This window comes from Trachemys scripta, chromosome 12 (assembly GCF_013100865.1).
Source record: "Trachemys scripta elegans isolate TJP31775 chromosome 12, CAS_Tse_1.0, whole genome shotgun sequence".
Lineage (NCBI taxonomy): Eukaryota > Metazoa > Chordata > Testudines > Emydidae > Trachemys > Trachemys scripta.
This window is the reverse complement of record NC_048309.1, coordinates 42,717,168-42,786,764: the sequence shown is the minus strand read 5'-3', so window position 1 is coordinate 42,786,764 and position 69,597 is coordinate 42,717,168. Positions and strand designations below refer to the sequence as shown.

The 69,597-nt window shown below is 56.2% G+C and overlaps 2 protein-coding genes across 5 annotated transcripts; both read left to right on the top strand.

The window, feature by feature from the left end:
• The first annotated feature begins 15,081 nt into the window (after positions 1-15,081).
• On the top strand, positions 15,082-47,556 carry LOC117885702. Of its 3 annotated transcripts, none has more exons than XM_034787110.1 (4): positions 15,082-15,582; positions 25,668-25,769; positions 26,021-26,090; positions 43,890-47,556. In XM_034787110.1, the coding sequence occupies exons 3-4, from the start codon at positions 26,088-26,090 to the stop codon at positions 44,934-44,936; spliced, it is 1,050 nt and encodes a 349-aa protein (XP_034643001.1). In that variant the 5' UTR covers positions 15,082-15,582; positions 25,668-25,769; positions 26,021-26,087; the 3' UTR covers positions 44,937-47,556. The 3 variants fall into 3 exon arrangements, 1 of the variants encoding a protein (XP_034643001.1); XR_004647818.1 differs by lacking the exon at positions 15,082-15,582 and having other exon boundaries at positions 25,439-25,769; positions 43,890-44,991; positions 47,469-47,556; XR_004647817.1 differs by lacking the exon at positions 15,082-15,582 and having other exon boundaries at positions 25,439-25,769; positions 43,890-46,588; positions 47,469-47,556.
• A 9,913-nt stretch (positions 47,557-57,469) lies between these two features.
• LOC117885703 lies at positions 57,470-61,467 on the top strand. Of its 2 annotated transcripts, XM_034787112.1 has the most exons (4): positions 57,470-57,646; positions 57,749-58,080; positions 58,539-58,642; positions 60,102-61,467. In XM_034787112.1, exons 1-4 carry the CDS (start codon positions 57,602-57,604, stop codon positions 60,131-60,133), a joined length of 513 nt encoding a protein of 170 aa, XP_034643003.1. In that variant the 5' UTR covers positions 57,470-57,601; the 3' UTR covers positions 60,134-61,467. The 2 variants fall into 2 exon arrangements, with proteins under 2 accessions (XP_034643003.1, XP_034643002.1); XM_034787111.1 differs by having other exon boundaries at positions 57,470-58,080.
• The last annotated feature ends 8,130 nt before the right edge of the window (positions 61,468-69,597 follow it).

Sequence of the window (69,597 nt, the reverse complement as noted above, 5' to 3'; positions counted from 1 at the left end):
GCAAGCCGAATTCTGTTGCCTGGCACTGCTTGAGTGATCTCTCACACCAAACCGGCAGGCCCTCAATATAAGAGGAAAAATGTGATCTTGTAACGAAAGCACATGTGCTGTGTAATGTGAACAGCAAAATTTAACGTGAAAGAGTGTACCCATTGTTCTCTAAAATGTGTCTTTTTTAACCACCTCTCCCTTCTCCTCCACCAGTTGCAAATGTTTCTCCTTCACAGAGGCTAGTGAAGATTAGAAGGAGAAAACGGTGGACTCGGGATATGTTCTCGGAGCTCCAGATGTCCTCCCACGCTGACAGAACACAGCAGAATGCGAGGAGGGAGTCAACGTCAGAGTGCAAAAAAGCACAGTATGAACGAGAGGAGAGGTGGCGGGCTGAATCGCGGGCTGAAGAGAGCAAGTGGCGGGCTGAAGAGGATAGGTGGTGTCAGCTTGCTGACAGAAGGCAAGAGTCGATGCTCCGGCTGCTGGAGCATCAAACTGAAATGCTCCAGCGTATGGTTGAGCTGCAGGAAAGGCAGCAGGAACAGAGACTGCCACTACAGCCCCTGTGTAACCAACAGCCCTCCTCCGCAAGTTCCATAGCCTCCTCACCCAGACGCCCAAGAACACAGTGGGGGGGCCTCCGGCCACCCAGCCACTCCACCCCAGATGATTGCCCAAGCATCAGAAGGCTGGCCTTCAATAAGAGTTAAAGTTTTAAAGTTTAAAACTGCAGTGTGTCCTTTTCCTTCCCTCCTCCCTCCCCCCACCCGGCACTTCCCTCCTCCCCCACCCCACCCTGGCTACCTTGGCAGTTATCCCCCTAGTTGTGTGATGAATTAATAAAGAATGCATGAATGTGAAGTAACAATGACTTTATTGCCTCTGCAAGCGGTGCTTGAAGGGGGGAAGCGAGGGTGGTTAGCTTACAGGGAAGTAGAGTGAACCGGGGGGCCAGGGGTGGAGGGTTCATCAAGGAGAAACAAACAGAAGTTTCACACCGTAGCCTGGCCAGTCACAAAACTCGTTTTCAAAGCTTCTCTGATGCGCACCGTGCCCTGCTGTACTCTTCTAACCGCCCTGGTGTCTGGCTGCGCGTAATCAGCAGCCAGGCGATTTGCCTCAACTTCCCACCCCGCCATAAATGTCTCCCCCTTACTCTCACAGATATTGTGGAGCGCACAGCAAGCAGCAATAACAATTGGAATATTGGCTTCACTGAGGTCTATCTGAGTCAGTAAACTGCGCCAGCACGCTTTTAAACGTCCAAATGCACATTCCACCACCGTTTGGCACTTGCTCAGCCTATAGTTGAACAGGTCCTGACAACTGTCCAGGCTGCCTGTGTACGGCTTCATGAGCTATGGCATTAAGGGGTAGGCTGGGTCCCCAAGGATAACGATAGGCATTTCAACATCCCCAACGGTTATTTTCTGGTCCAGGGAGAAAGTCCCTTCCTCCAGCTTTTGAAACAGACCAGAGTTCCTGAAGATGCGAGCATCATGTACCTTTCCCGGCCATCCCACGTTGATGTTAGTGAAATGTCCCTTGTGATCCACCAGAGCTTGCAGCAGCATTGAAAAATACCCCTTGCAGTTTAGGTACTCGGTGGCTTGGTGCTCTGGTGACAGGATAGGGATATGGGTTCCGTCTATGGCCCCACCACAGTTTGGGAATCCCATTGCAGCAAAGCCATCCACTATGACCTGCACGTTTCCCAGAGTCACTACCCTTGATATCAGTAGGTCTTTGATTGCGTTGGCAACTTGGATCACAGTAGCCCCCACAGTAGATTTGCCCACTCCAAATTGATTCCCGACTGACTGGTAGCTGTCTGGCGTTGCAAGCTTCCACAGGGCTATCGCCACTCGCTTCTCAACTGTGAGGGCTGCTCTCATCCTGGTATTCTGGCGCTTCAGGGCAGGGGAAAGCAAGTCACAAAGTTCCATGAAAGTGCCCTTACGCATGCGAAAGTTTCGCAGCCACTGGGAATCATCCCACACCTGCAACACGATGAGGTCCCACCAGTCTGTGCTTGTTTCCCAGGCCCAGAATTGGTGTTCCACGCCATGAACCTCCCCCAGTAACAACATGATTTGCACATTGCTGGGGCCTGTACTTTGTGAGAGGTCTAGGTCCATGTCAATTTCCTCATCACTGTCGTCGCCGCGCTGCAATCACCTCCTCGCCTGGTTTTGCTTTGGCATGTTCTGGCTCTGCATATACTCCAGGACAATGCACGTGGTGTTCATAGTGCTCATAATTGCCGCAGTGATCTGAGCGGGCTCCATGATCCCAGTGCTATGGCATCTGGGCTGAAAAAGGCGTGAAACTATTGTCTGACGGAGGGAGGGAGGGGCGAGTGACGACATGGCTTACAGGTACAGGGAATTAAAATCAACAAAGGTGGCTGTGCATCAGGGAGAAACACAAACAACAGTCACACAGAATGGCCCCCTCAAAGATTGAACTCAAAACCCTGGGTTTAGCAGGCTGTTGATTTCACGGAGGGAGGGGGAAGCAAATGGATACAGAACAAATCTGGTCCATCTATTTTTTACATCTTAAGCTGGCAGCAGACATGCAGCATGACTGATAGCCATCGGCATCTTCTGGGTGCTTGGCAGAAAATGATGTACTATGACTGATAGCCATCATCGTCAAGACGGTTCAATAGGCCAGGAGACAAAACATGTCTGTCGAGGTGCCTCTGATTGAACTCACTGAGGAGAACGACGATGACGGATACCAATCGTAATACACCATCCACTGCCAAAAGGCAAGGAGCTGCTGCTGTGTAGCAATGCAGCCCCACGTCTGCCAGCACCCAGATAGCCGATGACGGCTACTAGTCATACTGCACCATCTACTGCCAAAAGGCAAGGAGCTGCTGCTGTGTAGCAATGCAGTACCACGTCTGCCGGCACCCAGATGACATATGGTGAAGGTGAGCTGAGCTGAGCTGAGCTGAGCGGGCTCCATGCTTGGCGTGGTATGTTGTCTGCACAGGTAACCCAAGTAAAAAGGCGCGAATCGATTGTCTGCCATTGCTCTAACGGAGGGAGAGGGGCCTGACGACATGTACCCAGAACCCCCCGCGACACTGTTTTTGCCTCATCAGGCATTGGGATCTCAACCCAGAATTCCAATGGGCAGCGGAGACTGCGGGAACTGTGGGATAGCTACCCACAGTGCAACGCTCCGGAAGTCGACGCTAGCCTCGGTACTGTGGACACGGTCTGCCGACTTCATGCACTTAGAGCATTTTATGTGGGGACACACACAGTCAACTGTATAAAACTGATTTCTATAAAACCGGCCTCTATAAATTCAACCTAATTTCCTATTGTAGACGTACCCTTAGTTTGATAGCATCCTGTCTGGCATGAACTCACTTATCAATAGCTGGAATGTGAAATCCTCATTTCTGTATTGTTCTATCACTGTAGTCTCCACTTCCCCATTGTTTGTCTGTATAATCTCTGTCTGGTTCTGTGATTGTTTCTGTCTACTATATAATTGATTTTGTTGGGTGTAAACCAATTAAGGTGGTGGGATATAATAGGTTAAATAACCATGTTACAATGTATTAGGATTGGTTAGTTAAATTTCAGTAAAATGATTGGTTAAGGTATAGCTAAGCAGAACTCAAGTTTTACTATATAGTGTGCAGTCAATCAGGAAGTAGGTGGGGAATGGGAACAGGGAATGGGGGTGGGGGAATTGGAATCAGGTTTTGCTAAGGGAGGAATGGGAACAGGAAATGGGAGCAGGTACGGCTCTGTGGTGTCAGAGCTGGGAAGGGGGACACTGAGGAAGGAAACTGGACTCATTGCTTTCTGGAAGTTCACCCCAATAAACATTGAATTGTTTGCACCTTTGGACTTCGGGTATTGTTGCTCTCTGTTCATGCAAGAAGGACCAGGGAAGTGAGAGGGTGAAGGAATAAGCCCCCTAACAATGCCTAGAATATGTGACTAATAATAATTAGTTCTTCTCGGTCCTCAAAGGGCAGAAAAGCTATTCCCCTCTGATCCCCCCAAAATAGGCTAGTTCTGAACCCCAGCTGGAAATTAGCAACCATAAGAAAACAACCATTAACCTTGTGACACCTCAACTCAGCTAAAGTTGGAAGACTGTCCTGGAAGAGCAGGATGGCTGAATCTAGGAAAAATATCCCATGGATAATCTGTTTTGCTCCTCTGTTATCTTTCACCCCCAATTAGGAGCTGTGTGTTGGTCTGCAGCAGATCATCCACCTCCATGTGAATGTTGCCTGTTTAAGGGTACGAAAGCAAAGATATTAGAACTCACTATGTTACAGGGAACTATAATGGATTGTGTTTGCTTTCAGAAGGACTGTTACACCCTAGAAGTTAGAGGGTTTGTTGGGCGCAAGAAGGAAAAAGAATTGAAATCAACGAAGCATCAACAGACAGTGCTTAAAAGCGGAGGGAGGATCCCAACTCATAGCTGGGATGAATAAAGAGAAATATGGTCACTGAAAAGAATACAACTTAAAAACCCTCCAAGGAAAGAATCGAAGATATTTGTTCGACACCATCACCATCTACTGGACGTAGATGGAAGCAGCAGAGGAAACCAGCTAAAGGCTGAGAGGGAGAGACAAGGTGGGTGAGTTGATACCTTTTTTTGGACTAGCTTCTGTCCATGAGAGAGACAAGCTTTCGAGCTCCACGGAGCTGGGGCAGAAGTTGGTCTCTTTCATCAAAAGAAGTTGGTCCAATAAAAGGCGTTACCTGACCAGCGTTGTCTTTCTCGTGTCCTGGGATCAAACATTACCTGTTCTGTTCATACCCTCTGAAGCACCTGGCATTGGCCACTGTTGTAAGACAGGATGCTGGGCTAGATGGACTATTGGTCTGATCCAGTGTGGCTGTTCTTATGTTCTTATCTACACTGCAAACAACCAAAGTCCGATAGTCATGAAGCAAGTGTCCACTAGAAATCAGAAGCTGGCTGGTTTCCAATGGCCCTTAAATCAGGATGTATAAAACTGAGGATGCTCTATGGGATCCCAAAAATAGCTCACCCCCAATTGGTCCTACTTGCCCTTCCTCCAAGGTTATAGGGCTTCAGCAGAAGAATCCACAAAGGGAGCTGCAGAAGTGCTACCAACACTTAAACCAGCCATGTGGAAAGACGCCCTCTACTGTAGAGTTCCCAGGGCTGAGAAGGCGCACTGAGATTTCATTTCAGAGATTGGGTTCCTCTTGTTGTCACTTCTAAAAACTGGCATCTGATTTTTACCAGTGATATGTGGATAAACCTTTATAAAGCCAAGCCAATTGGCCAGAGGGAAACTTAATAATATCAAGCAATTGCTTTTGATTACTTAAATTAGTCCCTTTCCAACCAAGCCTTTCCAAGAGCAGGGATTCCAAGCCGGACAGGACCAATGTGATCACATAGCCTGAACACAGGCCAAAAACTGACCCACAAAACACCCCTTTTGAACTAGAGCAGAGCTTTGAAAAATTCCTCAAAGTCCCTTAAGACAAGAGTCGCTGTACTCCTGGGAGGGTGATAAACGTAGCAGAAATACTACAGAATTGACGACTGATGATTAGAAGTAAATGTCGGAAGAAATCTTATGGATCAGTCTATAACAGCTGGGCCCAACGCTAGTCTGTTTCATTTGATTGCACGTGTATTTTGGGTTCAGTCCATACCAGGTATCTGACCGTGATTTCTAAATCTAGTGATTTACCATGACCTGTGTGGACCTGGGTGAATTAATAAATGTGTTGATTGGTTAAGGATAAGCGAGTGCCCTGATTTGGGAAATAGCAGAACCTAGCATTCGAATAAGTTAGCTGCCTGGACTCAACAAACTGGGCTTTATCCTCATTCAATTCCAGTTCACTATGGAATATATTTATCCAACCAGCAAATCTGCTTTGCTAGATTTGAACTCTAACAAGCACCTCGGCAAATGCATAAAATGGACACCCAATCGTGCCTACAATTCTCACTAAGCCCTGTGCAGGACAGAAATGCTACTGTCCCCATTGTCCAGATGGGCAAAGTGAGGGTTAAATTTTTCAAAGTGATTCAGAGGCCAAACCCCATTTTGCAGTGAATTGGTCACATGGAAGCTTTTAGTGGGACTGAGGTGCCTAAATCACTTTCACCCTTCAATCGCTCCATGCCTCAGTTTCCCTAATTTGACCCACCCAAAGACTCATGGAAGACAGTTGCTCCCAGCCAGGGATTGAATCCAGGACTCCTCAGCCCCACTCCAGTGGCCTAACTAACACAACAGCCTTCCTATTACTAGCAAATGCCATTAGACTCCCCAGCCACATCCCTGACTTCCAGACATTAACACAAGAGCAAGTCAAAGAAGCTCAAGCCGTGTAACCACCATGCCCCTCGGAGAGTTATCAGCATCAGGGACTGAACCTTGGGATCTTAGTGCATGAGCTAAAAGACCCACCTTGGGTAGCTGAGCCTAGCTGTGACCCAATAACCACTAGAGGAGAAGGATGTACCACGTGGATGCACAATAATGTCCTGGCCAACGCTGGTTAGTCCACCTCAAGATAGTCTTAAAATTGGGGCAGCGGAATGGTGGCAGGCGGGGTGGGGTCTTTGGTGAACTTGATGTCCCGGCAGAACAAGATGGGCTCCTGGCCCAGGCCAAGGCGGTACTGCCACACGTAGAGGCTCTGTTTGGGCTCCAGGGTAGCCTGGAAGGTCTCCTCTTCCTCCCGGGCTTCAGTCCAGTCCTCCTTCTCCGTCTTGACACTGCTCCCACCATATTGGGCCGAGAGGGAGAACTGGGCCTTGATGACAGCCGCCATCAGCTCCCCGGCCCCGAGTGAGGCGGAAGCCCCTATGTTCCAGTTGCGCCCGACGCTGGCCACCTTCTCCTTGGCAAAGCCCACCTTCCGGGCCACGGCATGAGTCCAGGTGATGGGAGTCTCCGAGTCATTGGAGAGGGTCTTGATGCACTCCCAGCCGCTGAAGGAAGGGCCCCTGGTCAGGGCCAGCCCCCCAGGAAGGAAACTCACCAGGTCAGGGTGGATGGAGTAAACTGCAGCCAAGTTGGCATTGATAAAGCTCTTGTAGAGATGGAACTGAGCTCCCCATCTTTGGTCTACAGTGACCAATGCCCAGTAGCTCCCAATGCCAAAGTAGTAGAGCCCCAGGCAGCACTGGGGATGGAGGGGGATGTCTTCACCCCTGGAGTCTGTGCTTAAATCGCACACACCACGCACAACCTCCTGGCCCAAGAAGAGGATGAAGAAGAAGTCGGCGCGTTTTATGTAGTGGTCTCCACCGCGGCAATTGGGATGCAGCTCGTAGACCTGAGCTCCTTCATCTGTGCTCAGGTCCTGTACCACCCGGTAGGAGTCGCCTTTGATGATGTAGATGTCGGGGTCCCTCTCAGAGCCCAGGTAGTGATCCCCACCCTGGCACGAGGGGTGCAGGCTCCGGATCTCAATGCCGTGTCCGGTCTCCAGACGCTCTGTCCGCAAGTAACAGCCCAGGTCAGAGCGGACCACGAAGTCTCCGTGTTTCTTTCGGAAGATGCCGGTTCCGGGAGCGTCTTTCCGTGGGACGATCCTGGCCATCGAGCCTCAGACCCTGAGGGAGACAGCAAGGAGAGGATGGGGATGGGGGGGAGGATTATAGGACAATGGCCAGGCACTACCCCGACCGGCTGGACCCTGCGTGAGATGGCTCAGCACTGGTGAGATGCTCCTTTCCTGCTCTCCTGCCGTACGTCAGGGAGAATTTACAACCAGAAACTCGTGGATCTGCCAGGAAACACCAGAGGCCGTGCAGAGATAAAGACTCAGAAGCCCACCGGGGTTCAGAGACACGGTCGCTGCTCCACCAGGCGTCTCTAGCGTCACCTTCCCCGGGCCAGGAAGTGGTGGAGGCGGCTCAACAGATGTTGCAAGACCGGCAGGGCGGAAGAAAGGAATTGCGTAAACAGTGTCCTGGGGTGGGGCTTGGAGACTGGGGAGGGTGGGGTGTGAGAAAGGCAGCATTTGTAGGATACGGACCCCACGTAGGACTAACGAGAGGAGGACAAAGGGGAAGCAATTGTACCAGGGCCCCAAGCTCTGGGGGTCCCCAAATGATCTGTAAATGGGGCAAAATGGGGGAGGGTGGGACCCCAGCGAACATAGTGCACTATGGCCCCCAATTTCTCTCCAGGGGCCTGCAGTGTTGTCTAGTGGGTAGAGCTCTGGGCTGGCAATCAGGACACCTGGGTTCTAGCCCTGGCTCTGCTGCCAGGCAAGACCTTGGGTAAGTCACTTCCCCTGTGTGTGACTCAGTTCGTTCCCTGGCTGGTCTATGTAGACTGTAAGATCTTCGGGACAGGGCCTTTCTCTCACAATGTGTATGTATGGCACCTAGCACAGTGGGGCTGTGATCTTGTCTGGGGACTCCTGCAGTAGAAATAATTAACCGCTACCACTTTATTCTTCTCTCCAGGCCATGGAGATGAGGCCAAAATAGCTCCATCGCCGTAGACCCTGACCCTTCTCTTTCTCCCGCAACCCAGCTCATGATACCTCCCAACTCTTGGGCCAGAAAGCCCATGGAGATGTCCTCGGCCCTGTGCCCCGTCTCTTCCCTCCTGGTCCCCACTGGGGCTAGTCCCTCCAAAACAGACATTTTCCCCTGAAAACATTATGAAACAAGTGGTCTACAGGACCATCAACGGCCTTGAGGCCTGTGAAGAACCTGAGGGTCCGTGCGGCCTACAAGGGGCCCAAGAGACCCAAGACGTCCCTCAGGACAGTAGTAGGCCTGTTTGGATGATGAGGCCTGTACGCAGCCCTTCATGGCAGTGACTCCTAGGAGGCCTGTCTGCTCCCCACCAAGGCTTGACTAACCCATGATGACCATGATGCAGAAAGGCCTATGAAGGTGCCAAATGCCCAGAAGGATGGTGAGGACTCTACGGCTTGTGGGGAGGAGGGGTGGCTCTGAAGCACCCACAGTAGCTCTTCGGGAATCAGATTTCAGGGGTCTCTGAGGCCCACGACCACTCTCGGGCTCACGCAACCCGTTGCCCTGGTTCATTTCTCAGGGTTACTTGGTCTTGTTTTGTGCCTTACCAGGGTGGTCTGGTCACCTTAGTCCCATGGCGGGAGCTTCACTATTTGACCAGTTCTGCCCCACTACCCCTATCTCCCCTCTAGGGAGAACCCTGATGCATCGTGGGTCCCTTCTGCTTTCCTTTTGGCAGCTGCTGGGGTTGGGGAACTCAGAGCAACTTTCGATCTAGCCTTTATTCTCAGCCCAGGGGGAGTGACTCCGGCTTCCCCTCTGGGGCCACTGAGGCGTCCCTCCAGCCCTAGGCCAGGGGGCCCACCCCCATCTCCATGGGGCCATGGGGTTCCTCCTCCTCAGAGCGGCTCCATCCCCTTGCTGGCTCTGCCTCCCCCCATCTCGTGTCTGCCCCAGGCCCAGCACCCCAAGGCAAGGCTGGTCCCTAAGAAGGACCACCTCAGCTGCTATCTCACCACCAACTGCCTCAACGAAGAGCAGTAGATCCAGCTTCATAGCCTGGACCCCTTGCACTGGCTCAGCGAGCGCTACCTGGGCTATCAGATGGACTCCAAGGTCTACATCATCTGGGGCAACTCCTTCCGGGTGGTGGAGGATCTAAGCACGGACCAGGGCACCTCTGTCGGGCCGCTGCTCTGCTAGGCAGACCACTTCATACGCTACCACACCACACCTTCTATGTCTACTGTCTGGAGCAGGGTGTCATCCTGTCCACGAAGGACCTGAGCCAGCCCCACCAGTTCTCCCCCTACCCCATTCACCCCAAGCACCGCCAGGGCCTCTGCTGCCTCTGCGTGGACTCCCACAAGACGCTGGTCATGGTGGACGAGAAGTGGGGAGCCAATGTGAGGACCAACCCAAGCCTTACAAGGGGAATCTTCTCCACCCACCCCAACCTGCTCTGCTTCCTGCCCAGGGCTCCTGACCCTCATCAGGGGCATCTCCATCCACAGCTGCAACTGCATCAAGGCAATACATCTGACGTATCCATCACCCGGACTGAGAAGATGGCCTGCAAGGTGGGTTCCACCAAGCAGATGTCCAGCATTGGGCGCAGCTGGGATGTGGCCACCACCAGCTCTTTCGAGACAGTCACCATCACTGGGCTCATCACCCAGGCCCAGTTCTCCCTGTCGGCCCAGCCCAGACAAAGCAGGACTGGACTGAAGCCCTGGAGAATGATGAGACGCTGCAGGTGACTGTGAGACCCAAGCAGAGCTTCTTTGTATGGCAGTACCTCCTCAGCCTGGGCCAGGAGCCTGTCCTCTTGTGCCATGACCTCACCCAACCCTCCTCCCTCCCTCTGCCTTCATCCTCCTCAGCCTCTTGGAAACAAAGCCCGCAGACGATGCCGTGAACATCCCATGGGTGTCTGCCTAGCCAGAGCCTCTTGGGTTGAGTGTTGCATTGGCCTCCTAGAAATTTGTGGGATCAAATCAATCCCTCGAAATCCATGCTCACAGTTTCCCCGTGCCTTCCTCCCCGCCTGCCCACCCGGCTCATCCGGCTCTCCTGAGCGGCTCTCCCAAGATCAATGCAGATGATTTAATTAATTCTCGTCTTGGTCTTTTATGGTTACGGCTATGTGTGGCAGAATTCGATTTTTACACTTTTTTCAAATTTCGACAGATACGATCGATGTTTGTTTTTAAGCATTTTCTTCCATTTTGATCAATTTTAATTTTCACAGTTATGCAAAATTATGGCCTTTAACCTTTTTTTTTTTTTTAATCTATTCACATTTTCACAGTTGTGGGAAATTGAGTGGGATCAGACAATGGAGGAGGACAGACAATAATTATTTAATGACAGTGGACACTGAGATTCAAAAAGTTAAAGCTTTATAGCTAGTAAAACACAAATTGTCAACAGCACTTGGCCAAATATACGGTGTAAATGACCTTAAATCAAATTCTAATAATTACTCAAACAGCATTTTACTTACCTTACCTAGCTGTCAATTTTGATTATTATCGTGAAATCAACGTTTATCAACATTTAACAATAAAAATCAAATCCTCCTGCAGCCTGAATTCTGCTTTGGGATCGTTTTGGGGTGGAATCTGTGGCAGAAACGCAATGCATTTGTCAATCCTGAATAAAACATCGATTTTTTTCGGCGTTCACCAAGTTGTTGGCATTGAATTTCCTTGCTTTTCTCCTTTGTTTCACTTTGGGGGCTATAGAAGGGGGGAAATGGAGGAGAAAGAAGAACTGCAGCAGGGACCTACAAAGGGCCCTTGAGTTGGTATCTCTGTGAGCCAGGCGGGGAGCAGAGCGGGTTGAAACCAAATATATGGGAAATTTAGTGTGCCAGGCCCCAGGACCCACACAGACCCATAGAGGCCTCCAAGACTCTTCGGCACTGACAATCCCCATCTCTCTCCATGGCTCCTGGCAGTGGAGCAACTGAGCCAGGTACCGGCAGGAGGTATTTCTGGTGACCGCAGCCTTTCCCTGGCCCACAGCATCGGCAAGCGCTTGGGCTAGCAAAGAGAGAGAGAGGTTGAGACATGGTCCATCCCTGGTTGAGTCTGTTCAATGAGCCAAACCAGTGGCCATGGACTCCTCCCCTAGGTCTGGCTCTTTGTCTCTTCGTCCTGAGACCCAGCTCAGACCCTCCCATCCCAGCCGCCTGGCACCTTTTCCCCTTTGGTCCCCAGTTCAGTCCCCACATCCCGCCTGCTGGGCTTTCCCACTCCCAGACGTCGATCGTTCAGGCCTTGGGGAAATCTTGCTCCCTCTCTGGAAGCTGGGTCGGTTCCAAGCTGTTCTTTGCTGACCCCCAGACAGTGAGGGGACACCCCCCACTTCCTGTGCCAGGAGCCGCGTTAACCGGTGTGCACCCACCGGGCAGCAAGGCAATGTGCAGAGAGAAACTGAGGCACACACCTGCTTCACACAAATGGTACAGAAAATGGCCACTTCGTCCCACCCACCCCCACTGCCCTGAGTCTATAGATACCTGCTCCCTACACCACCCTCCACCCCAAGCCCTACTTACCTCCCCACTCTGGGCTCTCCTGATCCCTCCCCAGCTGCAGCAGCCCTTTGCTCTCCCCCCCCCCACAAGCTCCTGCCCCCCCTCCAATCCCATCAGCTCCCCACTGCTCCTGCAAGTCTTCTCGGGGTGGGCAGGACAGATGGTTACACAGCCCCCTCCCCTCTGCAGCCTTCTGGGGGTGATTGGCTGGCCTGTGCTCCATCTTTTCCCTGGGTGGGACCACTGCTCCCCTCCAATCCAATGAGGTGCTGCTAGCATCGGGGAAGAGACCTTCCTCACATATCGAGCTGGCACAGCCAGGTCCCACCCTTGCCAGGCAGAGGGGATCCCCAGAAGGATTTCCTGGGGGTTCGGCTCTAGGAGAGCAGCAGGCTCTGGGGTGAGGTTCTGCAGGGGTGGCCGACACCTCCAGGCCGCAGGCATCCTCCCCTGGAAGATCACCACCACAGGAAGTACCGTCTCAGAAGGCTGGACTGAGTGACAGCTTCCTCCTAGTCCCTGATTGGCCCAGATGCTCTATTTGAACCCAGGAGGCGTTCCAGAAAGTGGCTGTGCAAGGAGGCCAGCCAGAGACGGACCCATCTCTCGGTTCAGTCTGCTGACCCCAGCCCGGGCCCGGAAGGGTGACTCCAGTCCCGACCCCTAGCATCGATACTTGGGCTTTGCCACCAGCTTTTGCCCCTTATCCTGGTCCCCAGCTTAGGATATCGCTCTTAGACCCCAACCTAAGGTCTGGGCTCTCTCTGGCACCAGCCCTGACCGCCCAAACCCTGGGCATGACACAGAGGCAGTAGCAGGCCCACACAAAGTGAGGGTCTTTTGACGGGTGGCAGGGGCAATCTGGCGGGGGGCAGTGAAACTTGCTACTGCTCCTTGTGACCTTCCTCATCACTAAGGGCCGGGGAAGCTAGTAGATCTGGGGGGTCAATCACAATCCACTCTGGGAACAGAATTGGCCCAAAGTCGGGTCTCACTTCGGGCTTGTCTACCCAGAGCGGGAGTTTAATCCCCCACTTCTCCAATTAGTGCCCAATGCTCACGCCCATCCCATGGAATCCAGCTAATCTTGGCAAGTGACCCGCACCCACATGGTGCAGAGGGAGGCAGACCTCCCCCAGGTTCCTGCCAAGCTCCGCTGAGGGAAAATTGCTTCCCCGCCCCGCATACGGCGACCAGCGAGAGTCCAGGCCTATGAGCAAGAACCAGCCAGACGAGCACCTGAAAGAGAGGATTCTGGGAGCCACCTCAGACCCCTACCCTCCCTGTCCAATGGCCCCTCTCCAGAAGTGGCCATCCCTGGGGCTTCCAAGGAAGGTGATTCAAAAATAATTTCGCAGCATACACTGGGTGGGAAATCCCTTCCTGACCCCTACCACTGGCCGGCTGGAACCCTGAAGCATGACCATTAGGAACAGAGGACGGCTGCCTCCCCGCCATACAATCGCGCTCATGCATTTGCCCAGCTCAGCCTTAAATCTACTTGATTATTTGCCCCCACACCTCCTATTGGAGGCCATTCCAGCACCTCACCCCTCTGGTGGTGAGAACCCTCCTCCTACTTTCCAGCTGGAGTTGGTTAATGGCCCATTTCCAGCCATTTGTTCTCATGCCAACATTGTCCTTTAGCTTCAATAGCTCTTCACCCTCCCTGGTATTTAGCCCGCCCCCGGCCTGATGTATTTATAGACAGCAGACAGATCCCCTCTCGGCCGGCTCTTTGCTAGACTAAACAAGCCCAGCTCTTTCACTCCCATCTCATCAGCCCGACTTTCCGTTCCCCTGGTAGTCCCTTCTCGGCGCCTGCTCCCTCCTTCTGCAACGGCTGGGGCTCAGAATTGCACCCCGGATTCCAACCAAGCTCTGGCCTTGTCCAGGGATGTCCACACAGCCCCCCCATCTCTCCTGGAAGCCCCCCAGGATGTCTCCAGCGGCCGCTTGGTGAGGCAAGCCTCTACAGCAAAGTGGCACTGGAGCCTAGCTGCTGAGATAAAGACCGGGTAGGTCCGGTTCTCCTCGGCGCCGTGATACTATAGGTCACCAGTTTACTCAGGCAGGTTTGCAAAGGATGAGTCTTAAATCTGGTTTGGTTGAGGCCCACGGCAGTGGAATTTTTCAGTCCAGTCCGCTTTTAATGTCAGTGTCACAATGGGGCCATCAGCACCTACTGGCTATGGGGGGCCGGGGGAATGGGCGGGGGGAAGCAGCAGAAGAAGTGGGGCCCAGGGACAGCCCCTAAGGCCCATGAGTTCAGGCCATCTCATGATGCACCCCAGCAAGGTGTAGAAAAGCTCAGAGCTCATGTGCTTGCTCTCGACCACCTGCATGTAGGTGGGTGAATAGGCCACAGGTCCTTTCTCGTCTCATGGCGCCAGCTCCCATCTGGCCCCAGGATGTGGGACTGGCTGGCTCAGGGGGTGGGGAATGGGACATGGGGCCTTTCCCTTCTAGGGGCCGCCAGCTCCCATCTGGCCCCAGGATGGAGGACCGGCTGGCTCAAAGGGCGGGGAATGGGACACAGGACCTTTCCCCTCCAGGGGACACCAGCTCTGATCCAGCCCTTTTAAGGGGCATAAGGATACCAAGGTTGAGCTATAGGTCCAAGTCGTTTCCAGCCGCTTCTTAAAGGCACAGGTGCATTCATGGTGCAAATAAAGTCCCCTCATTGGGCAATAGTTCCGTTGCCCTCTCCCCAATCGCCGTATCCCTGCACCCCAGGGGAGAGACTATTTGTAAAGCCCAAGGGTGGGGCTGTGGTAGAGGCACATGTAGGCATCGCAGAGCAGGCGTCGGGCACAGGGGGGCAGGGACTTGGGGTCCAGCACCTGGAGCTCCTCTGGGCTCATCTCCAGGTAGTCGGCCACCTCCGGGCAAGGTGTGACCCGCGGGATGTTGAAGCCATTCTGGCCACCTGGGAAGGAAGGAGGGGGAAGGAAGGGGTTAAAAAGGAGAGACGGAAAGAGAGAAGGCGGAAAAGGAGAGAGAAAGAATTAATAAAATAGTGAAGGGGGGGAGGGAAGGTATNGGGGGGGGGCCTTGTTGATCCCCTGCCAAGTTCAGGGTCTCAAAGTGGGGGGACAATGTCCCTCTGGCCCCCATCTCTGGCACCTATGCTATCTACCCATGCATCTATCCACTCCCATACACACTGTTCAATCCATCTCCCATTCCTCCATCCTACACACCCATCTGTCCATCCTTCTACACATCCTTTCATCCATCTATCCATCCATCCCCATATACCCCTCTCCATTCCTGTACATATCCTTCCATCCATCTCCATACACACGCCTCCATCCATTCATGTATGCATCAATCCATCTACCCATCCATCCCCCCACACACCCATCCATCTCCATACGCACTCCTTCATCCATCCCCCCCATCCCTATACACACCTCTCCATTCATCTCTCTCCATAGAGAAACCAGGGGCCTGCCGGAATCGCCCTGCCAATAAGGAGAATAACATCAGTGATTGATATTACCCAGTCCGGCCTGTCCTGCTGAGAACTCACATTGCATCTGGGACAGGTATTCTCTGCTGCTGAAAGCCCAGCTCTTTCTGCCAATCAGAACCAGCCTGGAAATGGATGGGCAGAAAGAAAAATCTAGAGCTGGGCAAAATGAGGTACCTGTGAAAAAGGCACTTTATACAAAATTGAAATTTTCCACAGAAAAAAATTGATTTTGCCATGAATTTTTAATTTTCCATCAGGAAAATTAAAATGAAATATTTAATCTTGCGTCCATTCCACCCAAATCAGAATATTTCATTTTTTTAAAATGATCTGAAACATTTAGTTTGGGATCAGTTCAACAATATGTTAAACTGATTTTTTCTACCTGTGCATTGGTTTATGGGAGTTGTAGTTCAGGTCTCAATTCTCTCTTAAGGACTTGGCTCCCTGGAGGGCTATATTTCCCATAATGCAACTCAGATTTGCTTCTGATTGAGCTGTTTGGAGCATCATGGGAATCATGAGACTCAGTGCATTGTGGGAAATGTAGTCCAGCTCCCAGAAGGCAGGGATGTGCACAAGGGGGTTAAGCAGGGGCACCCCCCCACACACATAATTGTCGGAGGCACAGAGCTCTTCCAGGCCACAGTGGCAGGGAGAGTAAGATCCTCCCAGCCCCAGGGCTGCGGGGAGGGCAGCGAGCTCCTGCCGGAGCCAGGGCGCAATACAGATCGTGCCCCCGCAAAAGGGGTCAAAGTTAAATTTCTGTACATGCCCCTGTCAGAAGGCAATGCACTGATAAGGAACTGCAGCTTAATGTTGAACTTGCTCGAAATGAAGCATTTTGGGTAAACTCAGCAAACCAAAATCTTAGAATCATAGAAAAGTCGAGCTGGAAGGGATCTTGAGAGGTCATCTAGTCTAACCCTCTGCACTGAGGCTGGACCAAATAAACCTAGACAGTCCCTGACAGGTATATGTCCAACCTGGACTTGAACACCTCCAGTGACTGGGATTCCACAACCTCCCTAGTTAACCTGTTCCAGAGCTTAACTACCCTTAGAGTTGGAAAGTTTTTCATAAGGTACAACCTTAATCTTCCTTGCTGCAGATTAAGCCCATTACTTCTTGTTCCGTCTTCAGTAGACACGGAGAACATTTGATCATTGTCCCCTTTATAACAGCCCTTAACATATCTGAAGACAGTTATCACATCCCACCTTCAGCTTCATCTTTTCTAGCCCAACATGTCCAGTTCTTTCAGCCTTTCCTCCCCAGGTCAGCTGTTCTAAACCTCGGATCATTTGTTTGCTGTTTCTCTCCTCTGGACTCTCTCCAGTTTGTTCACATGGAAGGAAACGTCTCAATCTGTTCACATCTCAGCATGTTTCATTTTGACTGAAAATGTTGCAATGAAACATTTTGACATTTCTGAGTCAAACCTGCTTTTGGAATTTCCATTCTGGCAGAAATGTTGACGTCTCAACTTTTCTTCGAAAACAAAGATTGAAATGTTGCCATTTCCTGCGGGACGGGAACACTGACTCTCCCTCCTTTCCAGTGAGATCCTGCCCCTATGGACGTCAACAGCGAAGCTCCCATTCACGTCTATGGGGCCTGGATTTCACCCAGGGCCCTGTCTGTTGGGTAGCCTTGGAGTTGAGGTCACCTGAAGACCCTCCAGGGAAGGCGAACAATAGAGATGCTCATAAAATGTGGGCGTGGGGCATTTCTCCATTTTCAACATTTTCCCTGAAACATGTTGTTAAAAATCAAAGCCTAAACATTTCTGGTCATGGTGCATCATGGGAGGTGTATTTCAGGTGCCTCATGCCCCTATTCCTTCTTGTGGGAACACAGGACTGGAAGGCTCCTACTGGGTCATGGAATCCAGTTCCTCCTGTCTCTGGCAGCCCTGTCATATCATCCTATCCATAAACTTATCAAGCTCTGTCTGTATCCTTGTTAGGTTGTTCCCCTCCCCCGCAACTGCTCCCATTGGAGGTTGTTCCAGAACCTTCCCCCTCTTATGGTTAGATACCTTCTCCTAATCTCCAGCCTCCATTGATCCCTGCCACATTTATCCCCATTTGATTTGTCCTTTAGTTTCAACAGCTCGTCTCCCTCCCTGGTGTTCCCCCCGCTCCTGATGTATCTGTAGAACAATCAGACCCCGCCCAGCCTGTGTTTTAGGCTAACCTAGCCCAGGTGTTTTACTCCACTCTCATCAGACTGACTCTCCATTTCCCTGATTGTCCCACCAGCCATTCTCGGCACCTGGTCCAGCCAGGATCCCTCTTTCTGGGACAGGGCTGCCCAGAACTCTGCACCGGATTCCAGCTGAGCTCTGCCCGGTGCCTTCTACGTTGGCATTAAAATGTCCCTCTCTCTACTGGAGACACCTGGGCTGCTCCATCCCAGAACCGTATTGGCCTTTCTCCCGGACGCATCCCGTTTGTGGCCCATGGTCATCCTGTAATCCACTGACACACCCAAGTCTCCCTCCTCCTCTGTCGCTTCCAGCTGATGAGTCCCCAGCTCAGAGCAGGAATTTTCTTCTTACTTGTCCCTATGTGCATGGGCCCATGTTAAATTTCATCCCGTTTCCACCAGCGCCTTGCAGGAGGGCACTAACGCTGGCGATACCTCTCCAGAGATGTCCTAGATGTTGGGCTCCCTGGCTGGGCTGCATCTCCCATGATGCACCAGGAGCTCCCCTCTTGGGGCAGTGCAGCATGGGAGGGGCACGGCCGTGGTGGTTTCCATCAGCTCCTTGCCCTGAAGCAGCTTGCTGCTGGCTGGCGGCTCTGGGTGGGGGGATATTTACCTGGAACACCGATTTCTTGGCATGGGGTTTGCTGGCCCACAGCGTGGTGGTGGGGTCATTATTAGGGTTGCCAGCCCTTCTGGAGCCTCCTGGAGTCTCCAGGAATTAAAGATTAATCCTGAATTAAAGATTATGTCAGAAGATGAAACCTCCGGAAATATGTCCAACCAAAATTGGCAACCCTAGTGGTAATGCCAGCACTGTTCTCTGCGTGTGCCGTCCCTCACCACCTCCTGCAGCCTGTCGGTGGTGGTGTTCGCTCCGGTCCAACCCCACCCAGCCTCGCTGCACTTGGAGCCTGGGCTGACGTGATGGTCGGCCTCCGGCAGGGGGGTGGGCTCCACCCACTCGGTCAGCTCTGCGCCATGCCACAGCTGCCATGGGTGCGAGAGAGAGAATGGACCTGGATCAATGCAGGGGTCGGAGCTGGTGTGAGGCAGCACCACCCGGCCGGAGCATGGATGTGAGTCCATTAAGGATAACTAGGTAGATGGAGGCCCTGCATGCCTGCACAGGTCACATCCAATATGTCTAAGCCCCCCAGTTCTTGCCCTCTTGTTCAGGAAACCCACTAACACATTGCATGTTCTCTCTATCCCCTCTCCCATGTTGGACACATCCCCATGCATCTTCCAAGACCTCCCTCTGCCCCCATTTTAAAGCACAGATCAGCTCCTTTGGAAGAAGTCCCTACAAGGCCTGGTGAGAGGCTTTGGTTTCTGTTGGATAGAGCTGGAGGAATGAGGTTGCCACAAGGGGACTGGGGAAGGCTGGCACTAGGGGAAGGGGGAAGGAATCCGAGGATCCAGGGTCAGGGAAAGAAGTGGATGGCAGCAGGTAACCTGTTACTATTGTTAAAGCCGAGTGGATTGTCTGAGCCGGTTTCCTTTGGGATTTTCTACTGTTCAGGCTTTCAGCTTCCGCAGCAGAAATCTTCTGCAGTAAAAACCATTCTTGTCTGAGCTCCAACTCCTTCTGCACACTGCGTCCAACATGCAGAAATACTCGGCAGCGTCTTCAGGTCTAAGGTTAGTCATGTGCAAATACAACAGGTTGTTGGGACTGTGCCCGGAGATGGTGAATTGGCCTTTCACTGAAGCAGCATAATTTTTTGTACCTCCAGCCCAATGACTAATGGTTGAGAGCCACTCCGGTCCCTTTCCAGGTGTGTTTCTGTACCAGGTCGTCCCATAATCACCAAAACTGAATCCAGAGGTTTTGCAGGAGATCCAGAGAGAGTCCTTGAGCATTTTAACTTCTCCACCAGATGCCACAAATTCTAATTGTGGCTGGATCCCTGGATAGTAAAAGAGAGACATGGAGACTTCTCTAATAATACGTGGGCGTCTCTCATGTCTGCAGGAATGAAATTATATGTGAGAACCACTAGAAAGGATGCAATATCAAGCCATAATAGCATCCCTCTGATTCTGAGGAGGGCTCTCATGGGAATTTGCTGTTAATTGCACAGACACAGGGGGATGCAGATTGTCTGGATCTTCTCTCCAAGAGCTGTAGCGGCAGGAGAATCTCAGCTTTAAACAGGAAATTCAGTGATGCATTTTGCACACATCCTGTTTTAGAAGAGTCAGGTGAACTCCAGCCCAGAATAAGCTGCATTTTAAATCCCATGGTGTTGCTTGACTGAGGGCAAATAATAACAACATTCATTGAGTTAACAACAGGTGGGCTCATCTTCACATGGGGTGACTACTTTGCCTTATGTTGAATCCTGTGACCATTCCCTTTTTTTTGGTCTGTTCAACATGTAACCTGCTTGGGACAAGGACTATCTCTTACTATGAATCACACTGTGATCCTTTTACATTTGGTAGTGCTTTAGCCCAAAAGTTTATCAACAAAATGATGAGGGGTCTGGAACGGCTGCCATATGAGGTGAGATTAATAAGACTGGAACATTTCAGCTTGGAAAAGAGACGACTGAGGGGGAATATGATAGCGGTCTATAAAATCATGACTGGTGTGGAGAAAGTAAAGAAGGAAGTGTTATTTACTCCTTCTTCTAACACAAGGACTAGGTGTAACCGGGCCTTAGTGGGTCACAACTGAGGATGCCAAATACAGGCCGAACTGCTGAGAAATAGGGCAAACACAACCCAAAACTGGTGGTTATTCTTTTATTAGATTTACCAAACCAACCATAAAAGTAAACTCCTGTTTCACCGCACTGTCTAACAAGAAAACATAAAGGCAGTTTCCTCAGGCACCCCGGTTCTTATATCACCACCAAAACCACTGGATTCAGAGATGAGTGGTTCTTTACAACCAGTCTCATCAAATAATAGCTTCTTCTGATCCAAAACGACCAGCCACACACCCAGGTCAATATATAACTTAGAGCTTACCCCAAAATCATGCTGATGCCAATACTTTAGTATCTAAAATCTAAAGGTTTACTTATAAAAAGAAAGAAAGAAAGAAAAGTGAGAGTTACAGTTGGTTAAATGGAATCAATCACATATAATATTGGCAAACTTTTTGGTTCAGGCTTGTAGCAGTGATGGAATAAACTGCTGGCTCAAATCAAGTCTCTGGAGTACACTCACAGCTTGGATGGGTCATTAAGTCCTTTGTTCAGAGCTTCAGTTTGTAGCAAAGTTCCTCCAGAGGTAAGAAGCAGGATTGAAGACAAAATGGAGGTGTTTCCAGGGCCTTTTATAGCTTTTGCAATGTGGAGGGCATCCCATTGTTCTTACTGTGGAAAATTACAGCAACAAGATGGAGTTTGGCATCACATGGGCAAGTCACATGTTCATGCCCAATTTCCCTCAGTCATTGCAGGAAGCCATTATCTACACTCCAGACAGCACGTTTACATGACAGTCCACTCAGTGTAGGTGGGCGTCTCCCATAGAACATTGTTAACCAAGTGTTTCTTGATGAACCACTTAACTTGAATAGTCCCTCCAAGATGAGCTGGGCACTACCTTGTGGGCATTACCCCAGGAGCCAACATTTGAAATCCAGGTATAGAGCCAATACTTATAACTTCAAATACAAAAATGATCCATGCATACAGATAGCATAATCATAACCCGCAAATCATGACCTTTTCATAGACATCTCACTTGACAACCTTTGTAAAAGATTTGGTGCAAATGTAGAACGGTGGTTGCAACAATGATCTATATGGTCATATTTTAATCAGATAGCGTCACACTAGGGGTCACCAAATAAAATTAAGATGAGGTCCTGAGACATAAGTCCTTGTATCGTGAGAAAGGAGGGAGACCTAATTCTGGCAAAACCAGAAAATAAATGGGTTCTGGAAATCCATCAGCAGATACAGTACCTCCTTTGAGGATGGATACATGGTTCAGTTGTGGGAGGTGATCCAAAACAGGAAGAGGCATTAGAAAAACTAAAAAACTGGGATGGTGGCCTGGAGTGAAAGAGGATTTAAACCTGCATATTCATAGCTGTTTAACATGTGCTAAGCAAGACCCTGCTAGAAGAAAAAGACATGGAGACAGGAGTAGCGCCAGGGTTTTTGCTGCCCTGGGTGGCAACGCCCCTCCTCTGAGCATTCGGCGGGGGGGGTGTCCTTCCACTCCGGGTCTTCGGGGCACTTCGGCGGCGGGTCCCGGAGCGAGTGAAGGACCTGCCGCTGAATTTCCGCCGAAGACCCGGAGCGGAAGGACCCCCCCCATTGAATTTCCGCCGAGGGTGGCAAAATGCCACCCCCCAAATCCTGCCCCCCTATGAGACCGCCTAGGGTCGCCTAGTGGAAGCGCCAGCCCCATGTGGAGAGTTATTGCATCAAGCGTTAGAAGGCCCCTTCCAACGTTTACAGGTTGCTTTTGTAGGACCCTTGCGTACTACTCCTTGGGGAAGCAGATCGTTGTTGGTAATTGTGGATAGTTTTAGCAAATGGGTAGAAAATAAAAATAGAGAAAGAAAACAGTGCTGCAGCTGCAAAAATGTTAATAGCTGAAATTTTTCCAAGATGGGGGCTGCCACACAGCACTGATTCTGACAATGGGCCGGGACAATGCCTTTATCGGACAGGGATACCGAAGTATGGGGACCTGGGCCGGGATTCCCCTACTGTCACACGTCCCCTACCACCCTCAAGCTGGGGGAGAGGTGGAAAGGACGAATAAAGCTCTTAAAATTGAACTGTCTAAAGTGTGTAATGAGCTGGGAACAGATTGGGACGTGGCCCTTCCCTGGGTTCTAATGAGGATCCGAGGCCGCCCAAACCGCATGACAGGATTTAGTGCCTATGAAATACTCTTTGGGAGACCTAAGCCTGGCTGGGAAAACTTGCTGTAGCCCCCAGACTGGGAAACAATTACAGCACTGGCAACCGCCACCTGGGTGAACAGCTGTAAATATTGGCTGGGCACCGTTCAAGGAGCAGCTGCAGCACAGCAAAACGTGACTCAGGCATTTGATGAAAGCAGCGATATCAAACAATGGCAATTTGGAAGCCACGTTATGATTACGATTGAACCAGCTCCAAATTAAAAATTTCCCAAAGGAGAGTGGTCAGGTCCTGGGCCAATCTGAGATTAATTCGGGCCCTCTCTGTACTTGGTTGAAACAGAGGAACAGCCTCGGTGGAAAGATGCCATGCAATTAAAGGGCTACGAGGGTTACACTGCATATTACTGGTTCGGTGCTTTTTTACAGAAAACCACACTGGATAAGTGGTTAAGGGAAGCACAATAGAAACCTTCCAAATCAATAATGGAACTTTAATCTCCAAACTCCATCCGCACCCCGCTTGTTACTGTGTATTGCTGGGAGTCAATTAAAAAGATTTGAGGTGTCCAGACCTTACCCCATCAGACAACTGAGTGCAAAAGGACAAATTACTTGGGGTATTGGTAATCTGATCACCGTCTGGTGGAATGATAAAGACACTTCCGTGTGGAAGCTGGACCAAGTAGGGAAACAGCCTTTGTGAATGGTGGGACCAGGAATTTCATGGATTAATACCACACCTATCGTCCCCTTGGGAACAAGATTCCTGTTCCTGAACCCCCTAAACAGGGGCGGCTCCAGGCACCAGCGCAGTAAGCACGTGCCTGGGGCAGCAAGCCATAGGGGGCTCTGCATTTTAATTTAATTTTAAATGAAGCTCCTTAAACATTTTAAAAATCTTATTTACCTTACATACAATAGTTTAGTTATATAGTATAGACTTATAGAAAGAGACCTTCTAAAAACGTTCACATGTATTAATGTAAATCTTAAATCAGAGGGACTAAATGAAGTCTCAGCTCAGCACTTCCGAAAGGTTGCCGACCCCTGGGCTAAGGCCTTTGGCTAAGCAGCAGGGGCAGTTATAAGCCGGGAAGCGAATGGTCACATCCTCCCATCCCAAACCAGCCCCACTGAAATAAGGTGGGATGGGCTGTTAGGAAGACAATCCTGTCCTGATAGTGCCCATCCCCACCAGATAAACAGATCTTACGATGGTTACAGAGAACTTAGTTTGATAGCATCCGGTCTGGCAAGAATTCACTTATCAGTGGTTGTGGTTGTGAAACCCTCGTTTCTATATGTTTTATCTTTATGGCCCCCGCTTTTCTATTGTTAATCTGTCTGGTTCTGTAATTGTTTCTGTCTGCTGTATAATTAATTTTGCTATGTGTAAGTTAATTAGGGTAGTGGGATATAACTGGTTAGAGAATTATGTTACAATATGTTAGGATTGGTTAGTTAAATTTCAGTAAAATAATTGGTTAAGGTATAGCTGAGAATATTACTATACACACTGGGCTCAAAGAGGAAGAGGGGGAAGGGAAATTGGAATCATGTTGGCTAAGGGGTGAGGAACGGGAACAGGGAATAGGGAACGGGGAACAGGGACACAGGCAAAGCTCTATGGCATCACTGGGAAGGGGGACGTGGGGTAAACGCTCTGCGGTGTCAGAGCTAGGAACAGAACACTGGGGAACAGTCTCGGATAAGCCCGACTGATGTGAAGGGCTTTGGAATATGTTTGCTTGGAAACTAACCCCAGTAAACATTGCAGTGTCTGCGCTTTGGACTTCTGGTCTTTTGCTGCTTGCTGTGTGCGTGACAAGAACCAGGGAAGTGGGAGGGTGAAGGGAAAACCCTCTAACACTTAGCAATTCAGTATTGCCCTTTAGGGTGCACTGGGGTCACATTCTGAAGCTTTCTCCACAGCCACAAGGGCTAGAAACTTACTTTTCCTTTAAGAATGAAGGCTGAAATTATCACAGATCCACTTGACTCCAGGAGCTGGGACTTTAAGGAAAACACTAATTATCATGAGACTCATGACAACATCATGAGAGTTGGCAATGCTGCTTGTATGAGCCAGGCTGAGTTGGGCCTCTTGTTCCCCGGGTCAATGTAGACCAGTGGTTCTCAACCTGTGGTCTGCAGAGGCCTGGGGCTCCACAAACTATGTCGACAGGAGTCCATGGAAGACTTAGACTGAAAACTGACTGAACAGAATTCCACTGTATATACAGACAAAGGGTCCACAAATGAAAAAAGGTTGAGAACCACTGATATAGCCCAGTGGTTCTCGACCAGGGGTAAGTGTACCCCTAGGGGTATGCAGAGGTCTTCCAGGGGGTACATCATCTAGAGATTTGCCTCATTGTACAACAGGCTACATAAAAAGCACTAGCAAAGTCACTAGAAACTAAAATTTCATACAGACCGTGACTTGTTTGTACTGCTCTACGTACGGACTGCACAACAGGCTGCATGAAAAGCAAAAGGAAGCCACTTTTCAGTAGTCGTGGGCTGGGACATTTTTGTATTTTGATGTCTGATTTTGTAAGCAAGTAGCTTTAAAGTGAGGTGTAACTTGGGGGGACGAAAGACAAATCAAACTCCCGAAAGGGGGACAGTCGTCGGGGACGGTTGAGAAGGTTGGGAAGGCACAAGCCTCAGGACAATCCGGGTGCAGGTGTGTCCCAGCCCCAGAGAGGCCATCTGGTCAGGGCCGGCTCCAGGCACCAGTGCAAGAAGCCGGTGCTTGGGGCGGCCAATGCAGAGGGGCGGCATGTCTGTTTCTTCGGCGGCAGGTCCCTCAGCCCCTCTCGGAGGGAAGGACCTGCTGCCGAATTGCCGCCGAAGAATCAAGCGGCAGCGGTAGAGCTGCCACCGATCACGGCTTTTTTTTCCTGCTGCTTGGGGTGGCAAAAACGCTGGAGCCGGCCCTGCATCCGGTTACGGGCTCCCTGCAGACTGCGGGGAAGGGGAATTGCATTCCGGGAAGCCAGGGAAGAACAGGGCATGTGGGTGACGCCCAGAGAGGAAGGTCAGGGGAAGGGGACGGGAATGCCCAGCTCTGCCTGATAATCTCGTTCCTTTATGAGCTTGTCATGTTGCGGAGGATCCTCCACAGAAATCCCCAGCTTCATCCACCCCAGCGGGAGACGCCCAGGCAGGGACAATGACTGCAAACACAACTCCTAGCAGTGAGTATCTTCCTCATGACCAGCCAGCCTAGGGCTGGGCTAGCAGGGGCTGTGGGTGAGGATTGAGGGGCACCGGCAGAGGAGGGTGGGAGGGGTGAGCCCAGGGCTGGTATTGAGGGGGCTGCGGGTCAGATTGAGGGAATTTAGGGGCATTGTTTTCTTTTCAGTTTTATTCGTGGACCCCTTACTGGGCTCGGAGTTATTCATCAGGATAACTATTGATATTTCCTCCCCTCTTTATCTCCACGCAGGGCGGCCCTTCCCTTCGTCCTTACGGGGTGAGACGGTGGAGACGTGCTGAAGTCAGATATACCAACGATGGTAATTAGGATCCTGTGTGAGGCAGGATCCTCCCAGGGCAGGACGCTGGGCTTTCCCCTCCTCGCTCCCTCAGGACAAGGCCACCCGCTGGAGATAGCGCTGCAGGGCACACCTAGGAGATATCTCTGCAGACACCTCCCAGGGCTGCCCAATTCCTGTCCCAGGCAGTAGCGTAGCTAGGGGGGGAGCGGGTCCGGAGCTGGGTTTTGCATGCGGCCGCCGGCTGGCTCTCGGCTCCACAACGCCGCCCCCATCCCCAGCCTGACTCGCTCCCGGGCGGCAGGCGGCGGCGGCTGGTTTCCCGGCTCCCCGGCGAGGAGGAAGAGGCTCCCTCCCGCCTGCAGCTGCCGGCTCGCTAAGCCGAGCCCCGGCAGAGGGGAAGGGGCAGCAGGGGAGGGGGAGGCTGAGGAGCAGCAGACTCGTGGAGGCAGCTCGCCGCCGCTGCAGGTTGTTCAGAGTCTCACCCTGCAGCGTCTGCACGGTCACCCCCCACTTGCCCTGCTCCTCCTCGCCCTGCAGCCCTGCAGCCCTGCGCCACCTGCTCCCTGGCTCACACCTGCAGCGTCTGCACAGTCACCCCCCGCCTGCCTGCCTGCCCTGCTCCTCCTCGCCCTGCAGCCCCTGCACCGCCTGCTCCCCCGCTCACCCTGCAGCCTCTGCACGGTCACCCCCTCCCTGCCCTGCTCCTCCTCGCCCTGCAGCCCCTGCGCCACCTGCTCCCCCGCTCACCCTGCAGCCTCTGCACGGTCACCCCCCGCCTGCCTGCCCTGCTCCTCCTCGCCCTGCAGCCCCTGCGCCGCCTGCTCCCCCGCTCACCCTGCAGCCTCTGCACGGTCACCCCCCGCCTGCCTGCCCTGCTCCTCCTCGCCCTGCAGCCCCTGCGCCGCCTGCTCCCCCGCTCACCCTGCAGCCTCTGCACGGTCACCCCCCGCCTGCCTGCCCTGCTCCTCCTCGCCCTGCAGCCCCTGCGCCGCCTGCTCCCCCGCTCACCCTGCAGCCTCTGCACGGTCACCCCCCGCCTGCCTGCCCTGCTCCTCCTCGCCCTGCAGCCCCTGCGCCGCCTGCTCCCCCGCTCACCCTGCAGCCTCTGCACGGTCACCCCCCGCCTGCCTGCCCTGCTCCTCCTCGCCCTGCAGCCCCTGCGCCGCCTGCTCCCCCGCTCACCCTGCAGCCTCTGCACGGTCACCCCCCGCCTGCCTGCCCTGCTCCTCCTCGCCCTGCAGCCCCTGCGCCGCCTGCTCCCCCGCTCACCCTGCAGCCTCTGCACGGTCACCCCCCGCCTGCCTGCCCTGCTCCTCCTCGCCCTGCAGCCCCTGCGCCGCCTGCTCCCCCGCTCACCCTGCAGCCTCTGCACGGTCACCCCCCGCCTGCCTGCCCTGCTCCTCCTCGCCCTGCAGCCCCTGCGCCGCCTGCTCCCCCGCTCACCCTGCAGCCTCTGCACGGTCACCCCCCGCCTGCCTGCCCTGCTCCTCCTCGCCCTGCAGCCCCTGCGCCGCCTGCTCCCCCGCTCACCCTGCAGCCTCTGCACGGTCACCCCCCGCCTGCCTGCCCTGCTCCTCCTCGCCCTGCAGCCCCTGCGCCGCCTGCTCCCCCGCTCACCCTGCAGCCTCTGCACGGTCACCCCCCGCCTGCCTGCCCTGCTCCTCCTCGCCCTGCAGCCCCTGCGCCGCCTGCTCCCCCGCTCACCCTGCAGCCTCTGCACGGTCACCCCCCGCCTGCCTGCCCTGCTCCTCCTCGCCCTGCAGCCCCTGCGCCGCCTGCTCCCCCGCTCACCCTGCAGCCTCTGCACGGTCACCCCCCGCCTGCCTGCCCTGCTCCTCCTCGCCCTGCAGCCCCTGCGCCGCCTGCTCCCCCGCTCACCCTGCAGCCTCTGCACGGTCACCCCCCGCCTGCCTGCCCTGCTCCTCCTCGCCCTGCAGCCCCTGCGCCGCCTGCTCCCCCGCTCACCCTGCAGCCTCTGCACGGTCACCCCCCGCCTGCCTGCCCTGCTCCTCCTCGCCCTGCAGCCCCTGCGCCGCCTGCTCCCCCGCTCACCCTGCAGCCTCTGCACGGTCACCCCCCGCCTGCCTGCCCTGCTCCTCCTCGCCCTGCAGCCCCTGCGCCGCCTGCTCCCCCGCTCACCCTGCAGCCTCTGCACGGTCACCCCCCGCCTGCCTGCCCTGCTCCTCCTCGCCCTGCAGCCCCTGCGCCGCCTGCTCCCCCGCTCACCCTGCAGCCTCTGCACGGTCACCCCCCGCCTGCCTGCCCTGCTCCTCCTCGCCCTGCAGCCCCTGCGCCGCCTGCTCCCCCGCTCACCCTGCAGCCTCTGCACGGTCACCCCCCGCCTGCCTGCCCTGCTCCTCCTCGCCCTGCAGCCCCTGCGCCGCCTGCTCCCCCGCTCACCCTGCAGCCTCTGCACGGTCACCCCCCGCCTGCCTGCCCTGCTCCTCCTCGCCCTGCAGCCCCTGCGCCGCCTGCTCCCCCGCTCACCCTGCAGCCTCTGCACGGTCACCCCCCGCCTGCCTGCCCTGCTCCTCCTCGCCCTGCAGCCCCTGCGCCGCCTGCTCCCCCGCTCACCCTGCAGCCTCTGCACGGTCACCCCCCGCCTGCCTGCCCTGCTCCTCCTCGCCCTGCAGCCCCTGCGCCGCCTGCTCCCCCGCTCACCCTGCAGCCTCTGCACGGTCACCCCCCGCCTGCCTGCCCTGCTCCTCCTCGCCCTGCAGCCCCTGCGCCGCCTGCTCCCCCGCTCACCCTGCAGCCTCTGCACGGTCACCCCCCGCCTGCCTGCCCTGCTCCTCCTCGCCCTGCAGCCCCTGCGCCGCCTGCTCCCCCGCTCACCCTGCAGCCTCTGCACGGTCACCCCCCGCCTGCCTGCCCTGCTCCTCCTCGCCCTGCAGCCCCTGCGCCGCCTGCTCCCCCGCTCACCCTGCAGCCTCTGCACGGTCACCCCCCGCCTGCCTGCCCTGCTCCTCCTCGCCCTGCAGCCCCTGCGCCGCCTGCTCCCCCGCTCACCCTGCAGCCTCTGCACGGTCACCCCCCGCCTGCCTGCCCTGCTCCTCCTCGCCCTGCAGCCCCTGCGCCGCCTGCTCCCCCGCTCACCCTGCAGCCTCTGCACGGTCACCCCCCGCCTGCCTGCCCTGCTCCTCCTCGCCCTGCAGCCCCTGCGCCGCCTGCTCCCCCGCTCACCCTGCAGCCTCTGCACGGTCACCCCCCGCCTGCCTGCCCTGCTCCTCCTCGCCCTGCAGCCCCTGCGCCGCCTGCTCCCCCGCTCACCCTGCAGCCTCTGCACGGTCACCCCCCGCCTGCCTGCCCTGCTCCTCCTCGCCCTGCAGCCCCTGCGCCGCCTGCTCCCCCGCTCACCCTGCAGCCTCTGCACGGTCACCCCCCGCCTGCCTGCCCTGCTCCTCCTCGCCCTGCAGCCCCTGCGCCGCCTGCTCCCCCGCTCACCCTGCAGCCTCTGCACGGTCACCCCCCGCCTGCCTGCCCTGCTCCTCCTCGCCCTGCAGCCCCTGCGCCGCCTGCTCCCCCGCTCACCCTGCAGCCTCTGCACGGTCACCCCCCGCCTGCCTGCCCTGCTCCTCCTCGCCCTGCAGCCCCTGCGCCGCCTGCTCCCCCGCTCACCCTGCAGCCTCTGCACGGTCACCCCCCGCCTGCCTGCCCTGCTCCTCCTCGCCCTGCAGCCCCTGCGCCGCCTGCTCCCCCGCTCACCCTGCAGCCTCTGCACGGTCACCCCCCGCCTGCCTGCCCTGCTCCTCCTCGCCCTGCAGCCCCTGCGCCGCCTGCTCCCCCGCTCACCCTGCAGCCTCTGCACGGTCACCCCCCGCCTGCCTGCCCTGCTCCTCCTCGCCCTGCAGCCCCTGCGCCGCCTGCTCCCCCGCTCACCCTGCAGCCTCTGCACGGTCACCCCCCGCCTGCCTGCCCTGCTCCTCCTCGCCCTGCAGCCCCTGCGCCGCCTGCTCCCCCGCTCACCCTGCAGCCTCTGCACGGTCACCCCCCGCCTGCCTGCCCTGCTCCTCCTCGCCCTGCAGCCCCTGCGCCGCCTGCTCCCCCGCTCACCCTGCAGCCTCTGCACGGTCACCCCCCGCCTGCCTGCCCTGCTCCTCCTCGCCCTGCAGCCCCTGCGCCGCCTGCTCCCCCGCTCACCCTGCAGCCTCTGCACGGTCACCCCCCGCCTGCCTGCCCTGCTCCTCCTCGCCCTGCAGCCCCTGCGCCGCCTGCTCCCCCGCTCACCCTGCAGCCTCTGCACGGTCACCCCCCGCCTGCCTGCCCTGCTCCTCCTCGCCCTGCAGCCCCTGCGCCGCCTGCTCCCCCGCTCACCCTGCAGCCTCTGCACGGTCACCCCCCGCCTGCCTGCCCTGCTCCTCCTCGCCCTGCAGCCCCTGCGCCGCCTGCTCCCCCGCTCACCCTGCAGCCTCTGCACGGTCACCCCCCGCCTGCCTGCCCTGCTCCTCCTCGCCCTGCAGCCCCTGCGCCGCCTGCTCCCCCGCTCACCCTGCAGCCTCTGCACGGTCACCCCCCGCCTGCCTGCCCTGCTCCTCCTCGCCCTGCAGCCCCTGCGCCGCCTGCTCCCCCGCTCACCCTGCAGCCTCTGCACGGTCACCCCCCGCCTGCCTGCCCTGCTCCTCCTCGCCCTGCAGCCCCTGCGCCGCCTGCTCCCCCGCTCACCCTGCAGCCTCTGCACGGTCACCCCCCGCCTGCCTGCCCTGCTCCTCCTCGCCCTGCAGCCCCTGCGCCGCCTGCTCCCCCGCTCACCCTGCAGCCTCTGCACGGTCACCCCCCGCCTGCCTGCCCTGCTCCTCCTCGCCCTGCAGCCCCTGCGCCGCCTGCTCCCCCGCTCACCCTGCAGCCTCTGCACGGTCACCCCCCGCCTGCCTGCCCTGCTCCTCCTCGCCCTGCAGCCCCTGCGCCGCCTGCTCCCCCGCTCACCCTGCAGCCTCTGCACGGTCACCCCCCGCCTGCCTGCCCTGCTCCTCCTCGCCCTGCAGCCCCTGCGCCGCCTGCTCCCCCGCTCACCCTGCAGCCTCTGCACGGTCACCCCCCGCCTGCCTGCCCTGCTCCTCCTCGCCCTGCAGCCCCTGCGCCGCCTGCTCCCCCGCTCACCCTGCAGCCTCTGCACGGTCACCCCCCGCCTGCCTGCCCTGCTCCTCCTCGCCCTGCAGCCCCTGCGCCGCCTGCTCCCCCGCTCACCCTGCAGCCTCTGCACGGTCACCCCCCGCCTGCCTGCCCTGCTCCTCCTCGCCCTGCAGCCCCTGCGCCGCCTGCTCCCCCGCTCACCCTGCAGCCTCTGCACGGTCACCCCCCGCCTGCCTGCCCTGCTCCTCCTCGCCCTGCAGCCCCTGCGCCGCCTGCTCCCCCGCTCACCCTGCAGCCTCTGCACGGTCACCCCCCGCCTGCCTGCCCTGCTCCTCCTCGCCCTGCAGCCCCTGCGCCGCCTGCTCCCCCGCTCACCCTGCAGCCTCTGCACGGTCACCCCCCGCCTGCCTGCCCTGCTCCTCCTCGCCCTGCAGCCCCTGCGCCGCCTGCTCCCCCGCTCACCCTGCAGCCTCTGCACGGTCACCCCCCGCCTGCCTGCCCTGCTCCTCCTCGCCCTGCAGCCCCTGCGCCGCCTGCTCCCCCGCTCACCCTGCAGCCTCTGCACGGTCACCCCCCGCCTGCCTGCCCTGCTCCTCCTCGCCCTGCAGCCCCTGCGCCGCCTGCTCCCCCGCTCACCCTGCAGCCTCTGCACGGTCACCCCCCGCCTGCCTGCCCTGCTCCTCCTCGCCCTGCAGCCCCTGCGCCGCCTGCTCCCCCGCTCACCCTGCAGCCTCTGCACGGTCACCCCCCGCCTGCCTGCCCTGCTCCTCCTCGCCCTGCAGCCCCTGCGCCGCCTGCTCCCCCGCTCACCCTGCAGCCTCTGCACGGTCACCCCCCGCCTGCCTGCCCTGCTCCTCCTCGCCCTGCAGCCCCTGCGCCGCCTGCTCCCCCGCTCACCCTGCAGCCTCTGCACGGTCACCCCCCGCCTGCCTGCCCTGCTCCTCCTCGCCCTGCAGCCCCTGCGCCGCCTGCTCCCCCGCTCACCCTGCAGCCTCTGCACGGTCACCCCCCGCCTGCCTGCCCTGCTCCTCCTCGCCCTGCAGCCCCTGCGCCGCCTGCTCCCCCGCTCACCCTGCAGCCTCTGCACGGTCACCCCCCGCCTGCCTGCCCTGCTCCTCCTCGCCCTGCAGCCCCTGCGCCGCCTGCTCCCCCGCTCACCCTGCAGCCTCTGCACGGTCACCCCCCGCCTGCCTGCCCTGCTCCTCCTCGCCCTGCAGCCCCTGCGCCGCCTGCTCCCCCGCTCACCCTGCAGCCTCTGCACGGTCACCCCCCGCCTGCCTGCCCTGCTCCTCCTCGCCCTGCAGCCCCTGCGCCGCCTGCTCCCCCGCTCACCCTGCAGCCTCTGCACGGTCACCCCCCGCCTGCCTGCCCTGCTCCTCCTCGCCCTGCAGCCCCTGCGCCGCCTGCTCCCCCGCTCACCCTGCAGCCTCTGCACGGTCACCCCCCGCCTGCCTGCCCTGCTCCTCCTCGCCCTGCAGCCCCTGCGCCGCCTGCTCCCCCGCTCACCCTGCAGCCTCTGCACGGTCACCCCCCGCCTGCCTGCCCTGCTCCTCCTCGCCCTGCAGCCCCTGCGCCGCCTGCTCCCCCGCTCACCCTGCAGCCTCTGCACGGTCACCCCCCGCCTGCCTGCCCTGCTCCTCCTCGCCCTGCAGCCCCTGCGCCGCCTGCTCCCCCGCTCACCCTGCAGCCTCTGCACGGTCACCCCCCGCCTGCCTGCCCTGCTCCTCCTCGCCCTGCAGCCCCTGCGCCGCCTGCTCCCCCGCTCACCCTGCAGCCTCTGCACGGTCACCCCCCGCCTGCCTGCCCTGCTCCTCCTCGCCCTGCAGCCCCTGCGCCGCCTGCTCCCCCGCTCACCCTGCAGCCTCTGCACGGTCACCCCCCGCCTGCCTGCCCTGCTCCTCCTCGCCCTGCAGCCCCTGCGCCGCCTGCTCCCCCGCTCACCCTGCAGCCTCTGCACGGTCACCCCCCGCCTGCCTGCCCTGCTCCTCCTCGCCCTGCAGCCCCTGCGCCGCCTGCTCCCCCGCTCACCCTGCAGCCTCTGCACGGTCACCCCCCGCCTGCCTGCCCTGCTCCTCCTCGCCCTGCAGCCCCTGCGCCGCCTGCTCCCCCGCTCACCCTGCAGCCTCTGCACGGTCACCCCCCGCCTGCCTGCCCTGCTCCTCCTCGCCCTGCAGCCCCTGCGCCGCCTGCTCCCCCGCTCACCCTGCAGCCTCTGCACGGTCACCCCCCGCCTGCCTGCCCTGCTCCTCCTCGCCCTGCAGCCCCTGCGCCGCCTGCTCCCCCGCTCACCCTGCAGCCTCTGCACGGTCACCCCCCGCCTGCCTGCCCTGCTCCTCCTCGCCCTGCAGCCCCTGCGCCGCCTGCTCCCCCGCTCACCCTGCAGCCTCTGCACGGTCACCCCCCGCCTGCCTGCCCTGCTCCTCCTCGCCCTGCAGCCCCTGCGCCGCCTGCTCCCCCGCTCACCCTGCAGCCTCTGCACGGTCACCCCCCGCCTGCCTGCCCTGCTCCTCCTCGCCCTGCAGCCCCTGCGCCGCCTGCTCCCCCGCTCACCCTGCAGCCTCTGCACGGTCACCCCCCGCCTGCCTGCCCTGCTCCTCCTCGCCCTGCAGCCCCTGCGCCGCCTGCTCCCCCGCTCACCCTGCAGCCTCTGCACGGTCACCCCCCGCCTGCCTGCCCTGCTCCTCCTCGCCCTGCAGCCCCTGCGCCGCCTGCTCCCCCGCTCACCCTGCAGCCTCTGCACGGTCACCCCCCGCCTGCCTGCCCTGCTCCTCCTCGCCCTGCAGCCCCTGCGCCGCCTGCTCCCCCGCTCACCCTGCAGCCTCTGCACGGTCACCCCCCGCCTGCCTGCCCTGCTCCTCCTCGCCCTGCAGCCCCTGCGCCGCCTGCTCCCCCGCTCACCCTGCAGCCTCTGCACGGTCACCCCCCGCCTGCCTGCCCTGCTCCTCCTCGCCCTGCAGCCCCTGCGCCGCCTGCTCCCCCGCTCACCCTGCAGCCTCTGCACGGTCACCCCCCGCCTGCCTGCCCTGCTCCTCCTCGCCCTGCAGCCCCTGCGCCGCCTGCTCCCCCGCTCACCCTGCAGCCTCTGCACGGTCACCCCCCGCCTGCCTGCCCTGCTCCTCCTCGCCCTGCAGCCCCTGCGCCGCCTGCTCCCCCGCTCACCCTGCAGCCTCTGCACGGTCACCCCCCGCCTGCCTGCCCTGCTCCTCCTCGCCCTGCAGCCCCTGCGCCGCCTGCTCCCCCGCTCACCCTGCAGCCTCTGCACGGTCACCCCCCGCCTGCCTGCCCTGCTCCTCCTCGCCCTGCAGCCCCTGCGCCGCCTGCTCCCCCGCTCACCCTGCAGCCTCTGCACGGTCACCCCCCGCCTGCCTGCCCTGCTCCTCCTCGCCCTGCAGCCCCTGCGCCGCCTGCTCCCCCGCTCACCCTGCAGCCTCTGCACGGTCACCCCCCGCCTGCCTGCCCTGCTCCTCCTCGCCCTGCAGCCCCTGCGCCGCCTGCTCCCCCGCTCACCCTGCAGCCTCTGCACGGTCACCCCCCGCCTGCCTGCCCTGCTCCTCCTCGCCCTGCAGCCCCTGCGCCGCCTGCTCCCCCGCTCACCCTGCAGCCTCTGCACGGTCACCCCCCGCCTGCCTGCCCTGCTCCTCCTCGCCCTGCAGCCCCTGCGCCGCCTGCTCCCCCGCTCACCCTGCAGCCTCTGCACGGTCACCCCCCGCCTGCCTGCCCTGCTCCTCCTCGCCCTGCAGCCCCTGCGCCGCCTGCTCCCCCGCTCACCCTGCAGCCTCTGCACGGTCACCCCCCGCCTGCCTGCCCTGCTCCTCCTCGCCCTGCAGCCCCTGCGCCGCCTGCTCCCCCGCTCACCCTGCAGCCTCTGCACGGTCACCCCCCGCCTGCCTGCCCTGCTCCTCCTCGCCCTGCAGCCCCTGCGCCGCCTGCTCCCCCGCTCACCCTGCAGCCTCTGCACGGTCACCCCCCGCCTGCCTGCCCTGCTCCTCCTCGCCCTGCAGCCCCTGCGCCGCCTGCTCCCCCGCTCACCCTGCAGCCTCTGCACGGTCACCCCCCGCCTGCCTGCCCTGCTCCTCCTCGCCCTGCAGCCCCTGCGCCGCCTGCTCCCCCGCTCACCCTGCAGCCTCTGCACGGTCACCCCCCGCCTGCCTGCCCTGCTCCTCCTCGCCCTGCAGCCCCTGCGCCGCCTGCTCCCCCGCTCACCCTGCAGCCTCTGCACGGTCACCCCCCGCCTGCCTGCCCTGCTCCTCCTCGCCCTGCAGCCCCTGCGCCGCCTGCTCCCCCGCTCACCCTGCAGCCTCTGCACGGTCACCCCCCGCCTGCCTGCCCTGCTCCTCCTCGCCCTGCAGCCCCTGCGCCGCCTGCTCCCCCGCTCACCCTGCAGCCTCTGCACGGTCACCCCCCGCCTGCCTGCCCTGCTCCTCCTCGCCCTGCAGCCCCTGCGCCGCCTGCTCCCCCGCTCACCCTGCAGCCTCTGCACGGTCACCCCCCGCCTGCCTGCCCTGCTCCTCCTCGCCCTGCAGCCCCTGCGCCGCCTGCTCCCCCGCTCACCCTGCAGCCTCTGCACGGTCACCCCCCGCCTGCCTGCCCTGCTCCTCCTCGCCCTGCAGCCCCTGCGCCGCCTGCTCCCCCGCTCACCCTGCAGCCTCTGCACGGTCACCCCCCGCCTGCCTGCCCTGCTCCTCCTCGCCCTGCAGCCCCTGCGCCGCCTGCTCCCCCGCTCACCCTGCAGCCTCTGCACGGTCACCCCCCGCCTGCCTGCCCTGCTCCTCCTCGCCCTGCAGCCCCTGCGCCGCCTGCTCCCCCGCTCACCCTGCAGCCTCTGCACGGTCACCCCCCGCCTGCCTGCCCTGCTCCTCCTCGCCCTGCAGCCCCTGCGCCGCCTGCTCCCCCGCTCACCCTGCAGCCTCTGCACGGTCACCCCCCGCCTGCCTGCCCTGCTCCTCCTCGCCCTGCAGCCCCTGCGCCGCCTGCTCCCCCGCTCACCCTGCAGCCTCTGCACGGTCACCCCCCGCCTGCCTGCCCTGCTCCTCCTCGCCCTGCAGCCCCTGCGCCGCCTGCTCCCCCGCTCACCCTGCAGCCTCTGCACGGTCACCCCCCGCCTGCCTGCCCTGCTCCTCCTCGCCCTGCAGCCCCTGCGCCGCCTGCTCCCCCGCTCACCCTGCAGCCTCTGCACGGTCACCCCCCGCCTGCCTGCCCTGCTCCTCCTCGCCCTGCAGCCCCTGCGCCGCCTGCTCCCCCGCTCACCCTGCAGCCTCTGCACGGTCACCCCCCGCCTGCCTGCCCTGCTCCTCCTCGCCCTGCAGCCCCTGCGCCGCCTGCTCCCCCGCTCACCCTGCAGCCTCTGCACGGTCACCCCCCGCCTGCCTGCCCTGCTCCTCCTCGCCCTGCAGCCCCTGCGCCGCCTGCTCCCCCGCTCACCCTGCAGCCTCTGCACGGTCACCCCCCGCCTGCCTGCCCTGCTCCTCCTCGCCCTGCAGCCCCTGCGCCGCCTGCTCCCCCGCTCACCCTGCAGCCTCTGCACGGTCACCCCCCGCCTGCCTGCCCTGCTCCTCCTCGCCCTGCAGCCCCTGCGCCGCCTGCTCCCCCGCTCACCCTGCAGCCTCTGCACGGTCACCCCCCGCCTGCCTGCCCTGCTCCTCCTCGCCCTGCAGCCCCTGCGCCGCCTGCTCCCCCGCTCACCCTGCAGCCTCTGCACGGTCACCCCCCGCCTGCCTGCCCTGCTCCTCCTCGCCCTGCAGCCCCTGCGCCGCCTGCTCCCCCGCTCACCCTGCAGCCTCTGCACGGTCACCCCCCGCCTGCCTGCCCTGCTCCTCCTCGCCCTGCAGCCCCTGCGCCGCCTGCTCCCCCGCTCACCCTGCAGCCTCTGCACGGTCACCCCCCGCCTGCCTGCCCTGCTCCTCCTCGCCCTGCAGCCCCTGCGCCGCCTGCTCCCCCGCTCACCCTGCAGCCTCTGCACGGTCACCCCCCGCCTGCCTGCCCTGCTCCTCCTCGCCCTGCAGCCCCTGCGCCGCCTGCTCCCCCGCTCACCCTGCAGCCTCTGCACGGTCACCCCCCGCCTGCCTGCCCTGCTCCTCCTCGCCCTGCAGCCCCTGCGCCGCCTGCTCCCCCGCTCACCCTGCAGCCTCTGCACGGTCACCCCCCGCCTGCCTGCCCTGCTCCTCCTCGCCCTGCAGCCCCTGCGCCGCCTGCTCCCCCGCTCACCCTGCAGCCTCTGCACGGTCACCCCCCGCCTGCCTGCCCTGCTCCTCCTCGCCCTGCAGCCCCTGCGCCGCCTGCTCCCCCGCTCACCCTGCAGCCTCTGCACGGTCACCCCCCGCCTGCCTGCCCTGCTCCTCCTCGCCCTGCAGCCCCTGCGCCGCCTGCTCCCCCGCTCACCCTGCAGCCTCTGCACGGTCACCCCCCGCCTGCCTGCCCTGCTCCTCCTCGCCCTGCAGCCCCTGCGCCGCCTGCTCCCCCGCTCACCCTGCAGCCTCTGCACGGTCACCCCCCGCCTGCCTGCCCTGCTCCTCCTCGCCCTGCAGCCCCTGCGCCGCCTGCTCCCCCGCTCACCCTGCAGCCTCTGCACGGTCACCCCCCGCCTGCCTGCCCTGCTCCTCCTCGCCCTGCAGCCCCTGCGCCGCCTGCTCCCCCGCTCACCCTGCAGCCTCTGCACGGTCACCCCCCGCCTGCCTGCCCTGCTCCTCCTCGCCCTGCAGCCCCTGCGCCGCCTGCTCCCCCGCTCACCCTGCAGCCTCTGCACGGTCACCCCCCGCCTGCCTGCCCTGCTCCTCCTCGCCCTGCAGCCCCTGCGCCGCCTGCTCCCCCGCTCACCCTGCAGCCTCTGCACGGTCACCCCCCGCCTGCCTGCCCTGCTCCTCCTCGCCCTGCAGCCCCTGCGCCGCCTGCTCCCCCGCTCACCCTGCAGCCTCTGCACGGTCACCCCCCGCCTGCCTGCCCTGCTCCTCCTCGCCCTGCAGCCCCTGCGCCGCCTGCTCCCCCGCTCACCCTGCAGCCTCTGCACGGTCACCCCCCGCCTGCCTGCCCTGCTCCTCCTCGCCCTGCAGCCCCTGCGCCGCCTGCTCCCCCGCTCACCCTGCAGCCTCTGCACGGTCACCCCCCGCCTGCCTGCCCTGCTCCTCCTCGCCCTGCAGCCCCTGCGCCGCCTGCTCCCCCGCTCACCCTGCAGCCTCTGCACGGTCACCCCCCGCCTGCCTGCCCTGCTCCTCCTCGCCCTGCAGCCCCTGCGCCGCCTGCTCCCCCGCTCACCCTGCAGCCTCTGCACGGTCACCCCCCGCCTGCCTGCCCTGCTCCTCCTCGCCCTGCAGCCCCTGCGCCGCCTGCTCCCCCGCTCACCCTGCAGCCTCTGCACGGTCACCCCCCGCCTGCCTGCCCTGCTCCTCCTCGCCCTGCAGCCCCTGCGCCGCCTGCTCCCCCGCTCACCCTGCAGCCTCTGCACGGTCACCCCCCGCCTGCCTGCCCTGCTCCTCCTCGCCCTGCAGCCCCTGCGCCGCCTGCTCCCCCGCTCACCCTGCAGCCTCTGCACGGTCACCCCCCGCCTGCCTGCCCTGCTCCTCCTCGCCCTGCAGCCCCTGCGCCGCCTGCTCCCCCGCTCACCCTGCAGCCTCTGCACGGTCACCCCCCGCCTGCCTGCCCTGCTCCTCCTCGCCCTGCAGCCCCTGCGCCGCCTGCTCCCCCGCTCACCCTGCAGCCTCTGCACGGTCACCCCCCGCCTGCCTGCCCTGCTCCTCCTCGCCCTGCAGCCCCTGCGCCGCCTGCTCCCCCGCTCACCCTGCAGCCTCTGCACGGTCACCCCCCGCCTGCCTGCCCTGCTCCTCCTCGCCCTGCAGCCCCTGCGCCGCCTGCTCCCCCGCTCACCCTGCAGCCTCTGCACGGTCACCCCCCGCCTGCCTGCCCTGCTCCTCCTCGCCCTGCAGCCCCTGCGCCGCCTGCTCCCCCGCTCACCCTGCAGCCTCTGCACGGTCACCCCCCGCCTGCCTGCCCTGCTCCTCCTCGCCCTGCAGCCCCTGCGCCGCCTGCTCCCCCGCTCACCCTGCAGCCTCTGCACGGTCACCCCCCGCCTGCCTGCCCTGCTCCTCCTCGCCCTGCAGCCCCTGCGCCGCCTGCTCCCCCGCTCACCCTGCAGCCTCTGCACGGTCACCCCCCGCCTGCCTGCCCTGCTCCTCCTCGCCCTGCAGCCCCTGCGCCACCTGCTCCTCGGCTCACCCTGCAACCTCTGCATGGTCACCCCCTGCCTGCCTGCCCTGCTCCTCCTCGCCCTGCAGCCCCTGCGCCACCTGCTCCTCGGCTCACCCTGCAACCTCTGCATGGTCACCCCCTGCCTGCCTGCCCTGCTCCTCCTCGCCCTGCAGCCCCTGCGCCACCTGCTCCTCGGCTCACCCTGCAACCTCTGCATGGTCACCCCCTGCCTGCCTGCCCTGCTCCTCCTCGCCCTGCACCCTCTGCCTGGCGGGGCTTCAGATGCTCAGCCGGGACCGGGGCAGCTCGGGTCCCTGCAGCCCCCACCCTGTGCCGCAGCCTCCTTCCTGCCGCTGCCGAGCACGTTCCCTGGCCTGTCTGTCCTGCTGGAAACAGCTCCCGCGGCGCTTGGTTCCGATCCGCACGGGGCTGGCCGGGCCGCAGGAAGGGTCAGCGGGGAGGGGAGCTGGGCTGACTCCGTCCCCAGGCCAGTATAAAGGGGCGTCCTTTGGGGCCCTATGTCCTGCACCAAGGTGGTGCGTTAGGACGCTGCTGCCAATCAAGCGTTTGACCAGCTCCAGCGCTTATGGGGAGCCTGTCTCTGTTTGTGCTGATCAATGTGGGGTTTTCCCTTGACTGCAATAGGGGAAGGGGCAGGATTACACCTTTCCTGGTTTCCGAGCAGTGCCTGTGACTTACCACACAACAGCTTATGGTGCCAAGTCTCCAAACAATAACCTTTGTCCTTGATTTTTCAAAGGGATATATCCTGGATGGCCTTGAAAAGCAGGTGATTCCCTTACTAGTGCTAATGCCAAGCACTCAAAAAATCATCGGCAAGCCCCCAAATATCCCAAGATTGGCTTAAAAATCACGAGATTTTAAAATATAAGACAATTGGGGTTCTTTGTATTTGCCTTCTGGTTTTTTAGCTTTGCCCCTCTCCCATGAGTGCTAGTATCTTGTGTTTGTTGTTGTTAATGATAGCTGAGATTCTCACATACTCACAGGCCTCTACGAGGTGAGGCTCTAAAAAGAAGAATAAATGTCGCTAGATCAGTGCTTAATTCGTACTGAAAGGTGGCAGGGCTCAAATAATTTTTTTTCTTTCATAACTGACGCAGCAAACCTACGGGTACCAGGGCTATGAATTGCCAAGCCTACAGGGGCTGGGACTCAGCCTTGGCAAACCCTTGCACAAATTAAGCAGTGTGTGTACAGCTTAAATTGGTTAAAAACCCTAACGTTCAGTACTCAGTGTTTCAAAAATGTTAGACTGCCCTCCTGTGTCTTAGAGATGTCTTTTGTTTAAAAAACCCCCATGAATAAAGCTACTTTAAGGGAAATTACTGCTTTGTCCAACTCTGAAGAGCTATGAGATCTTTGCTCACCAATTCTCAGAAAACTTGTATTTGTCATGTGGTTTTGGTGACGTTAGTATTACGGTCTATTATAAATAAAGTGCATTTCATTGATTGATTTTAAAATGAAATGAGTAACTGGAAAAAATGGCCAGTATTTTTTAAAAACCTGTGACAATTATAAACTACTGTAATCTGTCATTTACTTTCTAGAATCTAAAATGGGGGTCGGCAACCTATGGCACACGTGACAAAGACGGCACGCGAGCTGATTTTTAATGGCATGCTGCTGCCTGCCAGACCAGCGTGCCATTAAAAATCCTGCCCTGCCCAGCCCGGTCCAGCCCGCTCTTCTCCGCCCCCCACTCCCCCAGGGGGGAAGGGGGCAGGAGCATAGGCGTGCGCACGGGGTGTGCCCGGACACACCCTAATGCAGGGGTGGGCAAATGGCTCCACTCTTCCAGCGCGGCAAGCCGCGGGGTCTGCGCTTTCGGGCTGGAGCGCCCGGCCGAGCACAGCAAGCCGCTGGCCCCTTCCCCCCCTCTCTTGACTCTTGCACCCCACACATTCTCACCCCCACCCTGAGCACCAAATGGGAGCTCCTGCACACACACCCCCACATTCCTACCTGCACTCCTCACACCAAATGGGAGCTACCCAGGTAAGTGCCCCACACCCAAACCTCCTGCCCCAACCCTAAGCTCCCTCCCTCATTCTAGCTCCTGGCCAGACCCTTCACCCCCAGCCCTGTGCTCAGTGCACTCCCACCCTCAGCTCAGTGCAAAGAGAGGAAGAGAATGGGCCAGAACAGGGAGAAGGTAGGTACCCACTGTATGTGGGCAGGGCCAGGACCCCAGACTGGCAGCGGGCTGAGCGGGTCCGGCAGCCGGGATCCTGGCTGGCAGGAGCTGGCAGATGGAACCCCTGAGCACTGCCGCCGGAACAGCCATTAAAAATCCTGCCCGGCCCGCTCTTCTCCGCTCCCCCTCCCCCGCGGGGGCAGGGGGCAGAAGCATAGGCATGCACACGGGGTACCGGGTGTGCCCAGGCACACCTTAATGCAGGGGTGGCCAAATGGCCCCACTCTTCCAGCGCGGCAAGCCGCGGGGTCCACGCTTCTGGGCCGGAGCGCCTGGCTGAGTACAGCAAGCCGCCGGTCCCTCCCCCACATTCTCCCCTCCCCTGGAGCCATGCCGCCGCACGCACAGCGCTCTGAGGGGTGGGGCTGCGCGCTCCCACGGGGCAGTGTGTCTGGCTCTGCGCGGAGCAGAACATGCTGCTAGCAGCCTCATGGTAAGGGGTCCGGGGCCAGGGTGTTGGATAAGGGGTGGGGGCAGTTAGGGGACAGGGAGCAGGGTGGGTTGGATAGGGGGTGGGATCCTGGGCGGGGTGGTTAGGGGTGGGGGGTCTCTGGAGGGGGCAGTCAGGGAGCAGGGAGGGTTGGATGGGGCATGGGAGTCCCAGGGTCTGCAGAGAAGAAGTGGGGGCAGGGCCTTGGGGAAGGAGGGAGTGGAATAGGGGCACACACACCCCAGCCCCCTGTCCTGACCCCCCCTCACACACACCCAGCCCTCTGCCCAGCGCCCTGACCCCACCCCCACATACACCCTGCCCTCTGCCCTGCCCCCCCTACATACACACCCAGCCCTCTGCCCTGAACCCTGCACACCCCCTAGGCCCGTGCCCTGAGCCCTGAACCCTGCACACCCCCTAGGCCCGTGCCCTGAGCCCTGTGCCCAGCACACACCCCAGGCCCCTGCCCTGAGCCCTGTACCCCCCTCATACACACCCAGCCCTCTGCTTGACTGTTTCACCACCACCACCCACGACCCCAGCCCTGACTCTGGCACCCTCAGACATACCCAGACCCCCCCCCCCCCCCACACCCCATGCATCCCCCCACATCTCCCTGAGCACCAAATGGGAGCTCCTGCACCCCCTCCCCCCACATTCCCACCTGCACCCCTCGCACCAAATGGAAGCTGCCCAGGTAAGTGCCCCACACCCAAACCTCCTGCCCCAACCCTGAGCCCCCTCCCTCATTCTAGCTCCTGGCCAGACCCTTCACCCTCAGCCCTGTGCTCAGTGCATTCCCACCCTCAGCTCAGTCCAGAGAGAGGAAGAGAATGGGCCAGAACCAGGGAGAAGGTAGGTACCCACTGTATGTGGGCAGGGCTGGGACCCCAGACCGGCAGCAGGCTGAGCAGGTCCGGCAGCCAGGATCCCAGCTGGCAGGAGCCGGCGGATGGAACCCCTGAGCGGAAGTGGCCTGAGCCGCTCAGCCCACTGCTGGTCTGGGGTCCCAGCCGCCGGCCTCGCACAGCTCGTTGCCAGTCTGGGGTCCTGGCTGCCGGACCCTTGCCAGCTGGGGTCCGGTGCAGGCCCCACTCAGCCCGCTGCTGGCCTAGGTGAACAGAACCCCAGACCAGCAGTGGGCTGGCGGTGTAAGATCAACATTTTAATTTAATTTTAAATGAAGCTTCTTAAACATTTTGAAAACCTTGTTTATTTTACAATACAACACTGTAGACTTATAGAAAGAGACCTTCTAAAAAACATTAAAATGTATTACCGGCACGCAAAACCTTAAATTAAAGTGAATAAATGAAGACTTGGCACACCACTTCTGAAAGGTTGCCAACCCCTGATCTAAAGTATATCTAAGTATAATCTAAAGTTCTCCTGCGAAATGCCAGCTGTGCAAATCCTTCCATGGCTGGATCATTCTTGTGTTTTTATTTTAAGTACAAAATAAATATGTATAACAAATTAAAAGTATGTAATTAGTAATTTGATATGTCGGGTGGCACCTTTTTTTATGTGTTCGCTCCCCCTGATGTTAGAACCTGGCTACGCCACTGGTCCCAGGTGCCTCGTCCCTGTTGGAACCGGGGGTCTTCAAGCATGAAAGATTCATGAAAGATCAGATGAGCTAATATCAAATGTCCCTAGCTCCATTGGTGTAATTGCACCAGTCTCCTCCAGCTGGTGTATATCGGCCATAGCTCCACTAGGGTGAGTGAAGAGGGGTCGTTGTTGCCCTGAGGGATTCGCTCCTGGTGTCGCTGAAATTTTTTTCCATTGATAGAAACAGAGAAGTTCCCTGATGTCTCCTAATCCAACCCCACGTGCACATGATCTTCTCAAACTGCCTTGATCCTTTTGCCAACTGCTCCCCTCCCTTCCCTCCACTTTGTCCCCACCCCAGGGCTCCAGGTCAGTCACTGGATCACTGGTCCCTCGGAAGGACTCCCCGGGCACAGACATCTTCCGCAACGACAATGGAGACTGCATCGTCCGTTCCGACCTGGGCTGCTACCTGCAGACAGAGCTCCTCGAGAACGGGCGCAACATCAAGATCCAGAGACTGCACCCTGCATGCCGGGGTGGGGATCACTACATGGGCTGCGTGGGGGACCCCGATATCTACATCCTCAAAGGCGGCTCCTACCGGGTGGTGAAGGACCTGAGCATGGATGAGAAACCCCTGGTCTTTGACTTGCATCCCAGGTGCCGCAGCGGGGACCACTATGGGAAGACTGGTTCTCAATTCTTCATCATTTTCCAAAACCAGGGTGAAATGCGGTGGGTGACTGATTTGAGAACAGCTGAAGGTGAAAGAAATTTCGTCCTGCACTCCGAATGCACAAAGGGGCTTTACTACTTTGGGATCGGTTACTTCCTAACCCTGATCCAGGTGGACGAGAAGTGGGGGGCTCAGTTCTACTTGTACAATGAGATGAGTTCTGCCAGCCTCAATTCCGTCTACTCCATCCACCCTGACGTGCTGAACTTCTTCCCCGGGGGGGTGACCCTCACCGAAGGCATCTTCTCTGCCGGCTGGGAGTGCATAAAGATCCTGTACAATGACTCCGACTCCCCCATCACCTGGTCCGACAAGGTCACCCACAAGGTGGGCTTTGCTAAGGAGAAGATGTCCAGCATTGAGCACAACTGGAGCATCTCTGCTGAGATGTCCATTAAGGCCGGAAAACTCATCGAGCTCATCACCAAGTTCCAGTTCTCCCTCAAGGCCGAGTACAGCGGGAGAAGCATCCGCACGGAACAGGAGGACTGGAATGAAGCCCGAGAAGAAGAGGAGTCAATCCAGGTGACCCTGGAGCCCCAAAAGAACCTGTACATCTGGCAGTACCAGCTCGGCATAGGCCAGGAGCCCGTCTTGTTCTGCAGAGACATCCAGTTCACCAAAGAAAATAACCCACCCGACCGCATCCCTCTGTCTCTGGTTGCCTGAGCCTCTGCGAGAATGGAGGATGCCAGCACCATGATGATATTCTAGATGTGTGCATGTCAGCTTCTTTGCCCTAGTACTGCCCCTTCAGATCTTTCCCCGAGCTGCCCAAAATTTCTCCCAGAATCCCCAACATTCAACTCCTGTTTTTCATCTGTTCCCAGCTTTACCCAAAGCTTGTTTGCAATGTAGATGGTTCCATTAAATGTCCTTTTCTTCCTATTATTATTATTACAGCTGGTCTGAAAATGGGGTTTGAGTTTCTTGTGCGAAATTTGGATTCTCTATTGAAAAACCAAAACAACAACAACAAAATGGACTAAAAGCTGCTGAAACCTCAGAAAATTGGACAGAAAAGAGCTGAAACCTGAAAAATTTGGCAAAAACATGCCCCAAACTGAAAAGTTCTTGGCAAAACACTGCCAAAGGAAACAAAAATATATTTGCTGAAAACTGGATAATGTTTTATTTGTAGCCAAGCATTTTCAGGTCTTCTGACCAAAAAAATGACCCTGTTTTCGAGGGAAGCTGACACTTGCTGGGAATATTTTCCTTTTGCAAAACAATCCAATTTTCCTTGAAAACCAATATCTCAACCAGCTTTAATGATAAGGACACACGGCCGGCCCAAACTTCTCCCCCTGCCACCTGTCCATTCTCCTTCCTCCACCTCCTTCACAGCCTTTCCCAAACCTCCTTCCAAATCTCATCTGTATTGTCAGTGATTGAATGACATGTTCTCTCTCCAATTGTTACTGTTAGTCACAGCCCAGAATTTGCTTTGGACTCCTTCAGTATCGAGTGTCCGGTGGAAACCAGAGGAATCCCTGCAGTGTTGTAAGTGAGAACGAGGGTCAATACCATGGATTTGCCAAGGGGCCAGAGTAGATTTGAAATCTGAAATATAGCAAACTGCATTTGCTGTCCATGTTTGAGTGAAATTTAATTAGGATTACCCTGTATTATTGAGTCCAGGGAGCATTAGTGTTCTCATTTAATGCTTAACTCTTCTCAGGTCTATTTTCACCCTGGAAAGTACTTCTAAAGTCAACAAGGTTTATAATCATCAGCTTTACAGATCAAAGATTAGCTACACCAACTATCCTAGGAATGTACTGAACCCAAAATACACATGCAGTCTGACACTCAATGGTCATAGATAGACCAGTGTTGGGGCCCAGGACTCATACCATAGACCAATCACTTAGTTGGCTTAATGACATAGTTATACTAAAGTAAATAAGTAGTGTCGACCAAGCCTATTTTATGATAATCAGATCTTCAGTCTCTCCAATGCATTTGTCACACTTTAAGTAATTCTCTGAAGCACTTTGTCTGAAGGCATCCTACTAATCTGGTCCCTGTGCTTTCTAGTGTGTGTGTGTGTTTGGGGGGGTGGGGGTGGGAAAGGCACTAGTATAAACTAGCAAAAGCAGTTGCTTTCTTTATTTTTGATGGTTCTCTGAGGCCATTGACTTGGGCTGAAGAAGGAGAAACATGCTAATGGCATTGCTTAGTTAAAATGCAAGATACAGTTCCTCCACAATGTGCTACGAAGAGAGCAGACACAGCACGGGAACTTTCAGATACTGAGATTAAAGAAACACCAAGCGATACAACCTCCAAAAGGAAGTCCGCCACTTCTTCTCAGCCTGGTAAGCCTGGCACAGGAGAACGTGGGACACATGGTCTGTCCAAGTGTCTGGCAGCACTTCTGGGTTCACCAGCTCCTCCTCGCCCTGCAGCCCCTGTGCCACCTGCTCCCCCGCTCACCCTGCAGCCTCTGCACGGTCAGCAAAACTCTGAGGTCCACCATGATGACCCCTGTTTATATACCCTGTGTTGGGGTTCATTGGAGGATGATAATCTTCTTATTTTCTATTAGACACTTGCTGCAGTGCTCAGATTTCTGGTCTGTTACTTTCTCTGCTGCTTCCGTCATTATTCAGTAGATGCTCATCCACATTTTCTGTCATTCTTTGCTCATCTTAGGCTCTTGATTTTATTCATTTTTAACACTGCATTCCTGTATTAAAACAGCCTATTAATTGGGTTCCCCCTTTTTAAAGCAATTTCTTTTAATCTTTCAAAGTCACACATACATTGAGTGCTTCTGCCTTTCAATATTCATTTTCCTTCCTGTGCTAGACAATCCCTATCAATTGCATGAGGCAACAATCAGTCTGAAAGAAAACAGACAAAATCTTGTATAGTTCTTCCAAACATAGTAGACAAGGGGCCAGCTTTTAAAAGGTATTTAGGTGCCAGAAGGAGTCGGGTGGTGCCTAGTGGGGATTTTATGGGTGTCTGCAGGACGAGAGATTCTTGGGTTGAGTCTTGCATTGGCCTCCTGAAAATCAATGGGATCAATTCAGTCCCTTCAAATCCACGCTTACCACTTCTCAGTGCCCTCCTCCCAGCTTGCAAACCCAGCTCATCCGCTTCCCGTTCCCCTGCTTCTCTCCAAATCTAGTTAGCAACGCAGCTGATTTCATGTCATCTTCTTCATCTGTCTTCTCTCATTATAATCTGCAGCCTGAATTCTGCTTTGGGATCACTGAGGGGTGGAATCTGCTGCTGAAACGCAACGCATTTATCAAGCTTAAATAAAGAACTGGTTTTTCAGCATTCACCAAGTTGTTGGCATTGAATTTCTTTTGTTTTCTCCTTCATCTGGGGTCTATAGAAAGGTACAAAATGGAGGCAAAAGAAGGAAAGCAGGAGGGGGCGAGGAAGGGCCTGTGAGTTGGGGTCTCTGTGAAGACAATGGTGGGTTGTTTCCCTTTGGGGACAATGTTTTCATTGGAAATATTCAACCAGCTCCAGTGGGGAGAGATTTAGCTCCTGGGTTGAGGCTGTGATGGTTCTCGGGGTGCTCAGGCCTGTGTGTCACCTGGTTACCCCCCTCTCTGGAGAGAGGGAGCCTTGCCTGTACCAGCTGACTGTTGGCTCCCTACCATCGCCAACCCCTGATGACGGGATCCCCATGGAAATGCCAGGCTTTGGGCACCCAAAGGAACGGTGTACCCCCAGTTCAGGGCTGTTTTACCTGAGCCCCCACCCCTGTGTCATGCACACCAGTTGAGTTCAATTACAGAACAGAAGGAAATGTGTTCAAGAAAGACTAGAGAGTCAAATAAGAAGCAGCGTGAGAGACAGGAACAAATGGCTGCATGTAATACAAACATCATCACACGCTTTCTAGAGACCACATTTCACTCACAACTTCTCCTCCTGGGAAGAGACGCTTATCGCACCCGACATCATCTCCAGCGTTTTCAACCAGGTCCATTTGAAATCCCTTCTTCATGACGTGAATTCGCTGTTTACTTCCCAGGTGACGGATGCCAGGGTGTCTCTCTGCCCCCCTAATATACCAGACAGACCTTTGATCTTCACCCCAGGATAGCCCCACCAGCGCTGTTGACCTCTTCTGTTAGTTTCCTTCTCAAGTCTCTGCCGGCTCTTCATTAGCAATGCGAATTCACCAATTCCAAGGGACCATTGTGATCATCTCGTGTTGAACATAACTCAGGTCAGAGAACATCCCCAAAATAATTCCTTGAGCAGATCATAAAAAAAACCCCATCCAAACCTGATTTGGAAATTGTCTGTGATGGAGAATCCACCATGACCCTTAGTAAATTGTTCCATTAATTAATTAGTTTCAACTGCTAAACAGATACACCTTATTTACAGTCTCAATCTGTCTAGCTTTACCTTCCAGCCATCTGCTCATGTCAGACCTTTTGCTGCTCGACTGAAGAGCCCGTTATCAAATATTTATTCCCCACTTAGGTACTTATAGACTGTGATCAAGGCTCCCCTTAACCTTCTCTCTGTTAAGTTAAATAGGTCGAGCTCCTTGAGTCTGTCCCTATAAGGCAGGTTTTCTATATCCGACAGACTCTGACTGTATGACGTGGTCTCCCCTGGAGATAAGTGTCTTCGATCCCATCTGGAGGAGTTTGTCTCAAGAAAGGCTTCCTTTGACTGACCTGTTTTTAGCTACAGATCGACTGGACATAGTTTTCTGCAGATCTACATAACTGTTCCCCTATTTTCTATACGTACATCTCAGAATAGTTATGATTATGAGTGCGACAGGCTTTTCATGACATTTTGGGGAGATCTCTGTACTCCTGGGCCCTCTGCTAGTTGGCATCCAGAGGCCCTTGCCTCACAGTAACACCTTTGTATCAGCCCTTTTATATATAGCTTTAGTTAGTTAGTTATCTGAGCTCTTGTGGTCACCAGCAGAGAACAGGAGGAAATGAGGGGCACCAATGCCCGAGCCCTCTGCAATGGCAGGGGAGTGATTCAGTGAGAGATGATCCCAGTAGGTGACCTGACCCCATGCTGCAGAGGAAGGTAACCCACTCAAGTCCCCTGCCAATCTGACCTGGGAGGAAAATTACTTCCCCATGTTGAACATTATGATCTATTGGACCCTGAGCGTGCCAGCCTGACCCACTGGCCCGGCACCTGGACAGAGGTTTCTCGGTCCCACCTCAGAGCCCTGGTCCACTCTATTCCATTTCCAGCTGTGGACAATCCCTGATGCTTCAAAGGAAGGTGAAAAAATCCCAGAATATAGGGACCCAATGGGGCAACAGGGTAACTCTTCCTGCCTGACCCCTGCAGGGGACGCACTGAAGCATGAGATTGGATTATAATAATTGTCTTCATACAGAGCTGCGAGTATTAGGACCATTTTGAGTTGCAGTGGTTTAGATCCTTATATTCCCTTCCCCCAGTTCATCTAGCAGGGAAAGGCCCCATGTCCCATTCCCAACTCCCTACACCACCAACCCTATACCCTGGGGGTGGATCGGAACCAGCACCCCCTAGAGGGGAAAGGCCTTGTGACACATTCACCAACCCTCTCACAAACTGGAGAGTCTTCAGCCCCAGGCGGTTACGTCCTGCTCTGCCCATGGGAAATGCACAAACTGCTGTAGACACTGCAGGGCTGGTTTTGCTCTTCTCTAAGGTCCCTTCCATCTTGGTATGGCCCAGGGACTCTCTCCCTTCCCCAAGGGCAGCTGACATCAGCCAAGGGCATCTACCAGGTGGGAATGTCAGCTGGAGCTGTGGGGGTGGGGTAGCTCAGGGCTGGGATAGCAGGGTCTGCGAGTCGGGATTGAGGGACACCGGCAGAGCTGTGGGGGGTTGGAACCCAGGCTGGAATAGCAGGGGCCTGCGGGTCGGGATTTTCAGTCTCTGAAAATAATCCAGTTTGGGATTTTCAACTTGAAATTGACATCTCCCATGGTCAAAAAAGAAACCGCTTCCCACCCACTCTACCAAGTGCTCCCATCCAGGTTGGTCACTGTGGTAAAACCATGCTGGACAATCAGAGTAGGAAGATAGGGATGGCCAGACGACAAGATTTAATTTAAACCCCTTCAAACCCCCATGTGGATGCACTTATATTGCTATAAAGCTGGCCCTGTGGAGTTCGCCAGCCCTCATACTATGAACCAGGTTTCAATTCACATCAGGGTGTCCACACACATAGGTGTACCAGTTTAAGTAAATATGGGGTTTTAAATCAGTGTCACTAAATCAGTGCAACTCAGCCCTGGTCTACACAACGAGTTAGATCTAGCAGTGCTTGTGGCTGGCGACCACACAGTAATTCAAACGGAAGGAATTTGGTTGAGGACTGTGGAACCTCCGAAATGGCTAGCCACAGGGGTGGGAGAAGCTGATACCACTGGCGAAGTTCCCCTGGGGGGAACGTCCATAGCGTGTCTTTGAGGGTTCGGTTGAACCACTCTACCAGCCTGTCAGGCTGGGGGTGGTAAATAGACGTCCGCAACTTCTTGATCTGTAAGAGATCACAGACCTGTTGGAGCAGCCTTGAGGTAAAATTCGCACCACAATCCATTAGTATTTCCCTGGGGAGGCCCAACCGGGCAAAGACTTTAATTTGTTTCCCAGCCATGGTTCGGGCTGAGATATTTCAGCTTCCGGAACCAGGTGGCATAATCGAGGATGATGAGGATATATTTGGACCCGTGGCACTCTTTGTGAGGGACCCCATGAGATCCATAGCGACCCTTTTGAACAGGACCTTGATCCCCAGCAATGAGATGAGGGGGGCTTTTGTCACTCCCCGCAGTGCCGTGAGTTAACATTTGGGACACGAGTTGCTGTAGTCCTTTAGGTCCCAGTGTATCCCCAGCCAGGAGAACCGGGTCAAGATCTGGACAAAGGTTTTTTCGTGCCCTAGATGTCCCGCCACAGGGATATCACAGGCACATTTTAGGACCGCGTGTCGGTGGCACCGCAATATGGGTCTGGGTGTCTCGGGTCTGGGGTGTCATGGTCGATGCAATAGAAGTGGCCACCTGTCAATTCAAAAAGGGAATACTGGGTTCCTCTCTGGGGTTCCGTCACTTCTTTGCTGGCACAGGCCGACTGCTCGTATGCCCAGCTAAGTGCGTCTTCCCGCCGAGCCTGGCTGAAGTCAGTTCCCACAGCTGGGGCTTCTTCACAAGCCGGTGACGTGGGGGTTGGCAGGTCGTTCAGGTCAGAGCCTTTGGGCGGCTTGTCCACTCTGTGGAGGGGATCTCCCTTGAAGACCATCTCAGCATGGGAGGTCCCAATGTTTGCAGCACTCAGGACTTCTGTGAACTCTCCCCAGTCCCGCCCTAGGATGGTGGGGTATGCCAGCCTTGGTGCCAAGCCCAGCAGCATGGCCTGGGTCACCCCATTCATTGTCATAGTGGCCCAGGTGCTGGAATAGGGCTTAACTTCCCTGTGAATGCACTGGAGCCGAATAACCCCAAGCGCCAGGTCAGACGTGACGAGCCCTTGATGGACGAGAGTCCGCCCACAGTCAGAGTTGACAAGGGCGGCATCCTGTAGCCTGCCTATGTCCACGGGGATTGTCACCTTACTGGTGGGTTGTTTTGGGGCATGAGATTCCCCAGTCCAGACTTCTCCAAAGCTGCAGTCCACCATGGGACCTCACGTTGCAGGTGTCTGAAATGGCCACAGGTGAAACAGGGACCAAGTTCCGCGCATCCAGGCCAATTTTCAGAGTTTGACAAGTGCTCTGGCTGACCTGAGTTTGGGGACCTCCCAACCAAGGCAAGGCCTCCGATTGCTCCTCGAAATGCTGGTACTGCATAACAAGGGTTGATAATATCTCACCCTTTGGGGTGTCTCGGGCCGGGAGATGTTCTTTTGACCGCAAGTCCTCTCTTCCTATGGCAGGATCATCCCCGGTGTTGCAGTCCTGGCTCTGGGCCTGACCGGGGTCTCTGTGGCCAAAAAGTCCCGCATAAGGGAAACTGCCACACTCATCATTGCCAGCCAGTGGCAGAGAATCCAGGCCCTGCCCCAGAGTGGGAGAATGTGAATAAATTGTTCGAGTGCCACGTGCTCCGCAACTTCAGCAGCAGAGCACCACTCAGGCTGCAGTCACCTCCTTGGTTGGGCGCCAGGTGGGTAGGTCCTTCCCCGGAATCACTGTCGAAAGATTTTGGGCATGATGTTGAGTGCATCAAGAATCACCCCTTTCACCTGCCCATAGTGTTGGACCTGAGCTGGTGGCCCTGTCTTTATACTACCTGTCCTGCCCCTTTGCTTCCCGAGCACGGGTTGAGGGGAGCTTGGCTCCACCCACCAGGAGACGTGTAATGGTCCCTCTCTTTCAGGCTCGGAGGGAAGCCACTCTTCCTCACTACAGCCTACTAAAATCTCAGGAGATCGATCTCCTTGGAGCTCTCCCATCAGGCAGGATCTCCAGATCTCAGCTCATTCTTGTAGCTCTTTCCAATTTGCCAACATCCTGCTGGAGGTGTGGACATCAGAGCTGGACACAGTCTCCAGTCATAGTTCAGCCAAGACAATCTTCCAAGATGACCCCACCTCCCTGTTCCTACTTGATATCCCCTGGCTTATACACCCAAGGATCGCATCCGCCCGCCTAGCTCCAGCATGGCGCTGGGAGCGCTTGTATTAATTTAGATGGACTATATGGGCCAAAGGTTTTAACATAACCCAGCCACTGTCCAACATTAAACAGTGTTTGAAAGGTCCAGAGTTTGGTGTACAGAGACCTCAGCCTGCTTAGGACCATGGCAAACACACCATTAAACATCCTTTTAACCTTTTATTAAAGATAAAGAAACAAGGGAAAACACTTAAAGCCTTTGAAATGTAAAGTATTAAGTGAGGCTCTCATTATAACAACATCCCATTTCCTTGTTCCCTGTCCCTGTAGCTGGAGAGTTTTCAGAAGGAAAAACCCCTTTGTCTGACAACATCAAAGATGGTAGTAACTGTCCTTTGGGGGAAAGAGAAGTTAGCTGAGACTGGCTGGAGCTGTTGTTGTTAAAGTCTGATCCCGTTTGATCCCAGGTGGAGTTTGGGATTCAGCTGCAGCTGGGAGGGGTGATGATATGATCTGGGTCCCTCTCTCTGGCCAGTCTGGTCTCAGGATGTCTCTCAGGATAATGAAGATCCAGGGTCCCAGGAGATGGGGGGGGGGGGGGTGGCAGCCATAATGGTGAAGCTCACTTCAGTAACGTCTGTCTGTTCTTTCCTTCTGTTCCTTTTTTGTTCTTTCCTTTCCTGCTTTCCCCGCCCCCACCCCAAAATCTTTTTCTTTAAGGACCCAAAAAAGGCAGTGTTGGGTGGAATGGCCCATCCCCTTATTATTTTGTCCACCAATTAGGTCTAAATTCCAACACACCAATTTTGGGTCATTAACTTCTGGCTCCATGTCATTGGGTTTTAACAAGATTTCAGCACGGTCCTTGGGTTATATCAAAGTGGCCTTTCTGGTTTAGACTGATCCAGTTTCTCCGTCTGGTTTCCTTGTGCCTTCCACATCAACATTTGCTATTGTTGGTTATTGCAATGTAGGGTGACCAGACAGCAAATGTGAAAAACTGGGACGGGGATGGGGGATTATAGGAGCCTATATAAGAAAAAGATCCAAAAATTGGGACTGTCCCTATAAAATCGGGACATCTGGTCACCCTACTGCAACATCTTATGAGCTTCACTCACTCCTCCCAATTCAGCTCCCAATTTGGGTAACTTTGTCGGCCCAGTTGGCACAATACAACCCCTCTCTTTTATGAAGCAGTTCCACCTAGGATTGGACATTTCTTCATAAAACCACAATTACAAAAGCCAAAATCTGATTTCAGTTTAAGTATTTAGAGGAAGGGGAGAAAAATACTTGATTATTATACTTTAAGGGTGGCAAATTCCTTATCCTAAAATTGGGATTTACACATCTTAACTTGATTCAACATTACAAAAAATGACTGTTAGACCTTTCAGATATTAACAAAGCTTTCAAACTTACAACTCACTTCCTTTGTAGCTAAAACGAAACGGAAAACTGCTGCTGTTATATGGTTGTAAGATGTTTAAGAACAAACCAGCTCTTATCCCTGCCTTGGCTGTATGCCCAGAGATGGAAAAACTTCCCCCCTCTTTACCATGTATGCAATTAAAGTGGGGCATTTGCACAAAGGATGAAAATTGAGCGCATTAGTGGTTAAGCTTGCTGACTTGTAGAAAAACGTCAGCCCCGGGCGCATTCTTCCTCAAGTGTGTTGCCGCTTTTAAAAAGAAGCAACAAAATGATGTGCTTTTGGAACCTCTTTTGCTGTCATGAACCAGTTGCAACACCCAAAGCTGGTAAAAAATCCCAGGCATTTTTAGTCTATGTTATACCTCTTTTACCACCACCTTTTATGAAGACAACTTGGCCCATCATGGGATCTCCCCTGCGTCCCTAGCACTTAGAGTTGCCAACTTTCTAATTGCACAAAACCGAACACTGTTGCCCCGCCCCTTCCCCGAGGCCCTGCCCCACACACACTCCAGCCCCCCATCTTTCCGTCACTCACTCTCCTCCACCCTCACTTACTTTCACTGGGCTGGGGCAGGGGGTTGGGATGCGGGAGGGGGGGTGAGAACTCCAGATGGGGGTACAGGCTCTAGGGTAAGGCCAGATATGAGGGGTTCAGGGTGCAGAAAGGGCTCCGGGCTGGAGCAGGGGGTTGGGATGTGGGAGGGGGTGAGGGTGAAGGCTCCAGGAGGGAGTTTGGATGTGGGAGGGGACTCAGGGATGGGGCAGGGGGTTGGGGTGTGAGCTCTGGGAGGGTGTTTGGCTTTGGGAGGGGGTTGCGACCTGGGGCAGGGGGTTGGGGTGCAGGAGGGGGTTCTGACCTGGTGCAGGGGGTTCAGAGAGCAGGCTCCGGCCAGGTGGTGCTTACCTCAGGCGTTCCCGGGTGGTGATGCAGCGTGGCTAAGGCAGGCTCCTCCCAGAAGTGGCCAGCATGTCCGGCCAATAGGAGCTGCGGAGGTGGCACTTGGGGCAGGGGCAGTGCGCAGAGCTTCCCTTATCGCACATGCGCCTCAGGTCCGGGAAATGCACAGAGCCAGGGCAGGTAGGGAGCCTGCCTTAGCCCCGCTGTACCACCAACCGGACTTTTAATAGCCCGGTCAGATCTGCTGACCAGAGCTACCAGGGTCCTTTTCTACCGGGTGTTCCAGTAAAAAAACGGACACTTGGCAACCCTAAGCATTGTGCAGTCCTACATGCAGAGAACAACTACAAAAAGTTGGACACTATCACAAAAAGTCAGGTGTTGCAGCAGCCCCTGGTTCTGTTGATTTGAAATTAAATTCACAGTCAATGCAGTTGCAGGCCTGAATTCAACTGATATTCTATTAACAAGAGGGAGTTACCCAAGATCTCATTTCAGTGAAAGTCTGTTTTAGCCACGTTACCTTCAACAATTTAAAACACTTGGTTTTTACAAGTTTTTCCCTTAAAAATACCCTGTCATTAAACCTCCAAAACCATTACCAATCACAGAAACCACCTGTTATATGTTATTGTGACGTTTTATGAACTTCCACTGACTTTTCACAGTTAAACTCACAATTAGGGTAAATGTGTAGGCCCTGTTATCACAACGTATCCTGGGAATAAGCATAAGGGAGTTGTAAATTGCTGTGACATGGTTCTTCAATTGTCCACCTCTGGTATTCGTTCTGCAGAGTTGGCTAAAAGTGTGAATGTTGTAGTGTGGGAGGTTTAGGTTGGATATTAGGAAAAACTTTTTCACTAGGAGGGTGGTGAAGCACTGGAATGGGTTACCTAGGAAGGTGGTGGAATCTCCTTCCTTAGAGGTTTTTAAGGTCAGGCTTGACAAAGCCCTGGCTGGGATGATTTAGTTGGTGTTGGTCCTGCTGTGAGCAGGGGGTTGGACTAAATACCTCCTGAGGTCCCTTCCAACCCTGATATTCTAGGATTCTATGAACACTGATAAACAGCTTTTGTGTTGTCGTCGCGGTGATTCAGAGGCTCAGCCAAGTCAGAGAAAACCATCCCAGGTCCTGGACGCCGATGTCTGACGCCGTCCGCATCTGCTCACATGTATTCCGTGGGATGAGCCAGGGCCAGCTCCAGCTTTTTTGCCGCTCCAAGCGGCGAAGCCAAAAAAAAAAAAAAGACAAAGCCGCGATCGGCGGGACTTCGGCGGCAGCTCTACCGCGCCGCTTCATTCTTCGGCGGCAATTTGGTGGTGGGTCCCTCAGTCCCTCTCAGAGGGAAGGACCCACCGCCAAATTGCCGCCGAAGACCCGGACGTGCTGCCCCTTTCCACTGGCCGCCCCAAGCACCTGCTTGCTGTGCGGGTGCCAGGAGCCAGCCCTGGGGTGAGCACTGGGAATTAGGCCCAGAGCACACCCAAGTGTCCGGTAGATCACAACCTTAGATGCTGTAGAGTTGGCTAAACGTGATACCAGCACAGGTCGCTTCTCTTCACCTAGATCAGCCTGTCATCAGGAATCCCCTTCTCATGGGCCACTCCTTCCTGTCCTGCAAGCTTCTGCTACCTCGGGACCCAGGAACTGGCCAGAATCCACCTGCTGGCAACCCTGGCAGTGCCTGTGTTTCTTGTCCTACAGCGGCCAGGGTGTCCACATTGTCAGCTCCAAACTTCCATGCTGACTATCCTTGGATGCACTGCATTAACCAGCCTCGAGATCAGACGGAGCTTCACCCCGCATCCTCCCCCCAAGCAAATAAAATACAGATTTTCGCACACAACCGATCCAAGGCTTGCCAACCCCTGTCCTCATTTGTCACCCCATCCACAGCCACAACCCTTCTCCCTATATCTGTGCCCCCCCTACACCTCCACCCCCAATTCTGGAGAATGTAACAGCTGCTGTTTGGAGCGGCTGAGGACTATTCTGCCGTGCGCACAGAAAAAATCCCCGTAAAATAAACACACGTTATAACAGAGACAACTGGCAACAAGCAACAGGAGTTATTCAGTGGTGGGGAGCAGGGCCGGCTCCAGGCACCAGCGGAGGAAGCACGTACCTGGGGCGACATTCCGTCCATTCTTGGGGCGGCACAGTCCGGGTGACTTGGCGTGTTGAAAATGGTAGAGCCGGCCCTGGTGGGGAGCGAGGCGTCCTGTGACGCAGTGAGCAGGGTGGGGGAGGGGAGGTTGATTTCCCTCTATTGAATTTTGCTCAGCTTGTGGAGCTGGGTTTCTATCATCTGTCGGAGCAGCAGAGAGCTCAGCACAGGGATGGGCGGCTGTGCCCTCTCCAGCTCTCTGGCTCCAGACCCCACCCCATAGAGCTGCTGTCTTGGCCCCACCAGGGCGATGGCTCCTCAGGCCAGACCTGTCTCAGCTCCGTCACCTTGGCTGGTAAGTGACCCCTCTTCTCCCGGATGCCTGGGTCCCATTCCCCATCCCGATCTCTCTAGTCCTGCAGCAGTTCATCATTGTTTCAAGCTCATCTCCCCGCAGGCGGCCCCCAGTCTGCCCAGGGAGCTGAGTGTGGAGAGGGTGAATGACCTGGTGCTCTCAGCCTCTGACAGCAGCAGTGGCAGGCTGGCTCCTCGCCATGGCTACACCACGGGCAACCAGGACAGTTACCAGGTCTGGAAAGTGGGTAGCTCTGATTGCCTGGCCTGGGTCTCTAGGGTGGAGACCGAATACCAGGCCCTGGTACAGGCGATGAATGAACGCCAGCTCCCCAAAGCGGCGGAGCACTGGAACCGGGAAGGGGAGACTCCTGTCATCGCAGAAATTCAGGTTCTTGATCGGGATCACTGTGCCATTCACCACTCAGAAGACAGGTGACAGATCTATCAGTGCCCCTCACTCCTGACCCACAGCCCCCTGCTAGCCCAGTCCTGGGATCCCCCTCACTCCTGACACACAGCCCCGATGTCCAACCCGGGGCTCCCCCCCAGCTCTGCCGGTGCCCCTCACTCCTCACCCACAGCCCCCTGATAGTCCAGCCCTGGGCTCCCCCCTCCAAAGCTCTGCCGGTGCCCCACTCCTCACCCACAGCCGCCTGCTGGCCCAGAAAGAGAGAGGTCCTGGGGGGGGGGGTTGGGAGGGCTCAGAGGGGCAGGGAGGCTGAGAAGGGGTGTCTAGCTGCAGGGCAGACAAATTGGGGGGCAGGTGCCTGGGGAGGGGGGCAGACCAGCTCAGAGCTATTGGGCAGAGAGCAGATGCAGGGCAGGGCCCAGGGGAGGGGAGCAGGAGATTGTGGGGGCCTATGGCTCAGTCTGTCTCGGGGCATTTCCAGATTCCCAGGCCACAGGCCAGGCTGGTGTCCTAGTGATTGTTGCTGGCTGCATCCTCGCTGTGCTGGGAGTCAGGCCCTGGGCTGGTACCTGAGGAGGAGGCCAGGTGAGTGATGCCCCCTGCAGCACAGCGCCCCCTAGTGCCCCCCAGAGCCTCCCAGCCCAGCCCCTGCAGCACAGAGTCCCCAGGACTGCATTGGAGTCAGCACTAACTGGCAGGGGAGAGCGCCCCCTGCTGAGCTCCTACCCCGCAGCTCTTGGTTTCTCAGCCAAGTACCAAGTCAGCCTGGCCCTGCTTAGCAGGAGATCCCAGGGGCTTCGTGCTGAGGCCTGGCTGGATATAGGGGCTGTGGCTGTGGGAAGCCGCTCCCCGCCCCCCCCCCCGCGCTGTGATCCCTATTCCCCCCCCCCCCAACACACACACCCTGGCTGAAAGAGGGCAGGAGTGAGCCCCAGGTGGCAGGGTCTCCAGGTGAGACAATTGGGCTTCCCCTGCAAGGGGGCAGAAGGGGCCGTATCGCCCGGCGCAGACACAGCCAGGGACCCTCAACTGTGCTCTGGCTATGGCTGAGCCAGTAGGAGGCACCTCGTCCCCAGCACCTTCTTGCTCAGAAGCCACCGAGTGACCAGATGTGGATCTGGTGACCGGCTGTCCCAGGGCCACCAGCTTAGGCTGGAGACACATGGACCACCCCTGGCAAAGGGGTGCAGGGAGGGGTTGAACCTCTGCTGAACCTCCATCCCAGGCTCCTCCCCACCCATCAAACATCCCGGTTCCCCATAGCTTCCAGCCTCCCATAAAACCTCCCCCCGTTTCCATTTTCTGTCCCCACCCAGGAATCGTTCTCCACTGGGGAATTTGTGGCACTTTTTGACGCATGACCCATCAATAAGGCTACGATTCTGTCACAGAAGTCACAGGCTCCATGACTTCCCCACAGCACCCCTCCACCGTGGGGAAGCATGGAGACCCCCAGAGTCCCGGCCACCACAGGGGGTGCCGGGGGACCCCCGCAGCTCCCCAGTGTGGTGGCAGCAGGGGGATTCCCACCACTGGGGAGGGGACAGGGGGACTCTTCAGCTCCCCTCCACCGCGGGGGTCAGGAGGACCCTGGAGCTCTGAGCCTCCTTGCGTGGTGGGGACCCCAGAGCTCCCAGCCACCCTGCAGCTCCCAGTCCCTTTCCATTTTATCACGGCTATTTTTAGTAAAAGTCAGGGACAGGTCACGGGCTACCGTGAATTTTTCTTTATTGACTGTGACTTTTACTAAAAATATCCATGACAAAATCTTAGCCTTACCCATCAATATAAATTTCACTTCACAAAGTTTTTTATCGGATCCACATCATGGCCTCGGTTTTCTTGGGTGCTACCCACAGCTTCCTCTGTGCACCTCTGGAGTCTGCAGATGTGGGTAGCGCCCATGTCATGGTTTTAACTTTTTGCCAGTCATGGTAGGAAAAATCACTGTATTTTGTACATTTAAAAACATTTACAACATTGTATGGCTACAAAACCGTTAAAAGCTTTTTACTGATAAAGTTTTTGCTTTGTTGCTTTTCAGAATACGACACTTTAGATGCTCATTCGGGCTGAACGCCTGCTCAAGTAATGGATCGAGTACTTCTGCTGTTCGCTTCTGTTGAAAGGCTTGGTCACGTTCCCACAGTATCGCTGGCAGGCTCATGAATCTTAAAAGTTTCCTGGCATCCCCGCTCAGAGAGGGGGAGGATCTGGGGAACTAAGGGGGCACACTAAGAATGGGGCGACACCCCAGAGCCAGGATTTGGGGGCAGGATCTGAGAATGGAGGGCGAGGGTTTGAAATTGGGGTGACTCCTCCCAGAGAGGGGCCAGGGGAGCCGGGGGTATAGCTGGGGAGTGAAGTAAGCATGGGACGATGACCCCCAGGGAGGAGTTGGGGGTGTCAAGGGGGAGGAAGAATTGGAGGGCTCAGAAGGGAGCCTTCAAATTCAGGCTAAGAGAGCCAGGGGGCTCAGCATTGGGTGATGGGCTGCGGGAGCCAGAGATGGGGCCCCCAATGGTGTGACCCCTAAAACAGGGAGATCTTTGCAGGGGGGAGGCTTTCAATGGGACGACCCCCAAAATTGAAGATCTCTGGAGGGGCTCTTAATGGGATGTCCCCAGAACAGGGGGACCTCTGGGATGCAGCCAGGGGCTCAAAGGGGTCCAGCCCCCTGGCCCAGTCCCTCAGGATGGGACATCCCTCAGGGCCGTGGGCAGGTTGGGGCAGCCATTCTCCAGGGTTTGTTTTGGCGCCAGCTGCTGGCCTTCCGGCAGCATGACGACCCGCTCAGCCCTGAAGACACCCTGCACCACCCAAACGTTGGAGGTGGTAGGTAAGCCAGCAGAGACCCCATTGAGCCCCTCGCTGATGCCCACCTCGCTTCCAGCCTTGATCCCATGTTCTGTTCCCCACCCCCCTGAGCCAGCCAGGAGCCAGTACCCCTGGAGGGCCAAGGCCCTGGGCCCCATCATTTAAAATTCCCACATAGCCTGATTTGCACCAGCCTCACTGTTTCAAGCTGGTTCCTCGTGGAAATTTTGTTCCCATGCGCCACGTACTGCTTGGGATGCAATAAAACACCTGATGCAGCAGCCTCTGCTTGCTTGTGGGGGTAGGGAGCCTGGATTCCTGTCTGGGTCCGCCTGTAACTACCCTGACTGGAGCTCTCTGCCCGTCTGCCCCCTGAATGCTGGAAACGAGAGGAGATACTGCCCCAGCCCAGCCCAGCCCCCATCATATGGACACAGTAGGGATTGAGACCTTTCTGTTCTAACCCACTGGACCCAATTCCCCTCCCAGATCTAGGGTAGAACCCAGGAGTCCTGGCTCCCAGCCACCATTGTTTAGGGCACTCCAACAGTTTGGCTGTGAGACTTCTCAATCCCCTTTCACTCTCAGCTACACAGAGGAATCACACAGAGTTCAGAGGGATCTTTCTTTGACCCAGCAGTGCAGACCAGCATCCTGGACATCAAGAAAAGCCATTGACAATCAAGAGAAAAATGTTGTCCAGTACTGAGAAGAGAACGCACGAGTCCTGCCCCCCCAGCTCTAACCACTAGACTCCACTTCCCTCCCCGAGCTGGGATAGAACCCAGGAGCCCTGTACAGTTGATATTTTCAATGTTAATTTTCCTGTTTTATTTCTAGCTCTGGTTCTGTCACCTCCAGGGCACCAGAGCCACCTAGTGGAGGTTTTGGTTATTTTTATTAGCCATATTTGCAACACAGAGCAACTAGAGGGCCTAACTGAGACTGGAGCTGGGCACTGCCCAGACCCTGACCGAGATCAGGGCCCCATTGTGCTGGGTGCAGCAGTCACATTATGAGAGCCAGTCCCTACCCCAAAGAGCTCACACAGTTCATAGCCGAGACAAACACACAATGGATTCTTATCCCCATTGTACTGATGGGGAAACAAGCCCAGTGGAAGCTGGATTTTCACAGACACCCAAAGGATTTGGGCACCTCACTCAACCCAATGGGATTTAGGCACCTATTTGCCAAGCCCAGGCCGAGTGACAGAGCTGGGAATGGAACGCAGGGGCACAAGCCCACCCGTCCTCTCTCGCTTGGTTCAGCCTGGCCACTGCAGCAACGGCTCCCAGTTTGAGGCTTGGCCAGTTCATTCAGTGCCTGGGAAGGTGACACGTTAATTGTGTAACTTTCTTTGGGGTCATACAAGGCAGGGCATGGAATGAACCAGCAAACACTGCAGGGCAGACGGGTGATGGGACAAGGACAGTTCTGACTCGGGGAGATCTCACAGCAGGCTCAACATCCTGTTTGTTCATTTCTTTGGAACATCAGTAGCTTTCTGTCCATCCTTCCTCTGCAACATCCAGCCGTCTGTCTTCTTATCTGCCATATCCATCCATCCATCTATCTATCTATCCTCCCTTCTGCAATGTCCATCATCCATCTATCCATCCTCCCTTCTGCAATGTCCATCATCCATCCATCCATCCTCCCTTCTGCAATGTCTATCATCCATCCATCCATCCTCCCTTCTGTAACGTCCATCATCCATCTATCCATCCTCCCTTCTGCAATGTCCATCCATCCATCCATCCATCCATCCATCCTCCCTTCTGCAATGTCCATCCATCCATCCATCCATCCATCCACCCATCCTCCCTTCTGCAATGTCCATCCTCCATCCATCCATCCACCCTCCCTTCTGCAATGTCCATCATCCATCCATTCATCCATCCATTCTCCCTTCTGCAATGTCCATCATCCATCCATCCACCCTCCCTTCTGCAATGTCCATCATCCATCCATCCATCCATCCATCCTCCCTTCTGCAATGTCCAACACCTATCCATTCATAATACCAAGCCAGCCAGTCAGCTGTCCCTCTGCAATACCCATGTATTGCTCCAGTCACACTAGAGGAGATGGATACTCCCCTCTAAGGCCTCAGCTTGTGCAGAGTTTTCTTGACCCAGCATATGTATTTGGAGACTCTGGTGAACACCCTGGGTGCTGACCCATTAGCACGACCATGGGAGACAATACCCTGGACCAGGGGGCCCTAGACTCACCCTGAGACGCAAACAGCAGGCGCGGGGTTACACATGTCCAAGCAAAGGGAGGGCTGCTTTCTGTATTCAAGTTACTGAAATCCACCTCTGTACCCCACTTCCTGGGGACTCACAGTCAAGTCACTCCCGGGACCTGCTCAGAACTTTCACCCCACAGTCCAGGGACTCAGCTGGCCCCTATCCCTGATTTCTAGGATCTGGCCAGTTCTAGTTCCCCATTTCTACCCTCCATCTTTGGGTCCTAGGCTCTAGTCAGTTCTGGTACCTGGCTCCCAGGATCTGCCTGACTTACCATGGATCCTGGCTCTCCCCATTCTGCTCAGCCCCGTCAGTCTCCTGTTCTAGCAGCACCTTGTCCTGGGCACTGTGTGCCCCTGTCCCACACTCACCCGGAACGACGCCTTCCTCTCCTGGGGGCCCCCCACGCACGGCGTCCTGGACGGGGCATAGTGCAGAGACGGCTGAGGCAGACACATAACCTTGCCCATAACCTTCAGTTTCACCTCCTGCAGGGTTGGGGTGGGCTGGGCATTTGCCTTGGTATTAGTCAGGCCCCAGCTGGCCATGCAGCACACAGCCCCCCCTCACCTCTCGCTGGGACAGGGGGATGGTGCCCACAGCCAGCGTCAGCTCGGCCTTGTGCCTCAGCTGTGATGGGGGAGAGAGAGAAGGGAACTCAAACTTCTCTTGGGGGATGGATCTGCCCCGAGGGGATGGGTCCAGATGGGACCAGATGGGGCATCCCCATGAAAACTGTGCAACACTGTGATGTCATGTGCTCACTGGGATGGGGGTAGTAGCTGCAGCTGTGAGGTCACTGGGGGCAGAGGGATGGGATGGGGGCGGCTGTCCCGGGCTAAAGATTCGGCCTTTTGCTCTGGGTGCACGCCTGATGACTTGATCTTGCTGCTGATGTTGCACAATTTGTTGAGGTTCAGAAGGTTTTAGCAGATCAAAGCAAATGCGCAGCTGTCGTCCCATCATTAGAAAGGCTGGGGATGCCTTGGTTGTAGCATGAGGTGTGTTTCTGTAGGATAGTAAGAAGGTGTCCAGACGCTTTTGAATGGATAATTGTCCCCTTACTGATTTCAAAGCTTGTTTCATTGTCTGTACAATCTTTCAGCTAATCCATTGGTGGATGGACAATATGGTGCTGAAGTGTTGTGGTGTATCCCGTTTGCCTTCATAAAATTTCCAAACTCCTGAGAGATGAACTGCAATCCGTTGTTGCTCACCAGTTGATCTGGCAGACTGAAACAACTAAAGAGTCCCCATAGTTTTTGGATAGTACTCTCTGCAGTAGTGGACTGCATTATAGAGACTTCTGGCCATTTAGAATGGGCATCTACCACCACTAAGAACATGTTTCCTTCAAGTGGGCCAGCGAAGTCAATGTGAATACATTGCCACAGGTTTTTAGGCCAGTCCTGTGGATGTAGGGGTGCCCACTGGGGTGCATTCCTCACACCCTGACATGACATACAAGCTCTTGCCTTCTCTTCAATAGCACTGTCCAATCCAGGCCACCAGAAACAGCTTTGTGCAATTTCCTTCATGCGCACTATTCCACAGTGACCGGAATGGAGCTGTTCTAACATCTGTGATTTTAGTGGTGGTGAGATAATGACACGTCTTCACCACAACAAACCACCAGATTGGATTGATAACTCCGTCCTCCTGGATATGTAGGTAACAAGGTCGGGTGAGACTGGAGAGGTTCATTGAGATATTCCATGCATCACCAGGTCCATAACTTGGGACAATACTGGGTCACCATGAGTTGCCTTCTTTACCTGAGTAGCAATGATGGGTGTGTTCTCTACCTGTTCAAAGAAAAAGATTTCCTTCTGGGCAATATCTCCATGTTTGACTAGCAAAGGCAGCCTTGAGAGACCATCCGCACTGCCATGCAGAGTGGATTTACGATATTGGATTCCATATGTGTGCGCGGAAAGCAACAATGCCCACCGTTGCATATGTCTAACAGCTAATGAGGAATGCCTGTGTGGGGTCCAAAAATTGAAGTCAGGGGTCAATGGTCTGTGAGAAGTGTAAACTTCCATCTGAACAGGTATTGATGAAACTTCCAAATTCCGAAAACGATTCCCAATGCCTCACGTTCGATTTGGGCATTGTTAGTTTCTGCTTTGCTCAGGGTGCGTGAAGCAAAAGCAATAGGTCTTTCTTCTTCTGAAGGCATAATGTGTGACACGACTGCTCCCACTCCATAAGGGGAGGTATCACTGGCCAACTGTAGGGGTAAGGATGGATCAAAGTGCGTCAGAACTTCAGAATTTAGCAATGCATCCTTAGCTTTGTTAAATGCAACATCACAGGCTTCAGTCCACTTCCAGGCCTTGTTCTGCCCAAGGAGTCCATGGAGTGGTTTTAGCCGTGTGGCTAACTGTGAGATGAACTTTCCATAGTAGTTCAATAGTCCTAGAAATGAGCAAAGCTGGCTAACATTTCGAGGAGGGGAAGCCTCCACAATAGCCTTAACTTTTGCAGGGGCCTTATGAAGACCCGTAGCATCAATGATGTGTCTCAAATATTTAACAGAGGGCTGGAAGAATTCACACTTGTCTTTGCAAACTCGTAGGCCATACTCTTCCAGTCTTTGTAGGGTAGCCCCTAAATTCTTTAGGTGATCTTCCTCATTCCTTCCAGTGACCAGGATGTCATCCAGATAGCACTGGACTCCTGACACGCCACACAAGATCTGGTCCATAGCCCTCTGGAACAGGGCGGGAGCAGACGTTATTCTGAAGGGTGGGCGACAGTATCGATAAAGCCCCTTATGCGTCACAATACTCAACAGCGCTTGGGACTTTTCATCGACGTGCATCTGTAAATACGCTTGACTCAGATCAATCTTACTGAACTTTTGTCCCCCAGCCAGGCCCGCAAAGAGGTCATTGATGCGGGGAAGCGGATATTGCTCTGCACACAACACCGGGTTGACAGTGACTTTAAAATCTTCGCAAATCCGGAGGGAGCCATCTTTCTTCACTATTGGAATGATAGGAGTGGCCCATGGGCTATGGGTAACTGGTATTAGAACTCCATTGGTGACCAGGCGCTCCAGGTCCGCTTTAACCTTCGGCCTGATGGCATATGGCACAGTTCTGGCTTTCAGATATTTTGGTTGACTGTCAGGTTTAATGTTCAATGTCACAGTGATTCCCTTCATACTTCCCAGATCCTCTCCAAAAACAGCAGCATGTTTCCTTAGTCCTGTGCTCAGACCGGCTTCTTCTTTAGTCATTCGCTGCACTTCTGCCCAGTTCAGCTGGATCTTCCCAAGCCAAGACCTACCCATTAAGGCTGGGTAATTACCTCTCACCACAAACAGTGGCAATTTAGCAGCCTGTCCATTGAGCTCCACCTTAACATCCGTAGTGCCCAACACGGGCACAGCTTCTCCCGTATATGTCTTCAGCACTGTTTTTGTTGCTTTAAGCGGAAGATGCTGTAGCTTTTCTTTATTCACAGTCTCTGAGAACAGCGAGACGGCTGCACCGGTGTCCAGGTCCATGCGTATAGGTTTGCCGTCCATCAACGGGGTTACCCAGTATTTGTGTGAGCCCTCTGCCAAAGACAAAACGTGGAGTGGCTCTTCTTCTTGTGAGCAGGTATCTCCTTGGTCATCCTGGGTCTGCTCTGGGGTATGCAGGGTTCCCTTTTTGGTCGGCCAGACCACAGGCCTCTTTTTCTTTTGTTTACAGGCACACACAATGTGACCCTTTTTGCCACAGTGTCGACACACCAGGTCCTTACACCAGCATTCTGATGCCTGGTGACCCGGCTTACCACAGCGGTAACATTCCTGACTCCCCACAGTTTTGTGGGTAGGTTCTTGTGACACCTTATGCACCCTAGGGGATGCATCAAAGTATTGCATCTCCTTTGTAGCCAGTTCCATGGAGACGCAATATCAACAGCCTTCTGTAAGGTAAGCTGAGCCTCTGTCAATAGGCACTTCCGTATAGCTTCACTGTGCAGGCCACACACTAACCTGTCACGTAGGCATCATTTAACATCTCCTTAAATTCACAGTGTTCCGCAAGCTTTCTCAAAGTTACTACAAATTGTACAACTGTTTCGTCTTCTTTCTGGTCTCTTTTGTGGAACCTAGATCGTTCAGCAATTACCAGTGGTTTGGGAGAAAAATGGTACCCCAGGATTTCCACAATATCACTGTAAGATTTGGTCTCTGGCTTAACAGGGTGGAGTAAGCTGCGTAGCAGGGAGTAGGTCTTAGCCCCTACAACACGTAAGAATATTGGCACCTTCTTCTCTTCTGCAATGTCATTTGCAATAACAAAAAGCTCAAAACACTCAGTATATACAGGCCATTGCACTGTAGTCTCCTCGAACGGTTCCAGCGGCCCCGTAAGTGAAGCCATGGTTTTCATTTCAGTTTGCAGTCGGTGCAAACAAGCCAGTTCTCACCCCCTTCCAGCAGCAAAAAAGGTTTTATTTTATTCTATTATTATTTTTTTTTTAACCTTGACTTCTACTTCCTTCTGTTACTGGGGCAGCACAGGGATCCCATCCTCGTCGCCACGTTGTTGTATCCTTGGGGGCAACAGTTTTAGGAAGAAATCACTTGAGATGCAGAGCGCTGTAAACCTTGAAAAGCAGCCATTTATTGCCACACACTGAACTAACCAAAAACCAGCCCAAACCGGCTGGGCTATCCCCTAATAGTCTAATTCAGTTGCCATAGCACCAACAAGATCCTATTACAACCAAATATACAACACTCCCCAACTTGTCTAGGATCTCATCAGTCCTAGGCATGGGGAAGGAATTGAATGAGGCGATCGCATTGAGCTTCCGATAGTCCACACAGAGTCAGATCGATACATCTTTCTGGGGGACCAGCACCAGGGCAAGGCTCAGGGCTGGAGGATGGCTGGATCACCCCTAAAGCCAGCATGTCTCTGACCCCTCTCTCTGCGTCCTGGGTTGTTTTCTTGGTGACTGTGAACGGGGAACACCTCCCCTCCTGACATAGACAGCGTGATTAGTGAGCCCAGGCTGGCTGGCTGGGGCCCAGCTGCGGGGACGAACGCAGCCCCTCTGATCTCTGCCTGCAGACAGGAGTTAGCTGGTCAGAGAGGGGAATTGATGCCAGCAGGAGGCCAGCCCCTGGCTTAGGGCAGAGGTTCACTTCCCCTTCTCCTTCCCCTGCCCACACACACGGCACATGACTTCATCATGTCGACCTGGTGCACTTGCCCAATTGGCCAGCTCCAGCACACAACTCACCTCCTTGCACCGGCTGATGAGTTCACAGGGCCCCTCCCAGGCGCCCTTGACACTGAGCTGAGATCCCTTCTCCTGCTCCCCAGTGCCATAGGACCTGGCAGGCTGTTGTATCAGTCCTTTGGCTTTAAAAATCCCTAAGAATGGAGATTCCACAACCTCCCTGGGCAATTTATTCCAGTGCTTAACCACCCTGACAGTCAGGAACTTTTTCCTAATGTCCAACCTGAACCTCCCTTGCTGCAATTTAAGCCCATTGCTTCTTGTCCTATCCTCAAAGGTTAAGAAGAACAATTCTTCTCCCTCCTCCTTGTAACAACCTTTTATGTACTTGAAAATTGTTATCGTGTTCCCGCTCAGTCTTCTCTTTTCCAGACTAAACAAACACAATTTTTTCAATCTTCCCGCAAAGGTCATATATTCTAGACCTTTAATCATTTTTGTTGCTCTTCTCTGGACTTTCTCCAATTTGTCCACATCTTTTCTGAAATGTGGCGCCCAGAACTGGACACAATACTCCAGTTGAGGTCATATCAGCGCGGAGTAGAGCAGAAGAATTACTTCTCGCGTCTTGCTCACAACACTCCTTCTAATACATCCCACAATGATGTTTGCCTTTTTTACAACAGTGTTACATTGTTGACTCATATTTAGCTTGGGGTCCACTATGATCCCCAGATCCCTTTCCGCAGTACTCCTTCCTAGGCAGTCCCCTCACCCTCCTTCCATACAACAACTCAAAAGGGTGGACCCCCGTGAATTCCTGGGGTAGTAAAAGTTCTGCAGAAGACCTCACCTGGTGCACTTGACCCCCTGATGTTTAGAAAAAGGGACATCGCCATTGGCGGTACTTCTAGGGTGATCAGACAGCAAGTGTGAAAAACTGGGACAAGGGGTGGGGGGTACTAGGTGCCTATATAAGGAAAAGCCCCAAATATCAGGACTGTCCCTATAAAAGCAGGACATCTGGTCACCCTAGGTACTTCTGGGGGACCACCAGCTGCCCTCTAATACCACAAGGTTCAGTTTTTCCTCAGGGAGCCCTTTCCTGATACTGGGTCCCTTCTCTCACATGGATCTTTCCCTGCGATCTTTCCTCAGGGTCTTGCAACACCATAGGTTTATAGATTCATCGATTCTAGGACTGGAAGGGACCTCGAGAGGTCATCGAGTCCAGTCCCCTGCCCTCATGGCAGGACTAAATACTGTCTAGAC

Coding starts and splice junctions, on each gene's coding strand:
- LOC117885703 (XM_034787111.1), top strand. CDS start 57,602: ATGGCTCCTCAGGCCAGACCTGTCTCAGCTCCGTCACCTTGGCTGGTA. Junction 58,081..58,538: donor ATTCACCACTCAGAAGACAG/GTGACAGATCTA, acceptor GGGCATTTCCAG/ATTCCCAGGCCACAGGCCAG. Junction 58,643..60,101: donor GTACCTGAGGAGGAGGCCAG/GTGAGTGATGCC, acceptor GTTGCTTTTCAG/AATACGACACTTTAGATGCT.